This window comes from Arachis hypogaea, chromosome 20, assembly GCF_003086295.3.
Source record: "Arachis hypogaea cultivar Tifrunner chromosome 20, arahy.Tifrunner.gnm2.J5K5, whole genome shotgun sequence".
NCBI classification, from domain to species: Eukaryota; Viridiplantae; Streptophyta; class Magnoliopsida; order Fabales; family Fabaceae; genus Arachis; species Arachis hypogaea.
In genome coordinates, this window is record NC_092055.1 from 56,356,080 (window position 1) to 56,428,168 (window position 72,089).

Sequence of the window (72,089 nt, forward strand, 5' to 3'; positions counted from 1 at the left end):
ATATAAAGAAAAAGAAAAAGCAAGCAGAAAAAGCCAATAGTCCTTTAAACCAAAAGGCAAGGGTAAAATAAAAAGGATCCAAGACTTTGAGTATTAATGGATAGGAGGGCCCACAAGAATAAAATCCTGACCTAAACGGCCAAACTAAGCTGTCCCTAACCATGTGCTTATGGCGTGAAGGTGTCAAGTGAAAAGCTTGAGACTGAGCGGTTAAAGTCGTGATCCAAAGTAAATAAAGAGTGTGCTTAAGAGCTCTGGACACCTCAAATTGGGGACTCTAGCAAAGCTGAGTCACAATCTGAAAAGGTTCACCCAGTCTTGTGTCTGTGGCATTTATGTATTCAGTGGTAATACTGGAAAACAAAATGCTTAGGGTCACGGCCAAGACTCATAAAGTAGCTGTATTCAAGAATCAACATACTGAAATAAGAGAATCAATAACACTATTTGAATTCTGAGTTCTTATAGATGCCAATCATTCTGAACTTCAAAGGATAAAGTGAGATGCCAAAACTGTTCAGAAGCAAAAAGCTAATAGCCCCGCTCATCTAATTAAGACTGATCTTCATAGATGTTTTCGGAATTTATTATGTATTCTCTTCTTTTTATCCTATTTTGTTTTTAGTTGCTTGGAGACAAGCAACAATTTAAGTTTGGTGTTGTGATGAGCGGATAATTTATACGCTTTTTGGCATTGTTTTTAAGTAGTTTTTAGTATGTTTTAGTTACTTTTTATTATATTTTTATTAGTTTTTATTCAGAAATCACATTTCTAGACTTTACTATGAGTTTTTGTGTTTTTCTGTGATTTCAGGTATTTTCTGGGTGAAATTGAAGGACCTGAGCAAAAATTTGATTCAGAGCCTGAAAAAGGACTACAGATGCTGTTGGATTCTGACCTCCCTGCACTCGAAGGGGCTTTTCTGGAGATATAGAAGCCCAATTGGCGCGCTCTCAATTGTGTTGGAAAGTAGACATCCTGGGCTTTCCATCAATATATAATAATCCATACTTTGCCAGAGTTTTGATAACGCAAATTGGCGTTTAAACGCCAACTTTCTACCCTTTTCTGGCATTAAACGCCAGAACTGGCATAAAAGCTGGAGTTAAACGCCCAAACTGGCACCAAAGCTGGCGTTTAACTCCAAGAAAAGTCTCTACACGTGAAAGCTTCAATGCTCAGCCCAAGAACACACCAAGTGGGCCCGAAAGTGGATTTCTACATCATTTACTTATTTCTGTAAACCCTAGGTCACTGGTTCATTATAAAAACCACTTTTTTGGAGATTCATTTTGTACCTCATGACATTTTACATCATAACTTGTATTTTCTACAGCATGAGTCTCTAAACCCCATGGTTGGGGGTGAGGAGCTCTGCTGTGTCTCGATGGATTAATGCAATTACTACTGTTTTCCATTCAATCACGCTTGTTTCTATTCTAAGATATTCACTTGTACTTCAACATGATGAATGTGATGATCCGTGACACTCATCACCATTCTCCACCTATGAACGCGTGTCTAACAACCACTTCAGTTCTACCTTAGATTGCGTGTGTATCTCTTTGGTTCCTGGTTCACGAGTTTGATTGCCTCTCGTGACAACAGAGCATTCAAATCTGTGAGATCAGAGTCTTCGTGGTATAAGCTAGAATCAACTGGCAGCATTCTTGAGATCTAGAAAGTCTAAACCTTGTCTGTGGTATTCCGAGTTGGATCCGGGAAGGGATGACTGTGACGAGCTTCAAACTCACGAGTGTTGGGCGTAGTGACAGATGCAAAAGGATCAACGGGTTCTATTCCAACATGAGTGAGAACTGACAGATAATTAGCCCTGCGGTGACAGCGCAAATGGACCATTTTCACTGAGAGGACGGAGGGTAGCCATTGACAACGGCGATCCACCAACATACAGCTTGCCATGGAGGGAGCCTTGTGTGCGTGAAGAAGAAGACAGTAGGAAAGGAGAGAGTCAGAAGACAGAGCATCTCCAAAACTTTATCCTGTTCTCCATTACCGCATAACAAGTATTATTTAATCCATGTTCTTTTACTCATTTCAATTAAAACTGAGAATTATTATTGATATCCTGACTAAGAGTTACAAGATAACTATAGCTTGCTTCAAGCCGACAATCTCCGTGGGATCGACCCTTACTCACGTAAGGTATTACTTGGACGACCCAGTGCACTTGCTTGTCAGCTACACGGAATTGTGAGGAAAGTGTGAGATCACGATTCCGTGTACCAGGCGGTTAGTTCTTCCTCTTGAAGATCCTATGGTGTGCTTGAACACCTTAATATCTCTTCCAAGCCTTTGTTGCTCCTCTCTTATGGCCTATTGGTCCTCTCTAATTTCATGGAGGATAATGGACTGCTCTTGTTTGAGGTCCATGAGTGAGCTCTCTTGTTTGCTCCATCCTCTTTCTAGTGATGGGCTTTTGAGATGAATCTCTCCATCTCCCATGACTCGGAGTTGGAAGCAACTGCCTTCCCTTTCCTCTTTCTAGAGATTTTCCAGCCTTAGGTGCTATTAGTGGTCATGGAAAGCAAAAAGCTGAGCTTTTCCACACCAAACTTAAAAAGTTTGCTCATCCTCGAGCAAAATAATATAGAAGGGAGTAGAAGAAGAATGATGCAATTAATTTTTGAAAACTTATTACTGTATACAAGAAGAATTAAAAAGAGTTGAAAAGAATTTGAAAAGATATGTAATTTTTGAAAAACATTTTGGAAGGAATTGAAAAGAATTGAAAAAAAAAAGATTTAAAAAAAATGGAAAGATTATTAATATTTGAAAATAGCAATTGAAAGATGAATGTTTAAAATATGTTTCATGCAAAAAATTATGAATTAAAACATGAAAAATTGAAAAAAAAATCGAATTGGAAACAAAACTACCTCCCTTGTGTCATCCTGGCGTTAAACGCCCAGAATGCTATCCATTCTGGCGTTTAACGCCCACTTGACTGCCTCTTTGGGCGTTTAACGCCTAGCCAGATACCCTGGCTGGCGTTAAACGCCAGGAATCCTTCTTTACTGGGCGTTTTTCTGAATGCCCAGAATGCTGCCATTTCTGGCGTTAAATGCCCAGAATGCTGCCCATTCTAGCGTTTAACGCCTAAAATGCCTCTTTACTGGCGTTTTAACGCCAGTGAGACCTTTTTCTCTGTGATTCCACTGCTTTATGTTCTGAACCTTCATTTCCCTGACTTATTCACTGGAATGCTTTAGCTAACATGAATAACAAAATTAAATAGACTTATAATTGTTATAAACATCAAATTTTTTTATAATGGCTGGGTTGCTTCCCAGCAAGCGCTTCTTTACTGTCTTCAGCTGGACATTTTACTGAGCTTTTAATTTAGTCTCAGTTTTGAGAACTCTTGCTCAACATTGCCATCAAGATAATGTTTGACTCTCTGTCCATTAACAATGAAATTTTTGTCTGAGTCAATATCCTGAAGCTCTACATATCCATATGGTGACACACTTGTAATCACATATGGTCCCTTCCACCGAGATTTCAATTTCCCAGGGAATAATCTGAGCCTAGAGTTAAACAGTAGAACCTTCTGTCCTGGCTCAAAGACTCTAAATGACATCTTTCTTTCATGCCACCTTTTTTCTTTCTCCTTGTAAATTTTAGCATTTTCGAAAGCATTGAATCTGAACTCCTCCAGCTCATTCAACTAGAGTAATCTTTTCTCTCCAGCTACCTTAGCATCAAGGTTTAGGAACCTGGTTGCCCAGTAGGCCTTGTGTTCCAGTTCCACTGGCAGATGACAAGCTTTTCCATACACAAGCTGGTATGGAGAGGTCCCTATAGGAGTCTTGAATGCGGTTCTGTATGCCCACAGAGCATCATCCAGACTTCTTGCCCAATCCCTTCTACGGGTACTTACAGTCCGTTCTAGGATTCGTTTTAGTTCTCTATTTGAGACTTCAGCCTGCCCATTTGTCTGTGGATGATATGGAGTGGCCACTTTATGGTTAATTCCATATCGGACCAGAGAAGAGTCAAGCTGTTTATTGCAGAAATGAGTGCCTCCATCACTAATCAGTATCCTAGGGACACCGAACCTGCTGAAGATATGCTTCTGGAGGAACTTCATCACTGTCTTAGTATCATTAGTGGGTGTTGTAATAGCCTCTACCCATTTAGATACATAGTCTACTACCACCAGAATATAAGTGTTTGAGTATGATGGTGGAAAAGGCCCCATGAAGTCAATACCCCATACATCAAATAACTCAATCTCTAAGATCCCTTGCTGAGGCATGGCATAACCGTGAGGCAGATTACTGATAAACCCCAATTTTGTGGTTTATATTATGTAGAATTTGGGGGGTTTTGTCAATATTTCTCACACTTATTCACAAGAAATACATGGTTTTGTGTTCACTTCCTAATATTGCTCCATGATGAAAAACATGCTTATTTCGCCTTAAAATTGCTATATTTTGATCCTCTTTTATTGCCATTCGATGCCGTGATGTATTTGTTGAGTGATTTCAGAATTAATAGGGTAAGAATGGCGTAGAAGAGAGAAAGAAAGCATGCACAAAAGGAAGGAACATGAAGATTTGGATTTTGGGGAAACTCAGCATTGGCACGCACGCGCACGCGTGGATGAGGATAGCTGGAATTGGCACGCAAGGATGGACGCATCCGCGCGGATCAGAGAATTCCCATTGACGCGTACGTGCATCTGGCGTGCACACGTGGATCACAAAAGCAATCGGCGCACACGCACGCATGGCCCGCACGCGCGAAAAGCTGCACGTAACCTTATTAAAGGAAATCGTGCCTGGCAATTTCTGAGGCTCATCAGGCCCAAATTTAAGCTGTTTCTGCATGGAAAAGACCCAAGGATGCTAGGGGAAAAGGGGGGATCAATCATTTTACACTTAGACACAATTTTTAGCTAGTTTTTGGTTCTTTGTTCTTCTAGGGAGAGAAACCCTTGTTCCTCTCTAGATCTAGCTTTAATTTGATCTTCCGTTGTTGAATTCTGAATTGGATCTTGTTAATTACTAGTTTTAATTGCTTAATTTGAATTCCTTAGTATAATTTTGCTTAGATCTTGTGTTAGTTTTATGAATTCTTATCAATTGTCATTTTATACCCATTTCATGAATGTTGTGAATCTTGACATGTTGATGTTACATTGATGATTTCTATGATTAATTGTGTTGTTTGAGTGATTCTATGTTGATAATTGTTAGTGGGTATTTGTTAATTTCAATTTAATTGCAATTTGATCATGTCTTTTGTTAACGCTTACCATGTGTTTGATGAATTGTTTACTTTGATTATGGAGTAGTTTCCTTTACTCTTGGCCTAGGCTAAGGGAATTGGGTAAACTTGAGTCATTGGGTCTAATGGATTTGATGATTTGGGAACCCTTAGTGGTCAATTTGATAGCCATTGACACTAACCTACTACTAAGTCAATTAGTAGGTAGGTTAGACCTTATGGGATGATGTTGACTAAACCATTTGACGTACTTCAAGTTTTAGAAGTAGACTTAATGAGTTTGGTTCCTCATAATTGTCAAGATATGATTATTAGACAAGGATAGTGACCCCAATTCCCATGCCTAGCCAAGAGTTGCTTTTACCATTCATATTTGAAAATCCAAAATTCTTGATTACTTGTCTTAGTTATAGTTACTTGTTTAGCTTAGAATAGAATCATATTGGGTGTTACTTTGTTAGTTTGGAATTATTCACATCTTGCTTAGTCATTTGAATTAGTTTCTTGCAATTTAAGATTACTTGCTTGTTAAGATTCTTAGTTTAAATTCTTGCTCACGACTCACAACCCCAGATTTCTAACCGACATTGAAGCACATGTTTGCCCATTCCTTGTGAGACGACCCGAGGTTTGAATACTTTGGTTATTTCTATTGGAGTTGAACTTGTGACAACCAATTTCCCTTCTAAATTTGATACTCGAGGATTGTTGTTGGTAGAGCTATACTTGCAACGCGACTTTATTGAGAAATTCTTTACCGACGGTATCCACGAGGTAACGATGGCGCTATGTGGACTCCCTGGTACAAAAACCAGAGAGTTATGCCACACTTGTGCCTAGCCTATGCCCACACCGACGCGTCCGAGCACTACACGTGTCCGCGCCGGTCGCCAACTAACTCAAGCACACGCTTGCGCACTACGCGCGTCCGCGCGCCTGCACTACATGCCAACTCTGGTATAAAAACTAGAGACTTGGGCCAACTTTGTGCCAGTCCTGTGCCAGGGGCACAGATGTACTCGTGCATACGTGCCAATGACGTGCACGCGTCCCTCGATCCACCTTCACCGACGCGCCAGCGCACTGTGCGCGCGCGCGTCGGTTGCGCGAATCAGTTTTAAAGTTGCGCACCCTGTTCTGTCCCTCTCCTACCTTCTTTTATTATTTCTTTCTTCTTCTTTCTCCATCACCTCTCTTCTCTTCTTTTTCTTCCACAATCCACCACCACCGTCTCCGGCCGCTCACCGGCGACAACCACCTCTTCCGGTGGCACTACATCTCTTCTATTTCTTTCTCGTTTTCACAAAAGGGAATTTTGCCTTGTTCTTTTACACTTCTCAAGGTTCTACTTCCTCCATAGCTCATCTACTACTTTCTTTGCATTATTTCTCCTTATAGTTATATTCCTCTTGTTGATTTACTTAGTTTCTCTTTTAGTTACATGATTATATTACTTACTTTTTGTTTGCTTACTTTTTCTTTTCCTTATTTTTCCATGGATGTTGAATTTGAGCTTAATTTGCTTTAATAGATCTTTTGTCATTTTTCCTTATCTTTGCCAATATGTGATGCTTATGTGATGATTGATATTTCATTTTAGGTTTCAAATTGGTTGAGTATCTCATAATTGCTCATTGCTTGATAATTGCATGCCAAGTGTTCGAGGAAATGCATGAATGCCATTTTGGTTTATTTTAATCATGTACTTTCAATTTGGTACTTCTCCTCAATCACTTGCTTTCTTCTCAATGCATTGAGTGCACTTTGCTTGCTTAGAGTGTATACTTGCCAATTAGTTACTCATTGAACATGACTTGCTTTTTGTTATGGATGCTTGAGATCATTCTTCTCATGCCCTATTGCATGCTTTATTACCTCTTGCATGCTTTATTACCTCTTGCATCCTATGCTTTATTACCCATGCCTCTATAATCACTTTGTTGCACTACTTCTTTTAGGCACTATCTTTCACTTGCATGTTTTTGTTAAAAGGTTAAATTACACAGTTGGTCCCTACACTTTCAGTGAAATTGCAAATTGGTCCCTACACTTTGAAAGTTTGTAATTGGATCCCTAAAGAGAATTAAAATTTGTAATTTAGTCCCTGCCAGTCAAAAAGTGTTGATTTAACAGAATATTCTCAGAATATACTGAGAATATTCTGTTAAAATAGAGAATATACTGAGAATATTCTGTTAAATCAAACTCATTTTGAACGACGGGGACTAAATTACAAATTTTAATTATCTTTAGGGACCTAATTACAAACTTTTAAAGTATAGGGACAGATAAACCCATATTTTATGATATATTTTGTGCTCAATTTAGGTGATTTATTCAATCCTTCACTCACTTATTCATGAAAATTGCATGGTTTTACTTTCCCTTCCTTATTATGTGATGTATGTGAAAAAACATGTTTCCTATGCTTTAAAAATAATTATTTTAATTACCCTTTTATTTCCATTCGATGTCGTGATTCGTGTGTTGAGTAGTTTCAGATCTTCTAAGGAAGGAATGACTTAAAGGATGGAAAGAAAGCATACAAAAATGGAAGGAAAGCACAAAACAGAGTTTTTGGAGAAACTGGCAGTGACGCGATCGCATGGACAACGCGGCCGCATGCCAGCGCGAAATGACAGTGACGCGACCGTGTGATTGATGCGATCGTGCGCCTTAAGCGAAACGCATATGACGCGGACGCATGACTGAAGCGACCGCGTGATAAGGAAAACTCCAGATGACGCGACCGCATGACCCACGTGGACGCGTGACAGAGGCCACGCACCAGAAATTATAGAAAACGCTCCTAGCGATTTCTGAAGCCCTTTTTGGCCCAAATCCAAGTCCAGAAGGCATAGATCAGAGGTTATGAAGTGGGGAAATGCATTCATTCAACAAGAGTCTCCATTTATTCACTATTCATGATTTAGATGTAGTTTTTAGGGAGAGGTTCTCTCCTCTCTCTCTTAGAATTAGGATTTAGGATTTTTCTTGCTTTCATGATTGCCCCTTTTTATCAGGTTCAATATTCCTTTTTAATTAATTATTTTCTCAATTTGACTTATGAACTTTTCTATGTTAAAGATGATTCTTTTGATTAATGTTATTTGAGGTATTTCAGTTTATTATTGCTCTCTTTTGTTTATGTTACTATTGCTTCCAATCTGAAGACATTTTTATTCGAATAGATCTACTTTTTCCCTTTTGGTCCTGGTTAAGAAATCAGTAACTCAGGAGTTATCAAACTCAACATGATTGATAATTGTTACCTTTGCTAATTGAATCGAACTTCAATAATCCCAATCTTTTCTTAGGAAGTAACTAGGATCTAAAGATCAAACTAATTAGTCGCTTAACCTTCCTTTGCTTTAAGTAAAGGTTAACTAAGTGGAATTAAGATTCAATTTTCATCATCATTGATAAGGATAACTAGGATAGGACTTTCAATTTCTCATACCTTGCCAAAAGTTTATTTTACAGTTATTTATTTATTTTACTTGCCATTTAAATTACTTGTTCCACTTCTTCAAAACCCCAATTTACAATCTTCATAACCAATAATAAGAACATACTTCCCTGCAGTTCCTTGAGAAGATGACCCAAGGTTTAAATTCTTCGGTTATCAATTTTTTAAGGGGTTTGTTACTTGTGACAACCAAAACGTTTGTAAGAAAGGTTGATTGTTTGGTTTAGAAACTATACTTGCAACGAGGATTTATTCTGAATTCTAAACCATCAATCTTCCAAGTTCTTTCAAAATGGCGCCGTTACCGGGGAACTGCAATCGTGTGTCTTATTATTGGTTATTGTAAATACTTTTCTTTTGCTTGTTTATTTGTCTTTATTTTCCCTTTTTTTTATTTTTATTAGCTACTATGAATTCTCACCCCTCTCGCTTTGAGTTTGGTTCTAATATTGTTGAAAGGAGTGAAAGTTATAACAAGAACATGCATCAAGGTCAGAGCAATCAAAGATGGATGGAGCCAAGAGGATATGATCAACCCTTTAGACAATAACACCCTCCAAGATATCATGGACAAAGACCATTCTACAATGCATACCAAGCCAATAGACATGGTGGACAACCTTGTAGTTACCAACAAGCCCCACCCTGTGCTTATAGGCCATCCTCTCAACATGACATCGAACCACCACACTCACAAGCTCCTTTTTCACCATTCACCACTATATGATCCTCATTTACCCCAATTCCAATCTAATTACTCCCAAACACCACCACTTCCCCATGTACCACGTCCAAATCCATCACCCCGAGAATCAGAGGTTCGCCTCAAGGAAACAGTAGATCAACTTCAAACAACCCTTCATCAACTGGAGCAAGCAGTAAGTCAATTATCTTCTAGACATTCGAACATTCAAGGACCTCCCACAGCCCCATGTGGACAATCTAATGAAGAGCATAGTATGAAGGAGATACTAGAAACTCCAGTGGACAGAACAGGGCATGACTTCGTACTGAAACAAGTAGAGGAAGCTATCATTGTAAAAGAAGAAGAGTTGGTTGAAGACTTAGGAGAAGCTGAACTTCTATGGGAATCCAGAATTGTGGAAAATTCTGTCAAGCACGTTACAATTGATGCTAAGGAGGATAGTGCACAACTCCCAAAGCAAGTCTTTTATGAAGAACTAGACGGAATAATCCAAGAAGCAAGTTTCCTTGATGATGATAATCTCAAGTCAAGTTCTCCTAGTAATGAACTTGCATCCGCAAGTGAATTCTCTGAGATCAAAGAATCTTCCCCAAGTGAATACGAAGATGATGTTGAGGTAGATTTTTCTCAACCTCCCGTTTATGACTTAAGTGACGAGGAAGACATAGAAGGCTTTGATCAGGACATGGATGCATTTGAAGAAGTCTGCAAGGAAGTGAAGAAATTCACAGAAGAGCACAAGGGAGTAGAACTTACAGAACCATTGGAAACACCTATCCCAAGGCCATTACCACCCAATACAAGCTTCAAGTGGGTACAATCCTTAACCTTTAGCTTTATTTTTCCACTTGAATATGGGTTGCTTGAAACGCTCTCTACGGCTTTAAGAGTAAGAAGGAAATGGCTCGTACTCAGAGCTGGTGCACAACGTTCAATAAGGTTCCACGCTTCAACTCGAAGTGCACGGATTGGCATCATAATCAATCGAATGGAACTCGGAAAACGTTTGGTCACCATGGTGAGAATCTACTTTCTAAACTGCCCAGATGAAAAAATATAGATCAAGACGGAGGCGGATTTAAAAGCAAAGTTTGGATCCTGGAATCTATTCTGACATTCGCCACCCCGGGAACCTGAGAATCTGTTTAAAGCTGCTCAGAAGCTTTACATGCCTAGTTTGGGACCCCGGAGGCCATTGGCATTCCAAACATTGGTGGAGATTTCCGGATGAATTTAAGCATAAGCCGCCATAACAGGAAGCTCATCCAATATCCAACTTAAGGACTTTAACTAAAAGTGTTAGGTGGGAGACAACCCACCATGGTATGGTCGTTCCTTTTTCAGTTTTATTTCGTGTTATTTATTTTTATTTCCTTTTCAATTGAACCTTAATATTATTCACTCGCATTGCATACTGCATAATTGCATACCTGCATAAAAAAAAAGAAAGGGCGCGCAATGCGACTGCATCACTCATGCGATCGCGTCAGTTGCGAAAAACACTTCCCACGCGTCCGCGTCATTCACGCAGCCGCGTGATCTAGAAATCGGCGTAAGGATCCAACGCCCAGAAAGTTGGGCTGGAATCGTGCGGCTGTTGCGCGTTTCGCACAAAACGACCCACGGGGTCGCGTTCCTGACGCGATCGCGTCACTTGCACAACACCCATCCCACGCGAAAGCGTGAGTGACGCGATCGCGTTGCGTGGATTGCACAACACCCCAAAGGAGACAGAGAGTTACGCTAAAACGACGCTGGAATTGTGCGTTTAGCACAACTTCCAGCGATGCGGTCGAATACCTCACGCGACTGCGTCATTCATCCTTTTACCCATTCCATGCGATTGCATCACTCACAGTAAAGTGAGGTCGAATCCCACAGGGATTGATTGGTCAAGCAACTTTAATTGGAAGAACGTTCTAGTTGAGCTAAGCAGAAAGTGAGTTGAGAATTGTAGGAAATTAAATGGTGGGAAAGTAAATAGCAGAAAATAAATGACGGGAAGTAAATTGCAGAATCTCAAATGGGGAAGGGAAGTTTAGCATGAAAGTAAATGGCAATAAGTAAAGAGAATGGGTAAGATTAGAAATGGGGAATTCATTGGGCTTAGGAGATGTTGCATTCTCCGGATCAAGTTCATTTTCATCTCTTCCTCAATCAATGCATTCATTGATCTCCTTGGCAATCTTAAGTGATTGAATTCCAATTCCTTGGTAATTCAATCTCTCAAATAAGATCAATAGCCAATTCCTTGGTCTAATTGCTCATGAGAAGAGATGAAGTATGGTCACTGATTATATCACATGTATTTCCAAATCAAAGTATTAGGAGAATTATATGTCACCATATCCGCCCAAACCCCCAATTTGGTCCAACATGAGAAAACATTTCTAGCATGATCTCTTCATCCCTTTTCCAAGGTTCAGAAGAGATCCAAGTATGAATAGCTTCTTTTCCAAGATAACTACTCAATTGGATAAAGATTGAAAGTTTTCTAGTAAAATCAAGAGAAAAGAAAGAAGAAGGATTACGAAAACTATTATTGATCCATCAAATTACAACAGAGCTCCCTAACCCAATGAAAGGGGTTTAGTTGTTCATGGCTCTGGGAATCGAAAGCAAAGATAGAGAGTACATTCTGAAAGTTAAACTAGAAGTGTAGAGAAAGTAAAATACAGAGAGTAATTCTAATAATGCCAAAAGCTCCCTTTTCTACTTCAAAGCTCTCCCTATTTATACTACTCTTCTGATCTTCTAGTTGGCTCTTCAAGTCTTGGATATGGGCCTTTGGATCTTGAGTTGAAGCAGTTATCTTCTTCAGTGGGCTCAGCTTTACTTGCAGAGAAAGTGTGAAGTAGGCAGGGACTTTAGCTTAGGGCGTTAGTGGTGTTAACGTTAAGTGAAAATGTGGGGTTGAGAACGTTAGTGACAGTCACCTTTTTCACTAACGTTCCTAACCCAAAGTGGTCCACGTTAACTTCAACATTAGTGGTACTAACGTGACCACTAACGTTGACCCTTGGCCCTTCCCAAACGTTACTAGGGTTTACCTTTTTCAATAACGTTGAGAGTACCCCTTTCTCCCTACGTTAGAGTTCACGTTAGAATAGTTAACCTGGCCTTTAACATAGGCTTGCCAAATCTTCGAGAGCATTAGTGACACTTACCTTTGTCACTAACGCTTCAGGACGCCCCTACTTCCCACGTTAGAGTTCACGTTAACTAAGTTAACGTGACTTCTAACGTGGTATTGATAGCCATCTCCAACGTTAGTGACAAAGGTCAGTGTCACTAACGTTGGCTCATCATCCCTCTTCTCCACGTTAGCTTCCACGTTAATTACATTAACGTGGCAACTAACATGGCTCATAATAGCTCAATCCAACGTTAGTGACAAAGGTGAGTGTCACTAACGTTGGTGATTCTTGCTCCCTCCACGTTAGAGTCCACGTTAACTAGGTTAACGTGGCTTTTAACGTAGCCAATATGGGCTTAGTCCAACGTTAGTGACAAAGGTGAGTGTCACTAACGTTGACATCATCTTCTTCTTCCACGTTAGAGCTCACGTTAACTAAGTTAACGTGGCTCTAAATGTGGCCAATTGCTCCTTTTGGAACGTTAGTGGCACTTACTTTTACCACTAACATTGGAGTTCTACTTTTCTTCCACGTTAGCTTCAACGTTAACATAGTTAACATGGAAACTAACGTGGGCTATGATGGCTCACGAAGGCGTTATTGGCAATCATTTTTCTCATTAACGTTGCAAGCTAGCCTTCATTCCACGTTAGTGGTCACGTTAGCTAGACTAATGTGGCTGCTAACGTGGTTCTTCCTTGCTTTCTTTATCCTGAAATCAAGCAATAAAGTGCATCAAAGCTCTGATCCATGTTATGAGACATGCATCATTCAATTTGTCCTTTAATTCATGCATAATTCTCATGAAATCATGTAAAATTCACAATGTTTGCTTGAATCAAGATGTAAGTGATTATTTACCCAAAACTTGCTTATTTTCTAAGAAAATGCATGAAACTACCTTAAAACCATAAAGAAAAGGTCAGTGAAACTGGCCAAAATGCCCTGGCATCATGCAACTATGGCAAAATTTATATCATTTAGAAGCCCCAGAAGTTAGCTTTTCAACGCAACTGGAACCACCTCATTTGGATCTCTGTAGCTCAAATTATGGTCGATTGAGTGCGAAGAGGTCGGGTTTGACAGCTTTGCGGTTCCTTCATTTCTTCATGAGATCTCCCGCTTTGCATGCTCTTCTCCTCACTTCTTCCATCCAATACTTGCCTTATGAACCTGAAACCACTCACCAAACATATCAAGGCATCGAAGGGAATTAAAGTGAATTGATTTTAGCTATTTTAAGGCCTAAAAAGCATGTTTTCACATTTAAGCACAAATCAAGGGAAAATTGCAAAACCATGCTATTTCATTGAATAAATGTGGGAAAAGGTGATAAAATCGCCCAAATTAAGCACAAGATAAACCACAAAATTGGGGTTTATCAAATCTCCCCACACTTAAACTAAGCATGTCCTCATGCTAAGAATAAAGAAGGACAAGAAAAGGGGTATGAACATTTATTCAATGCAAATAAACTATATGCACCTATCTATGTGAATGCAACAAAATGCAAAATGTAGGGCTAAGTAGTATGATGACTCATGAATCCTACCAATTCAAATATCAAAATGAAGTACAAGTAGACTTGCAAGAAGAAAAGCTCATGAAAGCCGGGAACAAGGAATTGAGCATCGAACCCTCACTGGAAGTGTATCCGCTCTAGTCTCTCTAGTGTATAGGGTTGATCGCTCAATTTTCTTCTAATCATGCTTTCTATGATTTGTTTTTCATCTAACAATCAACAATTATTCAATGCATGCATACATTCATCATGAGGACTTGTTCATAGGTTGTAATGGGGCTAAGGTCAAGGTAGGATGCATATGGTCAAGTGAGCTTGAAATTTGAATCTTTGATTAGCCTAAGCTCTCACCTAACACATATAACAACCTATACAATTCTAATACACAACCTAGCTACCTATGATTCCCACTTTTTCACATACTCATGCATTATTTTTAATTCACCACACATATGCATTGATTTTTATTGAACTTTACCTTGGGACATTTTTGTCCCCTTTTTATTTCTTTTTCTCTTTTTTTTATATATATATGTTCTTTTTATTTTTCTTTATCATTTTTTTTCTAAAGTATATACAAATGTATCAATGCATATGGTTTTACATATTGTGCATGAATATGTACCCAATTCCCAATATTTTCAACAAAAATACAAAAACACACTTTCTTCTCAACCAATGTCCTAAGTTTCCCATACCTAAATAGTACACACCCTCACTAGCCTAAGCTAATCAAAGATCCAAATTAAGGACATTTATTGTTTTTCACTTAGGGGTAGTAATGTGCTAAACTTAAGAACAAAAGGGATTGAATAGGCTAAAAATTGGCTAATAATGATTGATGAAAGGTAGGCTATTTGGGTAAGTGAGCTAAATGAAATGATGGCCTCAATCATATAAATGCATGTATACATGGAATAATGGATATAAAGAATCAAACAAATCAAAGATTACAATCATAGAAAAAGAACAATGCACACAAGAATGAAAAGTAAGTGGTTATAAGATATAACCACACAATTGGGCTCAAAACTCACATGCTTGTATTCATAGCACAAAAACCATGTTCCAAAATAAATTCTTCAAGCAAGTTCATCACAAAAAATTTTTCAAATTGGTAGGGTGCCCTAGAACAAATTTTCTTGGAAAAGAAATCATCACCCTAACTAAGTAGTCCTAACATAAAAAGAAATGCTGAAATATGTACAAATTCTAACTAATCATGCAACCTATCATGCAATGCAACAACTAACTAGCAAAGGAAATTAAGAATTGATGTTGAAAGAAAGAAATTATTACCCATGGAGATCGGTCAGATGACCTCCCTACACTTAAAGATTTGCACCATCCTCGGTGCATGCAAAGATGAGTAAAGTAGATGGGTTGCTACAATTGATGAGTTTCTTCAAAGGGTTGTGTGGGTGAACTTGTTTGTTGCCCCATTTGAAGCTTATCCTTTCCCTCTTGGTGGCCAACCTAAAAGGAAAGAAAAAGAAAGAGAATTACACCTACAACAAAGATAGCAAAGCAAATAGAACATAGGCGGGGGCTAATACCAAATAAGAGTAAGGTTCTCCCTACATGTTAGCTACGCATGTAAGTGAGAAAATAATATAGGAAAAGGGCATATCAATTAATACTTGATGCAAGAGAAAAGTCAAAGACTAAGTGAATAACATGAAGAACATGTCGAGCATCAAGTTCAAACAAGAAAGAGTGGGTCATGAAAGACATGTAAGCTCATATCAATGCACAAAAGGTACAAGGATCATCAAAGGTTAAGCATTGAATTAGAAATTTCATTACCCATCAATATCGAACAAGTCTAGAAGCACCAAGATTAACCAAGAAATTTTCAACAATTGAGTAAAAGAATTCAACACCAATATTAAAATAAGAAACTTAGAAAATAAAAGGGAAAACAAGTTACAAAAATAAAATTAAAATGCAATGAATGAAAACAAGCTAATGCAATAAAAGAGGATGGAAGAAAAGAGAAATTTATTATTTTTTTATTTTTAATATATATATATATAATTATTTTTTTTAAAGAAAAAAATTTTTTTCAGGAGAGGAAGAAGAAAAAAAAAAGTAAAAAGACAGAACAAGAAAAGAAGAAAGAAGGAGAAAGGAGGAAGGAGAAAAACAGGGGGCAAATCCGCGCATATGCGCTATGCGTGCTCAGGCGCGAATGCAGCACAGACAATCCGCGCGCGCACGCCATGCGTGCTCAGGCGCGGATGCGGCAGGGACAATCGGCGCATACGCGCCATGCGTGCTGACGCGCGGATCGCTTGACACAAAGTAGGCATAAAGTGGGCACAACTCTCGGGTTTTAGTTCTAGGAGTTGTGAAACCACAACGACGCGCGCGCGCACAGCGCGCTTGCATGCCGATGCCCGCTATTTTTTTTTTGAAAAACAGGGCACTCCCCTAATCTACAAGCATTCTAAAACAATCACAAATCAAATTTAACAACAAATCTTTTTCTTTTATTTTAATTTTTTTGAAAAATTTTCAAATACACCAAAAGCAAAAATTATACTACAAGCAAAATGCAATCTAACGACAACTATTCCAAAGCATGAATGCAACAAACAACCTATCAATAAAAGCAAAATGCATAAGAGTATAGAAAATATGAAAAACTACCTACAATGGCAACCCAATTCACTCATTGATTATATATACAAGAGAATTGAAAGAGGTTACCATGGTAGGGTGTCTCCCACCTAGCACTTTTAGTTTAAGTCCTTAAGTTGGACATTTGGAAGGCTCCTTGTTATGGTGGCTTATGCTTTAACTCTTCTTGAAACTCCCACCAATGCTTGAACTTTAAGTAAGCTCCAAAATTCAAGATCAATGGCACCAAGCTTTGATGAAGTTCCACACAAGCTAAGGGCTTCCAAAATTGGTCTTCATATTTTTCCGGATCCCAAATCTTGTTTCTACACCCATCTTCAAGTTGATCATCACAATTCCAATTGGGTGAGAAGTGATCCGAATTCTCAAGTAAACACCAAAGCATCTTCCTAGACCCCTTTAGTTGAGAACTATACCAACCATTGTACTTAGACTTTGAGTTTCCAACCATAAGGAATCTTGATTGGCATTTCCACCCACTAACCAATTCTCTCCTACTGTTGACTCCACAAAGAGCTCTAAGTTGCCCATCCATCTCAAGCAAACCATATTCAAGTGAGAAATTAAAGCTTAGGGATAAGAATTTTACCCACTTAAATGTTGTATTGGATGGTGACTTAGGAAGGGGTGGTCCTAATGATCTTGCAAGTTCCACTCCCTTGTGCTCTTCTTTGACTACCTCCACCTCTTCACAAGCTTCTTCAATTTCAACCTCCTCCTCTTGGTAGCTCTCTTCCAATTCAATCTCTTCTTCATTTCTTACCAAGGTCATGGGAGGTTGTGCATCTTCTTCTTTGATCTCAATTTCAAGCCCAATGGGAGAGGATTCAATTGTAGATAGGAACTCCTCAATGATCGAATCGATCTCTTGATCAACCTCTTCAAAGTCTTCAATCATGATATGCTTTGGAGGTTGTACACCCTCCTCAACATCAACATCAAGCATCTTGGAAGAGGACTCTCTAATTCTACATTCCCATGGACTTCCAACATCTCCTATGTTTTCAACCATTTCTTCCGGCTCATTTATCTCAACTTCTTACCCTTGTAACAATTCTTGCTTCAACTTCTCTTCTTCACCTTGAAGCTCTAAGCTCACTCCCTCACTGTGCTCCTTAATTGCTTCTCCACATTCAACAATGGGAGTTCCTTGATCGCATAGGCTTAGGCGGGAGGAGACCATATTGCTAGCGACATCCGCTAGGATAGCCATCTTGGCTTCTAGCTCCTTAAACTCCTTTTGGTTCTCTTCTTGCCTTCGAATGTAAGAACTAACACATTCTTGGAGAGGATAATCCATTGGAGGTGGTGTGGAAAAAGAAGGTTCATTGTTTGGGAAGGAGGTTTCATAAATGGAAGTTGGTTCATCTTGGCAAGGATATGGAGATGGCGTATATTGAGGTGATTCTTGAGAGTAATTATGTTGGAATGGTGGTGGTTCCATGTATGATTGATAAACCACTATTTTATGGTTTATATCGTGTTTAATTGTGTGGTTTTATCATGATCCTTACCCACTTATTCATTAAATTAGCATGCATTTAGATTTCCTTCCTGAATCTATTACATGTTTGAAAACTGCTTCCCAGAGACTTTAATTATTTATTTTTAATTCTCCTTTATTCCATTCGATGCCGTGATCTGTGTGTTAAGTGTTTCAGACTTTGTAGGGTATGAATGAGTTGGAGATTGGAAAGGAAGCTAGCAAAAATGGAAGGAACACAAGAATTTGAGGAGATAACCAGCGAGAAGTGACGCGGTGGCATGGCTCACGCGACCGCGCGAAGGAGAGCAAATCGCAGCGACGCGACCGCATGGCTCACGCGGCCGCGCAGATTGGAGAGCCCAAGCGACGCGGTAGCGTGGACGACGCGAATGCGTGGTGAGGAAAAACGCGAATGACGCGTCCGCATGGATGACGCGATCGCGTGACATGTGCAATCTGCATAATCTGCAGAATTCGTTGGGGGCGATTTTGGACCCTATTTCGGCCTAATTTTCGGCCCGGAACAGCAGACTAGAGTCAGAGAACATGCAGAAACAAATAACACATTCATTCAGAGACAGTTTTAGATCTAGTTTTACTCTCTTAGGTTTTTCTCTCTAGATTTTAGAATTTTAATTTTCAATTGGTCTTAGCATTGGAACATTGAGAAGAGTTATTCCCTCATCAAGACTTCGTCATTCTAGTTCGTTTTCTCAACTTGGTTTTATTCTTCCATGTTCCTTGTTTTGTTCAATTTCGTTATTTGAATACTTTTATGATTAATTGATGCAAGGATTATTTATTTTTAATTCAATTTCAATTCCAATAATCATGTCTTCTTTTAATTCCCTTTCATGTGCTATGGATTCTTTATTTACAATGCGTGAGTAGTTTCCTTACTTGATGGGGAGTTGATTAAAAGGAATTCTTGAGTTGGAAGGATTGAAGAAAAATTTGTAATTGGGTTAAATGTTGGATTGCTATCCTGTCACCAACGCCAATCCCTTTGAACTAAGTGGGTTGCAACTTGTGAATAGATCTGGCATTCCAGCTTGTTTGACTTTCCCTTACTTAGTAAAGGAAAACCAAACAGAACAACCATTAATTATAAATTAATCTTACAATCACTCCATCAATAGTATAAATTCCAACCAATCAACTCCCAATCAAGGCTTTTATTCATATTAACTAAATTTTCTCAATTTAAATTCCAATTTACCCAACTCAACTACTTTGAACATCTGATTAATAAGATAGCAAACTTTTCTGCAACTCGTTGGGAGACGACCTGGGACTTAAAACTCCCAGTAATTTTTAATTCAAACTCTCTGTGACATACTTCTAAATTGATAGGCAGATTTTCGGTGAGTTAAGAACTATACTTGCAACGTAACCATTTTAATAATTTTTAATTCACCAGCTTCTGCGTCTCATCAATGATTCATATGGTTCATAAGGTGGTTGGTATGGTAGATAAGGATTAGGGTCATAATGAGGTGTTTGGTGGTATGGGACTTGTGAGTAAGGTGGTTCAAAGTCATGTTGAAGGGGTGGTTCATAGGCATGTGGTGGTGGTTGTTGACAATCACAATAAGGGTTACCACATCCATTAGAATGATATGCATTAGGAGTAGGGTTATACCCATAAGAATGCGGAGGGGGTTGTTTCCAAGAAGGTTGATCAATCTCTTGAGGCTCCTCCCATCTTTGATTATTCCATCCTTGATGCACATCCTCATTGTAGCTCCCATTTCCTACAACATAATTTGAACCAAACTCATAGCCAAAGTGGTGAGAATTCATAATAGAAAGAGAAAATAAAAACAAAACTAGTAAGAACTAATAAAAACTAACTCCTAAGACAAGAAAAAACTAGCAAAGAAGCATATTAACATATATACAATAGCCAATAACATAACACCATTGCAACTCCCCGGCAACGGTGCCATTTTGATGAGTAAAATTTCTTTGATGGTATAGAATTTCACAATTGAAATCTCGTTGCAAGTATAGTTCTATACCAACAAACAATCCTCCCAATCAAAAATTTGGTTGTCACAAATAACAAACCCCAAATAAGAATTAACCGAAGTATTTGAACTCCGGGTCATCTCACAAGGAATTGCAATGAAGTGTTTAATTATTGGCTATGAAAATGCAAGGGGGGTTTGGTTGATAGAAGGGGCAATAAAATAAATTACAAGAAAAGTAAAGAGAGGAATTAAAGAAAGCAATTAATAACGAGAGACATTCATGGCAAGGTTTGAGATCATAGGCATTCTATCATAGTCATTAATCATGACAATACTTAACAAGAATTTATCTTATTTCGTCATCCCCAATATAGGAAGAAGGTGTAAGTTATCTTCCATTAGAGAAAGTCAAACAAGACTAGTTAATCTCAAATCAAAAATCCTAATCAACTCACTAATTGAATTAGCAAGAGATTAGCGTCATTGAAAATGATATTAACTAACAACTCTAGATCACCAATCTAAATTGGGTATTAATGACTCAAGATTGCCTAATTACTCTTCCCAAACCAAGAATGCTCAAAATCTACTCTAAAGCCCAACCAAGCATTTTATCAAACACTTGGAAGGCATAAAAGGAAAGCATAGTAAAAATGCAAGAATAATAAATCTACCAACTACCAATTGCAAGGAAAGTAAATCAACAACTCAAATCATCAATAAAAGAACATCAAACATTAAATTGCATTAAAGAGATCCAAATCCAACATGAGTCCATGAACATAAAAGAAGCATAAAAGTAAAATTAACATCATAAACTAAGAGAATAAAAGTGTAAAAGCAAGAAATCATAAAGGAAACAAGATGAAAAGATGAGATTGAACCTAGATCTAGGAAAGATTAACCTAACCTAATTCTAGAGAGAAAAGGGAGCTTCTCTCTCTCTAGAAACTAACCTACATGATGCTATACTACAAATAACTGCTCCCCCCCCCCATTGCCCAAGCTTGAATTTTGCATGAAATAGCATTAGAAATGAGTTGGATTGGGCCCAAAGTGCTTTATAAATCACTCGCAGCGATTTCACCTTTAGTGGGCCATATGCAGCATCGATGTGTACACGTACAGTGCGTGTGCACGCCCCTAAATGCGAAGCAACTATAGAAAATTTTATACCATTTCGAAGCCCCAGATGTTAGCTTTCCAACTCAACTAGAACCGCCTCATTTGGATCCTTGTAGCTCAAGTTATGGTCAATTGAGTGCGAAGAAGTCGGGTTTGACAGCTTTGCGGTTCCTTCATTTCTTCATGAGTTATCCCGCTTTGCATGCTTTTCTCCTCACTTCTTCCTTCCAATACTTGCGTTATGAACCTGAAATCACTCAACAAACATATCAAGGCATCGAATGGAATCAAATTGAATTGATTTTAGCTATTTTAAGGCCTAAAAAGTATGTTTTCATATTTAAGCACAAATCAAGGGAGAATTGCAAAACCATGCTATTTCATTGAATAAATGTAGGTAAAGGTGATAAAATCCCCCAAATTAAGCACAAGATAAACCACAAAATTGGGGTTTATCAAATCTCCCCACACTTAAACCAAGCATGTCCTCATGCTAAGAATAAAGAAGGACAAGAAAAGCGGTATGAACATTTATTCAATGCAAATAAACTATATGCACCTATCTATGTGAATGCAACTAAATACAAAATGATTCTACCTACTCGGTCAAAAGAAAATCAATCTCCAAGAACACATGCACATGCAGGGCTAAGTAGTATGATGACTCATGAATCTTACCAATTCAAATATCAAAATGAAGTACAAGTAGACTTGCAAGAAGAAAAGCTCATGAAAGCCGGGAACAAGGAATTGAGCATCGAACCCTCACCGGAAATGTATCCGCTCTAGTTGCTCTAGTGTATAGATTTGATCGCTCAATTCTCTTCTAATCATGCTTTCTATGATTTGTTTTTCATCTAACAATCAACAATTATTCAATGCATACATACATTCATCATGAGGACTTGTTCATAGGTTGTAATGGGGCTAGGGTCAAGGTAGGATGCATATGGTCAAGTGAGCTTAAAATTTGAATCTTTTATTAGCCTAAGCTCTCACCTAACACATATAACAACCTATACAATTCTAATACACAACCTAGCTACCCATGATTTCCACTTTTTCACATACTCATGCATTATTTTTAATTCACCACACATATGCATTGATTTTTATTGAACTTTACTTTGGAGCATTTTTGTCCCCTTTTTATTTCTTTTTCTCTTATATATATATATATATATATATATATATATATATATATATATATATGTTATTTTTCTTTTTCTTTATCATTTTTTTAAAGTATATACAAACTAGGGGTGTGCAAAAAAACTGGTTTCACTGAATTGAATTGAAACTGAACTGAAACTGTTTTAAATAAACCAGTTTTTTTAAATAAAAAACTGAACTGAAACCATAGTTTTTATGAAAACCAGTTTATTAAAAACCAGTTTTTATAGTTCAGTTTAGTTTTAAACCAAATTAAAACTGATTTTATTTAAACTCGAAAATTAATTTTACATACTCTTTCTCTCTCTCCCTTCACTCTCTCTCCCCTCCTCTCTCTCTCCTCTTTTTCCCATCCTCTCTCCATTCTCTCTCTTTTTCCCCTTTCTTCCTTTTCTCTCTCTCTCTCTCTCTCTCTCTCTCTCTCTCTCTCTCCCTCCTCTTTGTCTCCCTCCTTCTCTCTTTCCCCTTCCCTCCCCCCTCTCTCTCTCTCCCTCTTCTCTCTCTCTCTCTCTCTCTCTCCCCCTCTTCTCTCTCCTTTCCCTCTCTCGCTCTCCCTCCCCCTTTCTGTCTCTCTTACTCTTTCTCTCTCTCCCTCCTTTCCTTCTCTCTTCCACTTTCTTTCTCTCCTTTCCCTCCTCTCTCTCCCCCACCCATCTCTCTTTGTCTTTCTCTCTCTCTCTCTCTCTCTCTCTCTTCTCCCTCTCTCTCCCCCTTCCTTCTTCTCTCTCTCCTCCTTTCTCTCTTCCTCTCTCTCTCTCTCCCTCCTTTTCCTCACTTTCCCCTTTTCTTTCTCTCTCTCTCCTCTCCCTCCCCTCTCTCTCTCTTTCCATTTCCTCTCGTTCTCTCTCACTCTCTTTCCTTTTTCTCCACTCTCCCTCGCTCCCCTCCCTTCTCTCTCTCTCTCTCTCTCTCTCTCTCTCTCTCTCTCTTTCCCTTCCCCATTCTCTCTCTCTCTCTCCCTCCCTTCCCCTTCTCTCTCTCTCCTTCCCTTCCCCTTCTCTCTCTCTCTCTCCCTCTTTCCCTCTCTCTCCCCTTTTGTTTTGATCTCTCCTCTCCCTCCTCTCTCTCTCTCCCTCCCTTCCCTCTTTCTCTTTCTCTCTCTTTCTCTCTTCTTTCCCTTTTTTCCTTTCTCACTCCTGTTTCTCTCTCTCCTTTCTCTTCTTTCTCTCTCTTTTTTCTCCTTTCTCTCTCTCTTTCTCCTCTTTCTTCCCTTCCTTTCTCTCTTTTCACTTTCTCTCTCAATCTTCTCTCACTCTATATCCCTCTTCTCTCTCTCCTCCACTTTTCTCCAAAATAAGAGAGAGAAGGAGGGAGCAAAAAAAGAGGAAAAAGAGGGAAGAATGAGAGATAGGAAAAAGAGAGAGAGGAGGAGGAGAAGGAGAGAGAGAGAAAGAGAGAGAAGGGAGGGGGAGAAAGAGTGCAAGAGAGAGAGAGCAAGAGAGAAGGAGAGAAAGTGAGAGAGATAGAGAGAAAGAGATAGGAAGAGAGAGAGGTGGGGAAAAGGGAAGGAGAGAGAGGGAGAGAGAGAGAGAGAGAGAAAGGAAGATGGATAGGGGAGAGAGTGAGAGAAAGAGATAGAGGGAGAAAAGGGAGAGAGAAAGAAAGGGGAGGGGGAGAAAGAAGAGTAGGGGAGAGAGAGGAAGATAAGAAGAGAGAGGGGGAGAGAGAGAAAAGAAAAAGGAAAAGGGGGAGAGAGAGAGAGGAAGACAAAGAGAGGGGAAGGGAGAAAGAGTGGGAGAGAGAGAGAAGAGGAAGAGTGAGAGGGAAAAGAGAGAAAGAAAGGGAGAGAAGGAGAGAGAGAGAGAGAGAGAAAGGAGGGAGAGAAGAGGAGAAAGAGGGAAAGAAAAGAGAAAAAGGGAGAGACGGGAGAGAGAGAGAGGAGGAAGAGAGAGGGGGAGAAGGAGAGAGAGAGGGAGGGAGAGAGAGGGTAAGAATGAGAATATAAAATATAATTTTATATATGTTAAGAGAGAGAGGGGGAGAGAAAGAGAGAGAGGAGGGGGAGAGGAAAGGAGAAGGAGAGAGAGAGAGAGAGAGAGAGAGAGAGAGAGAGAGAGAGGGGGGGGGAAGAGGGATAAGGGAGAGATAGAATGAGAGAAAGGGATAGAGAGGGAGAAAAGGGAGAGAGAGAGAGAGAGAGAGAGAGAGAGGAGGGGAGAGAGAGAAAGACAAAGAGAGTGGAGGGGAGAAAGAGGGGAAGGGAGAGAGAGCGAGAAAGAAAAAAAGGAAAAGAGAGAGAGGAGGGAGAGAGAGAAAAGAGGGGGAGAGAGGGAGAGAAGAAGAGGGGAAGGAGAGAGAGGGAGAGAAGGGAGATAGAGAGAGGAGGGGGAGAAAGAGGGAGAGAAGAAGAGAGAGAGATAGAGAAGGGAAGGAGAGAGAGAGGGAGAGAAGGGAGAGAGAGAGAGGGAGGGAGAGAGAAAGAGAGAGAGAGAGAAGGGGGAGAGAGAAAATGTAAAAACTAATTTTATATATGTAAAAAGTTAAAATTAGTTTTAGCCTATAAACCAGTTTAAACTGGTTTTTTCTATTAAAACTAGTTTTATTTTTATGAACTGGTTTAAACTGGTGCACTGTATTGTAAACTGGTTTAAAACCAGTTTTTTATTTGACAAAGTAGTTTGGTTCAGTTTCTAAACCATTTAAAATGGTTTAGTGTATTTCAGTTCAGTTTATCAAAAAATTGAACCATGAACACCCCTAATACAAATGTATCAATGCATATGGTAATACATATAGTGCATGAATGTGTACCCAATTCCCAATATTTTTAACAAAAATACAAAAACACACTTTCTTCTCAACCAATGCCCCAAGTTTTCCATACCCAAATAGTACACACCTTCACTAGCCTAAGCTAATCAAAGATCCAAATTAAGGACATTTATTATTTTTCACTTAGGGGTAGTGATGTGCTAAACTTAAGAACAAAAGGGATTAAATAGGCTAAAAATTGGCTAACAATGGTTGATGAAAGGTAGGCTATTTGGGTAAGTGAGCTAAATGAAATGATGGCCTCAATCATATAAATGCATGTATACATGGAATAATGGACATAAAGAATCAAACAAATCAAAGATTACAATCATAGAAAAAAAAACAATAAACACAAGAACGGAAAATAAGTGGTTATAAGATATAACCACACAATTGGGCTCAAAACTCACATGCTTGTATTCTTAGCTCAAAAACCATGTTCCAAAATAAATTCTTCAAGAAAGTTCTTCACAAAAAATTTTTCAAATTGGTAGGATTTCCTAGAACAATATTTCTTGGAAAAGAAATCATCACCATAACCAAGTAGTCCTAACATAAAAAGAAATGGTGAAATATGTACAAATTCTAACTAATCATGCAACCTATCATGCAATGCAACAACTAACTAGCAAAGGAAATTAAGAATTGGTGTTGAAAGAAAGACATTGTTACCCATGGAGATCAGTCGGACGACCTCCCCACCCTTAAAGATTTGCACCGTCCTCGGTGCATGCAAAGAAGAGTAAAGTAGACAGGTTGCTACAATTGATGAGTTTCTTCAAAGGGTTGTGTGGGTGAACTTGTTTGTTGCCCCATTTGAAGCTTATCCTTTCCCTCTTGGTGGCCAACCTTAAAGGAAATAAAAAGAAAGAGAATTACGCCTACAACAAAGATAGCAAAGCAAATAGAACATAGGCGGGCGCTAATGCCAAATAAGAGTACGGTGCTCCCTTCATGTTAGCTATGCATGTAATTGAGAAAACAATATAGGCAAAGGGCATATCAATTAATACTTGATGCAAGAGGAAAGTCAAAGCATAAGTGAATAACATGAAGAACATGTCGAGCATCAAGTTCAAACAAGAAAGAGTGGGTCATGAAAGACATGTAAGCTCATATCAATGCACAAAAGGTACAAGGATCATCAAAGGTTAAGCATTGAAATAGAAATTTCATTACCCATCAATATCAAACAAGTCTAGAAGCACCAAGATTAACCAAGAAATTCTCAACAATTGAGTAAAAGAATTCAACACCAATATTAAAATAAGAAATTTAGAAAATAAAAGGGAAAACAAGTTACAAAAATAAAATTAAAATGCAATGAATGAAAACAAGCGAATGCAAAAAAAGAGGATGGAAGAAAAGAGAAATTTATTATTTTTATTTTTTTTTAAAAATATATATAATTATTTTTTTTAAAGAAAAAAAATTTTCAAGAGACGAAGAAGAAAAAAAAGAAGAAAGAAAGAAGAAGAAAAGAAGGAAAAAGGAGAAAGGAGGAAGGAGAAAAACAGGGTGCAAATACGTTCATATGCGCCATGCTGCTCAGGCGCGGATCCAACACAGACAATCCGCGCGCGCTCGCCATGCGTGCTTACGCGCAGATGCGGCAGGGACAATCGGCGCGTACGCGCCATGCGTGCTGACACGCGGATCGCTTGACACAAAGTAGGCATAAAGTGGGCACAACTCTCGGGTTTTAGTACTAGCAGTTGTGAAACCACAACGATGCGCGTGCGCACAGCGCGCTTGCACGCCGATGCCCACTTTTTTTTTTTTGAAAAATAAGGCACTCCCCTAATCTACAAGCATTCTAAAACAATCACAAATCAAATTTAACAACAAATCTTTTTATTTTATTTTACTTTTTTTGAAAAATTTTCAAATACACCAAAAACAAAACTTATACTACAAGCGAATTGCAATCTAACGACAACTATTCCAAAGCATGAATGCAACAAACAACCTATCAATAAAAACAAAATGCATAAGAGTATAGAAAATAAGAAAAACTACCTACAATGGCAACTCAATTCACTCATTGACTATATATACAAGAGAATGGAAAGAGGTTACCATGGTGGGGTGTCTCCCACCTAGCACTTTTAGTTTAAGTCCTTAAGTTGGACATTTGGAAGGCTCCTTGTTATGGTGGCTTATGCTTTAACTCATCTTGAAACTCCCACCAATGCTTGGACTTCAAGTAAGCTCCAAAATTCAAGATCAATGGCACCAAGCTTTGATGAAGTTCCACACAAGCTAAGGGCTTCCAAAATTGGTCTTCATATATTCCCGGATCCCAGATCTTGTTTCTACACCCATCTTCAAGTTGATTATCACAATTCCAATTGGGTGAAAAGTGATCCGAATTCTCAAGTAAACACCAAAGCATCTTCCTAGACCCCTTTAGTTGAGAACTATAGCAACCATTGTACTTAGACTTTGAGTTTCCAACCATAAGGAATCTTGATTGGTATTTCCACCCACTAACCAATTCTCTCCTACTCTTGACTCCACAAAGAGCTCTAAGTTGCCCATCCGTCTCAAGCAAACCATATTCAAGTGAGAAATTAAAGCTTAGGGATAAGAATTTTACCCACTTGAATGTTGTATTAGATGGTGACTTAGGAAGGGGTGGTCCTAATGATCTTGCAAGTTCTACTCCCTTGTGCTCTTCTTTAACTACCTCCAGCTCTTCACAAGCTTCTTCAATTTCAACCTCTTCCTCTTAGTAACTCTCTTCCAATTCAATCTCTTCTTCATTGCTTACCAAGGGCATGGGAGGTTGTGCATATTCTTCTTTGATCCCAATTTCAAGCCCAATGGGAGAGGATTCAATTATAGATAGGAACTCCTCAATGATTGAATCCATCTCTTGATCAACCTCTTCAAAGTCTTCAATCATGATATGCTTTGGAGGTTGTACACCCTCCTCAACATCAACATCAAGCATCTTTGAAAAGGACTCTCTAATTCTACATTCCCATGGACTTCCAACATCTACTATGTTTTCAACCACTTCTTCCGGCTCATTTATCTCAACTTCTTACCCTTGTGACAATTCTTGCTTCAACTTCTCTTCTTCACTTTGAAGCTCTAAGCTCACTCCCTCACTATGCTCCTTAACTGCTTCTCCAAATTCAACAATGGGAGTTCCTTGATCGCATAGGCTTAGGCGGGAGGAGACCATATTGCTAGCGACATCCGCTAGGATAGCCATCTTGGCTTCTAGCTCCTTAAACTCCTTTTGGTTCTCTTTTTGCCTTCGAATGTAAGAACTAACACATTCTTGGAGAGGATCATCCATTGGAGGTGGTGTGGAAAAAGAAGGTTCATTGTTTGGGAAGGAGGTTTCATAATTGGAAGTTGGTTCATTTTGGCAAGGATATGGAGATGGCGTATATTGAGGTGGTTCTTGAGAGTAATTGTGTTGGAATGGTGGTGGTTCCATGTATGGTTCATATGGTTCATAAGATGCTTGGTATGGTGGATAAGGATTAGGGTCATAATGAGGTGTTTGGTGGTAGGGGACTTGTGAGTAAGGTGGTTCAAAGTCATGTTGAGGGGGTGGTTCATAGGCATGTGGTGGTGGTTGCTGACAATCACAATAAGGGTCACCACATCCATTAGAATGATATGCAATAGAAGTAGGATTATACCCATAAGATTCCGGAGGGGGTTGTTGCCAAGAAGGTTGATCAATCCCTTGAGGTTCTTCCCATCTTTGATTGTTCCATCCTTGATGCACATCCTCATTGTAGCTCCTATTTCCTACAATATAATTTGAACCAAACTCATAATAACTAACTCCTAAGACAAGCAAAAACTAGCAAAGAAGCATATTAACATATATACAATAGCCAATAACATAACACCATTGCAACTCCCCGGCAACGGCGCCATTTTGATGAGTAAAATTTATTGGATGGTATAGAATTTCACAATTGAAATCTCGTTGCAAGTATAGTTTTACACCAACAAATAATCCTCCCAATCAAAAATTTGGTTGTCACAAATAACAAACACCAAATAAGAATTAACTGAAGTATTTGAACTCCGGGTCGTCTCACAAGGAATTGCAATGAAGTGTTTAATTATTGGCTATGAAAATGCAAGAGGGGTTTGGTTGATAGAAGGGGCAATAAAATAAATGACAAGAAAAGTAAAGAGAGCAATTAAAGAAAGCAATTAATAAAGAGAGACATTCATGGCAATGTTTGAGATCATAGGCTTTCTATCATAGTCATTAATCATGACAATACTTAAAAAGAATTTATCTTATTTCGTCATCCCCAATGTTGGAAGAAGGTGTAAGTTATCTTCCATTAGAGAAAGTCAAACTAGACTAGTTAATCTCAAATCAAAAATCCTAATCAACTCACTAATTGAATTAGCAAGAGATTAGCATCATTGAAAATGATATTAACTAACAACTCTAGATCACCAATCTAAATTGGGTATTAATAACTCAAGATTGCCCAATTACTCTTCCCAAACCAAGAATGCTCAAAATCTACTCTAAAGCCCAACCAAGCATTTTATCAAACACTTGGAAGGCATAAAAGAAAAGCATAGTAAAAATGCAAGAATAATAAATCTACCAACTACCAATTGCAAGGAAAGTAAATCAACAACTCAAATCATCAATAAAAGAACATCAAACATTAAATTGCATTAAAGAGATCCAAATCCAACATGAGTCCATGAACATAAAAGAAGCATAAAAGTAAAATTAACATCATAAACTAAGAGAATGAAACTTTAGAAGCAAGAAATCATAAAGGAAACAAGATGAAAAGATGAGATTGAACCTAGATCTAGGAAAGATTAACCTAACCTAATTCTAGAGAGAAGAGGGAGCTTCTCTCTCTAGAAACTAACCTACATGATGCTATACTACAAACAATTGCTCCCCCCTTTGCCCAAGCTTGAATTCTTCATGAAATAGCATTAGGAATGAGTTGGATTGGGCCCAAAGTGCTTCAGAAATCACCCCCAGCGATTTCACCTTTAGTGGGCCACATGTAGCATCGGCGTGCACGTGTACAGTGCGTGTGCGCACCCTTAAACGCGAAGCATCTATGGCAAATTTTATATCAATTCGAAGCCCCGGATGTTAGCTTTTCAACGCAACTAGAACTGCCATGTTTGGATCTCTGTAGCTCAAGTTATGGTCGATTGAGTGCGAAGAGGTCAGGTTTGACAGCTTTGCGGTTCCTTCATTTCTTCATGAGTTCTCCCGCTTTGCATGCTTTTCTCCTCACTTATTCCATCCAATACTTGCCTTATGAACCTAAATCACTCAACAAACATATCAAGGCATCGAATGGAATTAAAGTGAATTGATTTTAGCTATTTTAAGGCCTAAAAAATATATTTTCACATTTAAGCACGAATCAAGGGAGAATTGCAAAACCATGCTATTTCATTGAATAAATGTGGAAAAAGGTGATAAAATCCCCCAAATTAAGCACAAGATAAACCACAATATTGGGGTTTATCATTCAACCCACAAGTAGTACTTTGCATCAGTAACCAGTTTTTTTGTTTGCTGCTTACTCTACTCCTTGGGTATGAATCTCATAGCTTTATAGTTTGCAATGTCTGCAAACCGCGGTACTTCCTGAATGGCAAAGAGTTGCTCATCCGGAAAGGTTTCAAAGATCTTAGTAGGAGGGAGGGACGCTCCTGCTACTGGTTCTATCCGGGACAGGTGATCTGCTACTTGGTTCTCTGTCCTTTTTCTGTCTCTTATCTCTATATCAAACTCTTGCAGAAGCAACACCCATCTTATGAGTCTGGGTTTTGAATCCTGCTTTGTGAGAAGATATTTTAGAGCAGCATGGTCAGTGTACACAATCACTTTTGATCCTACAAAATAAGACCTGAACTTGTCAATGGCATAAACCACTGCAAGCAACTCCTTTTCTGTGGTTGTGTAATTCTTTTGCGCGTCATTTAAAATACGGCTAGCATAATAAATGACATGCAGAAGCTTGTCATGCCGCTGTCCCAATACTGCACCAATGGCATGGTCACTGGCATCACACATTAGTTCAAATGGTAATGTCCAGTCTGGTGCAGAAATGACTGGTACTATGACCAGCTTAGCTTTCAGAGTCTCAAATGCCTGCAGACACTCTGTGTCAAAGATAAATGGCATGTCAGCAGCTAGCAGATTGCTCAGAGGTTTTGCAATTTTTGAAAAATCCTTTATAAACCTCCTATAAAATCCTGAATTCCCCAGAAAGCTTCTGATTGCCTTAACATTGGCAGGTGGTGGTAATTTTTAAATTACTTCTACCTTAGCTTGATCCACCTCTATCCCCTTGTTTGAAATTTTGTGTCCAAGGACAATTCCTTCAGTCACCATAAAGTGACATTTTTCCCAGTTTAAAACCAGGTTAGTCTCTTGGCACCTTTTCAGAACAAGTGCTAGATGGTCAAGATAGGAGCTGAATGAGTCTCCAAATACTGAGAAGTCATCCATGAAGACTTCCAGAAATTTCTCTACCATATCAGAGAAGATAGAGAGCATGCACCTCTAAAAGGTTGCAGGTGCATTGTACAGACTAAATGGCATCCTTCTGTAGGCAAATACTCCAGAAGGACATGTGAATGCTATTTTCTCTTGGTCCTAAGGATCTACTACAATTTGGTTGTAACCTGAATAGCCACCCCAAAAGCAGTAGTATTCATGACCTGCTAGTCTCTCTAGCATCTGGTCTATGAATGGTAAAGGAAAATGATTCTTTCTGGTGGCTGTATTGAGTCTTCTGTAGTCAATACACATACGCCACCTTGTAACTGTTCTTGTAGGAACCAGTTCATTTTTTTCGTTATGAACCACTGTCATGCCTCCCTTCTAAGGGACAACTTGGACAGGGCTCACTGATGAACGTAAATATCCTTATGCCAGTTAGAAACTAGTGATGAATCCGATCGTGAGTATAGTCTAACCAACACACGAATACCGCATCAAACAATTCTAAAATCTATGACCGAGAGTATTGATCCCAGGTCATTCTCCCTAGGACTTGCTTTAGAATGCGCATCATCGATTAGGAAAGCTTTTATGGTTTCTAGGATTGGTGCAAGAATTCAAACTAGCAAGACAATCAACAATTAATTGGAATAAAAGCCTTGGCCAAGGGTAAGCATTGGAAGTTCCTAACAATGAAAGAAAGTCAAGTGAAAGTAACCAACTTGAGTCACAAGTCCTAGTCTCACCCTAGGAAAGTCTAGCTTTAGTGCACTCCAAGTCAATTAGCAATTCTCAATTCATAATCTACAATTAATATCCACTATTCAAGTGTCTCCAATGACTTAACCCCCAGGCCAAGCAAGAGAAATCTACTCCATAGCTAAGGTTGTCATTATCACAAGCAATTGGTAGGCAATTATAGAAAACATGATGCAATTGAGAAAAGAGAATTGAATTAAAACTATCTAATCCAAACAATCATCAACAATCATACAATTGAATAAAACCTCAATTCATTAATCCAAATTTAAGTAGCAAAATGAACCAAATCTAGATCTAAGGGATTGAATCAAAAGAACATCAATTAAGAGTAGAAGAAGAGTAGATCTACACTTGCAGCAAGACAAGAAGTCAATTATCAATGGATCTCACCAAGAATTCCAAGGAAACTTGCAATGGAAGATGAAAACCTAGAGAGAAGTTGGAGCTTCTCTCTCTAGAAATAAAATGTAACTAACTTTCCAAAATATCTAGAAATATGACTGATTGTCCTAACACTCCTAATCCTTGGTCTTCTTAAGCTTCTCCCTCCAAAATCTGCTCCAAAATAGGGCCTGGGAACCCTCTGAAATCGCTAGGCACATGTTTCATTTAAAAAATCATGTGCGCACATCGACGCGTACGCACACTGCACGCGTATGCGTCCCTGGTTCCTTTGCGATACTGCGCGCAGGCGTAAAGTGCGCGCAAGCGTCATAAGGGATGTGACCCAGCCATATAGGCACGCTGGCTCCTCTCTTGGCTCCACTGCGCTGGCTCTGGACGAACGCATCCACGCGTACGTGCACGGTACGCGCGCGCGTGCATTTGCAAATTCAATTCTTTGATTTTATCTCATGCTCCTTCCATCCATTAATGCTTTCTTCATTCCTCTTAGCCATTTTTGCCCTATAACTTCTGAAATCACTCAACAAATGGATTAAGGCATCTAATAGAAATTGAGGAGGATTACAATGTATCAATTTTGATGCAAAAGAAGCATATTTTCATCTATGAGGAAAAATGGGAAAGAGACACAAAATCATGCAATTTTATATGAATAAGTGTGGAAGATCATTGATAAAACCCTTAGATTTTATGCATGATAAACCCTGAAAACAGGGTTTATCACTCACCCAGGGGCTATCAGAAATAAGATAAATAATCTCAGCCTCTAGTAGCTTAGTGACCTCTTTCTGCACCACCTCCTTCATGGTTGGATTCAGCTGCCTCTGTGGTTAAACCACTGGCTTAGCATCATCCTCCAATAGGATCTTATGCATGTATCTGGCTGGGCTAATGCCCTTAAGATCACTTATGGACCACCAAAGAGCTGTCTTTTGTGTCCTTAGCACCTGAATTAATGCTTTCTCTTCCTGTGGTTCTAAAGTAGAGCTGATGATCACAGGAAAAGTGTCATCTTCTCCCAGAAATGCATATTTCAGAGATGGTGGTAGTGGTTTGAGCTTGGGTTTAGGAGGCTTCTCCTCTTCCTGAGGAGCTTTCAGAGGTTCTTCTGTTTTCTCTGGTTCCTCCAGATCAGGTTGAACATCTTTAAAAATGTCCTCTAGCTCTGATTCGAGACTGTCAGTTATATTGACCTCTTCCACCAGGAAGTTAATAATATCAGTGCTCATGTAGTCTTTTGATATGTCTGGATGCTGCATAGGTTTGACAGCATTCAACTTAAACTCATCCTCATTGACTCTCAGGGTTATCTCCCCTTTTTAGACGTCAATGAGGGTTCGTCCAGTTGCTAGGAAAGGTTTTCCTAGCAACTACAAAGTCAGTGGGAAAGGCAAATGGCGCAACCTTGACAATCATGTCCTCAATTACGCCTGATGGAATCTTAATGGAGCCATTAGCAAGTTGGAGGCATATCCGGGTTAGTTTAACCTCATCAGTCAAACCAAGCTTTTTGATAGTGGATGCAGGTATTAGGTTGATACTTGCCCCAAGATCACATAGAGCTGTCTTGGTACAAGAACCCTCTAATGTGCATGGTATCATAAAGCTTCTGGGATCTTTAAGCTTCTCTGGTAAGCTTTTCAGAATGACTGCACTGCATTCTTCAGTGAGGAAAACTTTTTCAGTTTCTCTCCAATCCTTCTTCTGACTTATGATCTCTTTCATGAACTTAGCATAAGAGGGTATTTACTCAAGTGCCTCTGCAAACGGAATCTTTATTTCAAGAGTCCTGAGATAGTCTGCAAAGCGGGCAAATTGTTTATCTTGTTTCGCTTGGCAGAGTTTATGAGGATAAGGCATCTTGGCCTTATATTCTTCAACCTTAGTTACTGCAGGTTTATTTCCTACAGAAATGATTGGAGAAGCCTGCCTAAGGGGGTTGTTATCAGCACTTACAGGTGTCTGATCCCCCATTGACATTTGAACACCAGAATTGGGTGCTTTTTGGGCGTTTAACTCCAGATTGCCACCCTTTTCTGGCGTTTGAATGCCAGAATCATTCCTCTTTAGGCTCTTATTGACCTTAGAGGGATTTTGGGCAGTGGTTTGGTCATCCTCTATCAGATGTTCCTTTCTTGGCTTCCTGCTGCTTTGAGTTGAGACATTTAATGTCTTTCCACTCCTTAAATGAACAGCTTGGCATTCTTCTATTATCTGTTTAGATAACTGCTGTCTTGTCTGATTCAATTAGTTTTCCATATTTTGGTTAGCATCTTTGGTTTCTTGTAGCATCTCTTTAAATTCTGCTAACTGTTTTGCTATAGAAAATAGTTGTTGATTGAGTTCAGCAATTTGTTCTGGAGGACTAAGTTCAGTGGATGCTGCCTCAGCCTCTTCTTTCAACTGTATCAATGAGCTCTTGAGCCTCTTCAATTGTCTTTTTCATATGTATAGATCCACCAGCTGAGTGGTCTAGAGACATCTAGGCCTTTTCTGTAAGTCCATAGTAGAAGATGTCTAACTGCACCCATTCTGAAAATATTTCAGAGGGGCATTTTCTTAGCATCTCTCTGTACCTCTCCCAAGCATTATAAAAAGATTCATTATCCTCTTGTTTAAAGCCTTGGATGTCCATCCTTAGCTGTGTCATCCTTTTTGGAGGGAAATATTGATTCAAGAATTTGTCTGATAACTGTTTCCATGTTCTTATGCTTGCTATGGATTGGTTATTCAACCACCTCTTAGCTTGATCTTTTACAGCAAATGAAAATAGTAACAATCTATAGACATCCTGATCTACTTCCTTATCACGTACTGTGTCAATAATTTGTAAGAACTGTGCCAGAAAATCAGTAGGTTCTTCCTGTGGAAGACCTGAATACTGGCAATTTTGCTGCACCATGATAATGAGCTGAGAGTTTAGCTCAAAACTGCTGGCTCTGATAGGGGGTATACAAATACTACTCCTATATGAGGCAGTAGTGGGGTTAGCATATGACCCCAGAGTCCTTCTGGACTGTTCATTTCCACTTAGGTCCATGATGGAGAAAGGGAGATGCTGTGGATTATGAATAAAAATTTTATCCCCCCCCTTTTTTTTGAATTTAACAAAATTAAAAATAAAGTAAATAAATAAAATGATGCAAATTTTGAAAATAAATAAAAAAAGAAAAAGAAATAAACGAAATTAGAAAACTAAATTAATTAATTAATTAAAAAGATTTGAAAATTTTTGAGTAAGGATTTTCGAAAAATAAAGAGAGAGAAAGTGGTTAGGATGTTTTGAAAAAGATATGTCTTAAAATTAAAGATACTTGTAAGAAAATAAATAAGAGAAAATATTTGAAAAAGATTTGATTTTAGGATTTGAGATTAGAAAAGATAAGATAAGTTAGGTAAGAGAAGATAAGGAATTTAATTGAAATTTGAAATTTGAATTTGAAATAAGATAAGATAAGATTTAGAAAAAGCTATGATTTTTTGAAAAAGATTTGAATTTCAAAATTTAAAACTTAGATAAGATAAGATAAAAAAAATTTAAAATAAAAATCTGAATTTTTAAATGTAAATTTTGAAAATTCAATTAAAATAAAGAGAAAAGATATTTTTGAATTTAATGAGGAAAGAGAAAAACAATAAAATGACACCATACTTCGAATTTTTAGATCAAAACAAAGAAAACAAACAGGAAAACTTTGAATGTCAAGATGAATACCGAGAACACTTCTGAAAAACTTTAAGAAAATAAAAACACAAAGGACACCAAACTTAAAATTTTTATTCCTTGGACACTAATAATTCGAAAATGCACAAGAAAAACAAGAAAAAACACTGATAAATCACTATTTTATGGTTTATATTGTGTTTAAATGTGTGGTTTTATCATGATCTTTACCCACTTATTCATTAAATAAGCATGCATTTATAATTCCTTCCTAAAGTTATTGCATGATTGAAAACCTGCTTCCTAGAGACTTTTAATTATATATTTTATTCCTCCTTTATTCCATTCGATGACGTGATCTGTGTGTTAAGTGTTCCAACCTTTATAGGGCATGAATGAGTTGGAGATTGGAGAGGAAGCTTGCAAAAATGGAAGGAACACAAGAAATTGAGGAGATGACCGGCGAGAAGTGACGCGGCCGCATGGATGACGCGACCGCGCGAAAGAAAGGAAATCGCAGTGACGCGGCCGCATGGATGACGCGACAGCGCGGCACGAAATAGCACATGCGACGCGGCCGCATGGATGACGCGACCGCGTGACATGCACGATCTGCATAATCTGCAGAATCGCTGGGGGCGATTTTGGGCCTTATTTTGACCCAGTTTTCAGCCCAGAAAAGCATACTAGTGCCAGAGAACATGCAGAAACCAACAACAACATTCATTTCGCATAGTTTTAGTTTTTTAGATCTAGTTTTTCTCTCCTCTAGGTTTTCTCTCTACACATTCATAGTTTTTAGGATTTGTTATGTTCATTGTTTTGCATTGGGATATTGAGAAGAGTTATTGCCTCATCAAGACTTCGACATTCTAGTTCGTTTTCTTTACTTGTCTCTTACTCTTCCATGTTCCTTAATTTACTTAATTTTACTATCGGATTATTTTCGCATTTATTAATATAAGAATTACTTTTATTTTTAATTAATCTTTTGATTATTATTTATCATGTCTTTCTTTAATTCCCTTTCTTATGTTATGAATTCTTCATTTACAATGAGCGAGTAGTTAGGATGCTTGATGGGGAGTTGATTGAAAGGAATCCTTGAGTTAGGATGCTTGATGGGATATTTTAGCGGAGAAACGAATTTCTCCCAAAACACCCAAACTTAACTGGCAAGTGTACCGGGTCGCATCAAGTAATAATAACTCACGGGAGTGAGGTCGATCCCACAGGGATTGAAGGATTGAGCAATTTTAGTTTAGTGGTTGATTTAGTCAAGCGAATCAAGATTTGGTTGAGAGATTTGTGATTTGCAGAATTTAAATTGCATAGAAAGTAAAGGGAATGGGTAATTGGCATGAAATTAAAGAGAACAGGAATTAAAGTGCTGAATCTTAAAGAACAAGAAATTAAATGGCAGAAACTTAGAACGCAAGAAATGTAAATTGCAAAATCTTAAAGTGCAAGAAATGTAAATGGCTTGAATTGTAAAGGGAATGGGGAGTTGGATTTGCAGAAATTAAACAAGGAAACGTAAAATTGCAACAAGCAGAGAAATAGAAGAAGACTTGGATTGAATCGGATCTAAAACGGAAAAGTAAAATGGGCATGAAAAGCAGTAAACAGAGGATGTAAAATTGGAATTTAGATCTCAGGACCCAAGAGACTAGAAAATCAAGTCTAGATCTCAATGCCTTCCTAGATCCAACAAGAACAATTGCAAAGGAGATTGTAAATTGCAAAGAAAGTAGATGAAGAAGCAAGTAACCGAAACTGAAATTCAATTGAGCAGAAAATTAAACAAGATTCCAAGGTGAGATTGAAACAGAATTTCTTCAATTCTCCACCCAAAATCCAAGACAAGAAAAGTAAAGAGTGCTGGGCAAGAACAAGGAAGAAGAGAGATCAATTCTCCTCCTAAATTCTCTTCAATTAAACAACAATGCTAAGAAAAATAAAAGTGAGCTCTAAGCAAAACTGAAAAGAAAGCTATTCTGAAAAACTAAAAGGGAAGCTCTCTTAAAAACTTAAATCCTATGCTATTTATACACTTTCTTCAAATGGTCTTCAAGCCTTCAATTGGGCCTTTGCTCTTGATGGAATTGGGTTAATAGAGGCCTTGGTTGATTGCTCTTGGAGTTTGGAGAAGAACCGAATTGAACCGGGTTGGAATCATGAAAGCTTGAGTAAAAGTTGGAGTAAAAGTTAGGGTCTAACTTTTGCTCCAACGTTTCACATCAGCACCCTTGTTTTGCTGATACCAACGTTGGGGCAAAAGTTAGGGGTCTAACTTTTGCTCCAACGTTGGCCTCCCCTTGGTTATTCATGGCGCCAACGTTAGCCAGAAAGTTAGGGGCTAACGTTGGCGCAAACTTTTGCTAGCCCAGGGAGAGTTTTTCAGGCGCCAACGTTAGCCAAAAAGTTAGGGGCTAACGTTGGCGCAAACTTTTGGTGCATCCAGGGAGTGTTTTTCATGCCAAAAGTTAGCCAAAAAGTTAGGGGCTAACTTTTGCTCCAGCTTTTGCTTCCTGGTTCATAATTAATTCAAGACTCAAGTCATTCCTCCTAGCCATTCCTTCTTGCATCAACCTTTCTCCAAGCTTTCTTCACCTATCATTAATCAACCAAACACATCAAAGCTATGCTCAAAATCATGAGATATTCATTCTTTCATAATATATGACAATTATAGCATAAAACCTCATGAAATAGCATGAATTCATACATGGTTGATTAAGTCAAAGGAAACATGAAAATCTACCCAATTGGCTTGCTTTTGGCTCAAGAAAGTGCATAATTCAATTGAAAACAAAAGAAAAATGCTAGTGAAACTAGGCTAAGATGACTTGTCATCAATGCTCAAGAGAGAGATTGTAATTGGGTTTATTGTTAGATTGCTATCTATTCACTAACACCAATCCTCCCAAGAGTGGATTGGAACTTGTGGATAGAACAGCATTCCAACTCGTTTGACTTACCCTTACTTAGTAAGGGACAACTAAACACAATAACCCTCAATTGTCAATTAATCTTGAGAGTACTCCAACACGGATAGGGCTTCCAGCTAAACAGCTCCCAGTCAAGGCTTTTATTTAAATTTATATAAATTCTCTAATTTAATTTTCTGCCATTCAACTCAAACCTTTTTGAAAACATATGATTAATAAAATAGCACACTTTTCTGCAACTCGTTGGGAGACGACCTGGGATTCATACTCCCAGTATTTTAATTTTAATTTCTGTGACACCCTTCTAAATTGATGAGCGGATTTCTGGTTGGTTGAGAACTATACTTGCAACGCATATTTTATAATCATTCTTAACTCGCCAATTTCCACTCGCATCAATTTTTGGCACCGTTGCCGGGGAGTTGCAATAGAGTGCTAAAGTTATTAATTGGAATTTATTTATTTGCATTTTATTTTATTTTGCTACTATGAGCTGCTTGTTTCTTTCGTTAGATGACACGTTCGCTTCCTGATCCAAGCTTGCTAATATTCGATCCTGAGATTGAAAGAACTATTTCACAAATAAGGCAAGCTCGGCGTCAGTTAGTCCTCTCTGAGGGCGGATCTGAAACGTCATTTGAGAAAGAAACCAGCCCCCGTTCTACTGATTTGGTTGTTTCACGCACAGGTAACATGGCAGTAGCCAGCAGAGTTACTATCCAGGAGGCTGGAGCCTCTGATTTTACAATGCAACCATTTCAAGCGCATCACACAGCGGTAGCTACATATTTTGAAATAAAGACCGCATTGCTCAATTTGATGCCCAAGTTTCATGGCTTACCTGCTCAAGAGCCTATCAAGCACCTGAGAGATTTTCAGGCAGCCTGTTCTACTGTCAAGCGTGAGGGTGCAGATGAAACTTCAATTTTGCTGAAAGCTTTCCCGTTTTTTCTTGAGGGAAAGGCAAGAGAGTGGTACTACACTCAACCAGCAGCAATTGTATCCAACTGGGATACACTGAGAAGAGAATTCTTGGAAAAGTTCTTTCCAGCTGAAGTTACTAATAAACTAAGGAAAGATATTTCCATGATTGTTCAGGATGAATCCGAGACACTTTATGAATATTGGGAGCGCTTCAATAATCTTCTGGAAGCTTGCCCCCACCATATGATTGACAAGATAGTGTTACTCGGTTATGTCACACAGGGAATGAGACCCCAAGATAAGACCACATTGGAAAGTGCTAGCAATGGGTCTATAAAAAAGTACAAGACCACTAATGAGGCATGGCAATTGATCAGCGACTTAGCTAAATCTACTAGGAATCACAGCCAGAAACAAGGCCGTGCAAAAGCCATGGCAGAAGTATCCTCTAGCAGAGAGACTACCGCTTTAACTCAGAGTATCTGTGAAATGACCAACTTGCTGAAGCAAATGCAATTGAATCAACAACAAGTTCAGCAAGCTCAACCTTCTCCAGCACAGTAAAACCAACAGTTAGTCCCACAGAGAGTTTGCAGAATCTGCGCTGATTACAGCCATTATACTGATGAATATCCGCAGCTCCAGCAAGAAGACAACACCGTGGCAGCCACACATAACTTCTATGACCGCCCTAACCAAGAGTACAATCAAGGTGGCAATTACAACCACGGATGGCAAGACAATTCTAACCAGAATTGGAGGGACAACAACAACAGAGGAGGCAGAGATAATCAGGGAAATCAGAGGTGGAATAACAACAACAACAGGCAGCAGAATCAGAATCAGCCTTACAGAGCACCTCACCTAAGGCAATCCCAAGGACCACAGAATACCCAACAGCAGACCTCTCAATTTACCCACACTTCTGCATCTGCCAATGATGACTTACTACAATCTATTGATTGGAGACAGCAGACCATGGAAAATAACATTAATGCCACTCTAAATGGTCTAAACGCTACTTTGCAAGCTCTTGTCTCACAGATTGGTTCAATGAATAACTCCAATAACCAACCTTTGAGCTCTAGTGGAATTCCCTCTCAACCATTACCCAATCCCAAGGGTGGTATTAATGCCATCACCCTGAGGTCCGGAACCACACTGCAGGAGAGGAACCAGGAGGAGCCAAACCCACCAGAACACGCCTCAGCTGAAGAGGTAGTGGAAATAGAAGATGTTGAAGAGGAAGAGGACATACAGGACATAGCTAAAGAAGAAGAAGTGCAACCACAAGAGAAAACATTACAAGGCGCAGACACTGCAGAAACTGCCACTCCCATTCCATTTCCACAACTTGCAAGGAAGCCCAGGAAGCAGCTGGAACCTGATCCAAAAATGGTAGAGATATTCAAAAAAGTTGAGGTAACTGTTCCTCTATTTGATGTTATTCAACAGGTACCTAAGTATGCTAAGTTTCTAAAAGATTTATGTATACATAAAGACAAAATTAATGAATTAAAAACTATTCCTTTAGGAAGTTCCATATCTGCTTTAATGGGAGGTTTACCTGAAAAGTGTAGTGACCCGGGTCCTTGTATAGTTAATTGTACTATTGGTGGTGTGATAATTTCTTAATGCATGTGTGATTTAGGAGCATGTGTAAGTATAATGCCTTTGTCTATATATGATATTTTGAGGCTCCCTCCCTTAAAAAGGTCGGCAGCTCGTTTTGTGTTAGCAGATAAAAGCATTATTACAGTGGTTGGAGTTGCTGAAGATGTACTAGTAGGCATTAAGGGACTCATGTTCCCCACTGATTTTTATATCCTAGAGATGCCCCAAAATGACTCAGACAAGCCATCATCAATTCTACTCGGAAGGCCATTCTTGAAGACCTCAAAGTTTAAATTAGATGCTTTTTTAGGAACATACTCTTTTGAAATAGATGGCAGAGTAGTAATCTTCAATTTGAATGGAGTCATGAAGCATCCTCCAGAGGATCATTCTATCCTCAAGTGTGACATTATAGATGAAACCGTGGCTGAATTTCACCAAGAGGAATTTGAAGAGAAGCACACAGGACAAGGTCCAAGTGTGGGGACATTCTCAGAGGACAATGACAGTGCCTTACCACTGTTACCAGCTCCAGACAACCCAGAGCCTGAACATGACCAGAAGTTAGAATTAAAACCCCTTCCTCCATACCTCAAATATGCTTACCTTGAAGATGGGCAGAAGTTTCTGGTTATCATTACAAAGGAACTCACTTCTCAACAGGAAGAGCAGCTACTTGGTGTGCTGAGGAGGCACAAGAAGGCAATTGGTTGGAGTTTGGCAGACATAGTAGGCATCAACCCTCAAGTCTGTGAGCATAGAATATTTCTAGAAGAGGGAGCAAGACCTGTCCATCAACCCCAGAGAAGACTGAACCCCACTATACTAGAGGTTGTCAAAAAGGAAGTGACCAGACTACTAGAGGCAGATATCATCTATTCCATCTCAGACAGTGAATGGGTAAGCCCAGTACAAGTGGTGCCAAAGAAGTATGGAGTCACTGTAGTGAAGAATGAGCATGAAGAGCTCCTGACAACGAGAGTTCAGAACGCCTGGAGGGTCTGCATTGACTACAGACGCCTCAACCAAGCAACCCGTAAGGATCACTATCCTCTTCCATTCATTGATCAAATGCTGGATCGCCTGTCAGGTAAATCGCATTATTGTTTTCTAGATGGTTACACAGGTTATTTCTAGATTCATATAGCTCCTGAGGATCAGGAAAAGACCACTTTTACATGTCCTTTTGGGACTTATGCTTACAAGAGAATGCCCTTTGGTTTGTGCAATGCACCAGCTACTTTCCAGATGTGCATGATGAGTCTTTTCTTTGATCTTATTGAGGACTGTATGGAGGTTTTTATGGATGATTTTAGTGTTTATGGCGATTCCTTTAACCTTTGCTTAGATGGATTATCTAGAGTGTTAGATAGATGTGTCAGTACAAACCTGGTATTAAATTTTGAAAAATGCCACTTTATGGTTAAACAAGGGATTCTACTAGGACATGTCGTGTCTAACACTGGCATTTCTGTAGATCCAGCAAAGGTGGATGTTATTTCTAGTTTACCTTACCCCTCTTCTGTGAGGGAGGTCCGTTCTTTCCTTGGCCATGCAGGTTTTTACAGGAGGTTCATTAAGGACTTCAGTAAGGTAGCACTTCCCTTATCTAGACTACTGCAGAAAGATATTGAGTTCGAGTTCAGTGAAAATTGCAAACAAGCGTTTGATAAGCTGAAGACCGCACTGACTCAAGCTCCAATTGTAAGAGGACCAGACTGGAGCCAACCATTTAAAATAATGTGCGATGCTTCCGACCATGCAGTAGGAGCAGCATTGGCTCAGCGTGAAGGTAAGGATCCTTTTGTTATTGCTTACGTGTCTAAAACCTTAGATGCCGCTCAGTCGAATTACACCACTTATGAGAAAGAGCTTCCTGCTATTATTTTTGCTCTGGATAAATTCCGAGCCTATTTACTTGGTACTAAAGTAGTAGTGTATTCAGACCACGCAGCTCTAAAGTATTTATTATCTAAAAAGGAGTCCAAACCAAGGCTTATACGTTGGATACTGCTATTACAAGAATTTGATTTAGAAATTAAGGACAGGAGTGGTAACCAGAATTTAGTGGCAGACCACTTGAGTCGCCTTGCGCACATTACAGATGATTCCACTCCTATAGCTGATAATTTCCCATTTGATAACCTGCAAGCAGTATCTGAGATAGTCCCTTGGTATGCACCTGTAGCTAATTATCTAGTTAGCCGCACCTTTCCTCCAAACTTTTCTAAGCATCAAAGAGACAAGCTGAAAAGCGAGTCTAAATACTATATATGGGATAACCCATATTTATGGAGATGTGGCACTGACCAGATAATTAGACGGTGTGTGCCTCAATCAGAATTCCAGTCCATCTTAGAAGCCTATCACTCATCTGAGAGTGGAGGACATTTTGGCCCTCAAAGAACTACTAGAAAAATCTTAGACTGTGGATTCTGGTGGCCTACTCTTTTTAAGGACACTGCTGAATTTTGTAAATCTTGTTTCCCATGCCAGAAATTTGGTAATATATCCAGGAGGGATGAGATGCCTCAACAAATTATGCTTTTTTGTGAAATTTTTTATGTTTGGGGCATTGACTTCATGGGTCCATTTCCAAATTCTAATGGTTATTTCTATATATTGTTAGCTGTGGATTATGTTTCCAAATGGGTGGAAGCAATTCCTACCCACAATGATGATGCTAACACTGTTGTTTCCTTTGTGAGAAACCATATTATCTGTCGCTTTGGATCACCACGAGTAATCGTGAGCGATTAAGGCACCCATTTTTGTAACAGGAGACTAACAGGACTAATGAAAAAGCATGGGATAATTCATAAAGTTGCAACAGCTTACCATCCTCAGACTAATGGGCAAGCCGAGGTGTCAAATAGAGAGATAAAGCGTATCTTGCAGAAGATAGTCAAATCTCATAGAAGAGACTGGAGCACTAGGCTACAAGATGCACTCTGGGCATACAGAACAGCATACAAAACACCCATTGGGATGAGTCCTTTCCGCTTAGTTTATGGAAAAGCTTGTCATCTCCCTGTTGAAATAGAGCATAAAGCCTTCTGGGCAGTAAAGGAATGCAACATGGGAATTGAGAGAGGTGGAGCTGAAAGGAAGTTGCAACTATAGGAACTGGAAAGCCTTCACCTAGAAGCTTCTGAGAACTCAAGACTATACAAGGAGAAGATGAAAGCTGTACATGATCAGCACATCAAGAGGAAAGAGTTCCAACCTGGGGACTTAGTCCTCCTTTACAAGTCTCGGCTGAGGCTCATGCCAGGCAAGTTGAGATCAAGATGGGAAGGTCCATACAAAGTAGAGAAGGCCGAACCGTACGGATTTTATCACCTAAGCCATCCTTCAAGCTCTGAACCTATCAAAGTTAATGGACATCATTTAAAGGTGTACCATGGCGAGAAGCTAAAGAAAAACAAGTAGCTCGAGATCTTCCTCTTGGAAGATCCCCACATAGCCGAAGACTAAGCTAGTGGAGCGTCCAACTTACGGACGTTAAAGCAAAGTGCTAGGTGGGAGACAACCCACCATGGTATGATCGTTCCTTTCCTTATTTTTAATTTTCTTATTCAATAACTCTTCTCTTCATTAGTACATTTTGTGCATTTGCATTCACATATTTTTAATTAAAAAAAAATAATCACGCGACGCGACTGCCTCGTTGACGCGTCCGCGTCGCAGGGAGCTGGGAGATAATACTAATATGAACAGAGAGTTACGCATGAGCAGGGCTGGAGGCGTGCCAATGGCACAAATCATCCCATGCAACCGCGTCACCAACGCGATCGCGTCATATGGGAATATTGGCCTCCCACGCGACCGCGTGCCCCACGCGGCCGCGTGACCCTGATTTCGACGTAACAAGGGTGCACAGCTGAAAGTTGTTCTAGAGTGGTGCTGGACTGGCGCTGGACACGCAGTCCCTCTCACGTGATCGTGTGCCCCACACGACCGCATCGTATCCCAATAACTGACCACTCACGCAATCGCATGCCCCATGCGATCGCGTCACCCAAATTTTGGCATTAATATGATTTTGAACAGAGAGTTGTGCGAGTGCGAGGCTACCCTCGCGCCATTAGCCTAAAACGTGTCACACGACCACGTGACCGACGCGATCGCATCATATAGTTTAAGCGCAAGGTGCGCGACCGCGTCGCTTGCGCCGCACAGCCTCCCTAATTTTGCCAATTATCATATCTTTTTCCCCCAAATCCTATTTTTCTTTTTTCCCTCCTTATTTCTTCTCCCTTCCTTCACCCCTTCTTCCTTCTTTCTCACCTTTTACTCTCTCTCACCCCATTAACAAGGTTTTTCTTTCTCTTTCCCTCCTTACTTTTCTATTATTCTTCTTATTTTTATATGTCATCTTCTTTTCTTTTCTTTTTCCTTCATTCTTCATATTTTCTTTTTCTTTCTTTTTCCTTTTTACTTGGTGTTATCAATTTATTTGAGTCATTATTTATTATTATATGCTTGTGGATTGTTGTAAATTTGTTTGACAATTATATTGCTTTTTAAGGGATTACTTGCATGTTCAAATCCTTATTTTCAAAAGCTTCTTCTACATGCATGCTATGTGTTTGTGAAAAAGCCCATATGGCATTATGAACTTCTCTAGATTTTTCTACTCTAATATTCAATGCTTCCTTTTCATAAATTCCCTTTACTATTTTATTTGTTGAATTTAATCGTCAATACAAACGTGATGGTTTGTTACGAGTGATGCTTGATCTATGCTACTCATGCCCTTTGCCGGCATGCCAATAAACACCTTGCATTCACTTGTCATATATGCACTAGTTATTTTCCATTAATGAGTTTTCACATGTACTCATGAGTGTGTGTTAATATCATTTACCTTTTTATGTGCATTTATAACCATCCTTTCCATTCTCTTCCTTGCTCTATCTCTTTAAATTTAATTTACTTTCACTTCCCTTTTTCAGGATGGCCACCAAGAAAGGAAAAGAGAAAGCTACTCCCAAACAACCAGCAAGGAAAGGAACGAAGAGAGCATTAGTGGCAGAGCCTTCTTCAACTGTGGTTAAGCCCTCAACAAAGAAAATTAAGAGGATCATAAAGGTTGATGATAAAGAAAGAGCCTTCCCAGCAAAGGACACTGTGCGATTCCCCAATCGCTACTGTGAGCAGATGTTCCCCATCCTGGTAGAAAGGAGTTACAACAACGAATACCTTCTTCTCCTCCCAAACCACATTGCTACATTTGTTGAGCCGTAGATTGCTCGAAGAGAATGGGGTTTCCTACAGAGACAGCCAAGGCAGGTCAATCTTTCTTGGGTAGTCGAGTTCTACTCCAACTTCCAGAAGGATTGGACGCCATTCAAGAAGCCGCACTCAAGCGCCAGATGTACTAATTTGACTGGGACGCCGTTCTCAGAGTTATCGCACTACCTGGCAGCAGACGGATCTACGGATACCATCGTACCCGCCCTAAGGGAATATCGGCTTCAACACTTACCTTGGAGGCTCGCGTATGGGCACAGATCATGTCCCATTACGTCTTTCCGAGCACTCACGAGTCCTCCTTCACTGCGGACATGGCCGTTCTACTATGGTGCATCCTTACAGACCAACCTCTGAATCTACCAAGACATATCCGGAATGCCATAGGACACATACAAATCACGGGCAACTTACCTTTTCCCACCCTAGTCTCAGATCTTGTCTCAGCAGCCAGAGTCTCCTACAGAGCTGGGACACCAAAGCCATGCTTCCCCGGGATGATCAGTATGTCCTTAACGGGAAGTACCTTAGACTTCCAGCAGCCACTATCAGCCAGCCTACTGAACCAGTTGAAGATATTCCTTCTTCAACACCACAAGCACCTACAACAGCCCAACTGCTCCAGCAGATACTTGAAAAGTTGGATCGGCAAGAACACAAAGCAAAGATGAGAGAGCGCTATAACAAGCGCCGATTCACATACCTCAAGGAGCTGATCATGGGAAAATTCAAGGACTCAGATACCCCAGACTCCACTTCTTTTACCAGCACAGGGAGCCATGATGGTCCCAACTGTGGAGATACTGCTACCAGCCCACCTTTGTTCTTGACAGATGGCACCGAGGACGGTGCAAAGCCTTAAGTGTGGGGAGGTCGGTCAGTACCTAACTTCCGGAGGTAATTTCTCTTCCCTAGCACCAATAAATTAGGATGTTTAGTTAGATTTTTCTTTTATAGAATAGGATAAATTGCTTAGTAATAGATTAGTTGCATGCATGTTCTGCTTGATTAAAAAGACAATAAGTTTCTTCTAAGACCCTATCTTTGGAACAAAATTTCACTAATTTTAATTAAAACTTTTATGTTAAATTTGTTTGAAGTTGTATTTGGAACATGATTTTTGAACTAAAGAACACACAACCTGTGAGAATTGAGCCTTTAAGAATGGTTACATTATTTAACCATAATTATTTTATTCTTGTGTGTTTACTTCTCTATGATTGTAATCTACATTTTGTTTCATCCTATATGTCCAATGTTTATTATATTTATATGTTTGCATATGATTGAGGCCATTATTTGTTGAGCTTACTTATCCAAATTAAGCCTACCCTTTCAATTACCTTTGTTAGCCACTTTGAGCCTTTAAATCCCATTTGTTCTATATTTTACCACATTACTAGCCTTAAGCGGAAAAACAATTATATATCCCAAATTGAATCTTTGGTTAGCTTAAGATAGAATTGTGTGTGTTATTTAAGTATGGGAAATTGTGGGAACAAAGGATAATAGGGGAATGAGTCATGATAATATTATGGGAATTTGGATACCTACTCATGTGAAACTATAAGAATTAAAAATCTATGTGCATTGATAAGCTGTGTTATTTTTATGTTTCTATGTTTATAAAAAAATAAAAAAATAAAAAAATAAAAAAATAAAAAAATAAAAAAATCCAAAAATACTCAATAAATAAATAAGGGGACAAAATTACCCCAATGCTAAGTCAAGCATTCAAAGATCAATGCATGTATGATAAAATCAAAATAAAAGGTTGATATTTCTGGGTAGCTAGATATGAATTTTAAAAATATATATAGAATATATATAGGTTATGTTAAAGCTTGGGTTAATTAAAGATTCAATTTATAAGCTTACTTAGCCATATATATATCCTTACCCTTACCTTGGCCCCATTACAACCTTGAAAAGACCTTATGATGTTTACATTGGTATATTAAATGTTGTTGATTGGTTAGGAGAAGAACAAAAATTAGAGAACATGATTAGAGAAGGATAGAGTGATGACCCTATACACTAGAGAGACTAGAGTGTACATACATCATCAGTGAGGGTTCCATGCTTGAATTTCTATGTTCCCTGCTTTCATGAGCTATCTTCTTGCACTTTTATCTGTTCTTACTGTATAAGAATTGAGTTAGTGGAATTTGATTTGTAATTGTTTTGAAGAGCTTGCTTACTTTTGATCAAGTGGACAAAGATCATATAGTTGCATTCATATATGTAGGTTGCATTGCATTTCATAGGTTTTACATGTTCTTACTCATTCATTTTATCTCCTTCAACTAAGCATGAGGACATGCTAATGTTTAAGTGTGGGGAGGTTGATAAACCACTATTTTATGGTTTATATTGTGTTTAATTGTGTGGTTTTATCATGATCTTTACCCACTTATTCATTAAATAAGCATGCATTTATAATTCCTTCCTAAAGTTATTGCATGATTGAAAACCTGCTTCCTAGAGACTTTTAATTATATATTTTATTCCACCTTTATTCCATTCGATGCCGTGATCTGTATGTTAAGTGTTTCAGGCTTTATAGGGCATGAATAAGTTGGAGATTGGAGAGGAAGCTTGCAAAAATGGAAGGAACACAAGAAATTGAGGAGATGACCGGCAAGAAGTGACGCGGCCGCATGGATGACGCGACCGCACGAAAGAAAGGAAATCGCAGTGACGCGGCCGCATGGATGACGCGACCGCGCGGCACGGAATAGCACAAGCGACGCGGCCGCATGGATGACGCGACCGCGTGACATGCGCGATCTCCATAATCTGCAGAATCGTTGGAGGCGATTTCGGGCCTTATTTTGACCCAATTTTCGGCCCAGAAAAGCATACTAGAGCCAGAGAACATGCAGAAACCAACAACAACATTCATTCCGCATAGTTTTAGTTTTTTAGATCTAGTTTTTCTCTCCTCTAGGTTTTCTCTCTACACATTCATAGTTTTTAGGATTTGTTATGTTCATTGTTTTGCATTGGGATATTGAGAAGAGTTATTGCCTCATCAAGAATTCGACATTCTAGTTCGTTTTCTTTACTTGTCTCTTACTCTTCCATGTTCCTTAATTTACTTAATTTTACTATCGAATTATTTTAGTATTTATTAATATAAGAATTACTTTTATTTTTAATTAATCTTTTGATCATTATTTATCATGTCTTTCTTTAATTCCCTTTCTTATGTTATGAATTCTTCATTTACAATGAGCGAGTAGTTCCCTAACTTGATGGGGAGTTGATTGAAAGGAACCCTTGAGTTAGGATGCTCAAGAGAGAGATTGTAATTGGGTTTATTATTGGATTGCTCTCTATTCACTAACACCAATCCTCCCAAGAGTGGATTGGAACTTATGGATAGAATAGCATTCCAACTCGTTTGACTTACCCTTACTTAGTAAGGGACAACTAAACACAATAACCCTCAATTGTCAATTAATCTTGAGAGTACTCCAACACGGATAGGGCTTCCAGCTAAACAACTCCCAGTCAAGGCTTTTATTTAAATTTATATAAATTCTCTAATTTAATTTTCTGCCATTCAACTCAAACCTTTTTGAAAACACATGATTAATAAAATAGCACACTTTTCTGCAACTCGTTGGGAGTGACCTGGGATTCATACTCCCAGTATTTTAATTTTAATTTCTGTGACACCCTTCTAAATTGATGAGCGAATTTCTGGTTGGTTGAGAACTATACTTGCAACGCATATTTTATAATCATTCTTAACTCGCCAATTTCTGCTCGCATCAAACACAAAACAAGAAAAACTAAAGATCAAACAAGGAAAATAAACAAGAGCAGCTTGAAGATCAATGAAGAACACAATGCATATATTTTCGAAAATTAAAGAGAAATTAAAACATGCAATTGACACCAAACTTAAAGCGTGAAAATAAACTCAAATAGAAAACTCAATTATTAGTTTATTAAAAATTTTCGAAAAAAATTTAGAAAAAGAAAACAAAGATTTTAAAACTTTAACAAAAACAATAATAGAAAACTCAATTTTAGTGACTCAATTATCAGTTGTCCAAACTCGAACAATCCCCAGCAACAGCGCCAAAAATATGGTGCACGAAATTGTGATTACCCTTTTCACAACTCCGCACAACTAACCAGCAAGTGCACTGGGTCATCCAAGTAATACCTTACGTGAGTAAGGGTCGATCCCACGGAGATTATCGGCTTGAAGCAAGCTATGGTTATCTTGTAATTCTTAGTTAGGAGATTAATGATAAAGATGATTTTTTTTATGAAAAGTAAATAACATGAAATAAATGGTACTTTTGATTCAGTAATGAGAAACAGGTTGAGGTTCCGGAGATGCCCTGTCATCTGAATCTCTGCTTTCCTACTGTGTTCTTCTCCAAACACGCATGGCTTCCTTCAATGACAAGCTGTATGATCCTCTCGGATGAAAAATACCAGGTACGGTTTCTGCACGGCTAATCAACTGTTGGATTTCTCGTCTCGAATGAAAAATACCAGGTACAGCTACCGCACGGCTAATCATCTATCGGTACCCACTAGCGTCGGAATAGGACCCTTATCCTTTTGTACACTGTCACTGTGCCCAACATTTGTGAGTTTGAAGCTCATCACAGTCATCCCTTCCCAGATCCTACTCAGAATACCACAGACAAGGTTTACACTTTCCAGATCCCAAGAATGCTGCCAATTGGTTCTAGCCTCTACCACGAAGGTTCTGATCTCACGGACTCGGTCTGTGAATCAGAAACCCAAGAGATACGCACTCAAGCTGTCGCCCAATCACTACGTTGAGCTCAGGTACAACGGGAGTAGTTGTCAGGCACGCGTTCATAAATGTGATAATGATGATGAGTGTCACGGATCATCATCTTCTCCAGATTGAAATACGAGTGAGTATCTTAGAACAGAATCAAGCGTGATTGAATAGAAAACAGTAGTAATTGAATTAATCCATTGAAACACAGCAGAGCTCCTCACCCCCACCTATAGGGTTTAGAGACTCATGTTATAGAAGATACAATATGAAGTGTAAAATTTCATGAGTTGCAAAATGAATCCCTAAAAGTAGTTTTTATACTAGACTAGTAACTTAGGGTTACAGAAAATGAGTAACTAAGTGCAGATAGTGCAGAAATCCACTTCCAGGACCCACTTAGTGAGTGTTTGGGCTGAGATTTCAAGCTTTCACGTGCATATGCCTCAAGTTGGAGTTAAACGCCACCCTGTGTGCCAAAATGGGCGTTTAACGCAAAGAAAGGTGCCAGTTCTGGCGTTTTACGCCAGAAAGTTTTTGGCTGGCTTTTAACGCCAATTTAGGCCATCAAATTTCGGGCAAAGTATGGACTATTATATATTTCTGGAAAGCCCAAGATGTCTACTTTCCAACGCAATTGAGAGCGCCAATTGGGCTTCTGTAGCTCCAGAAAATCCACTTCGAGTACAGGGGGGTTAGAATCGAACAGCATCTGCAGTCCTTTTTCAGCCTCTGAATCAGATTTTTCCTCAGGTCCCTTAATTTCAACCATAAAATACCTGAAATTATAGAAAAACACAAAAACTCATAATAAAGTCCAGAAATGTGATTTTTAAATAAAAACTAATAAAAATATAATAAAAAGTGACTAAAACATACTAAAAACTATGTAAAAACAATGCCAAAAAGGGTATAAATTATCCGCTCATCAGTCATCAGCAAGTTGCTGTCTCCGAGAGTGCCATACAGAGAGCATTGGACCTTCCACCTAGTCCAGAGGGATGGGACGCCTATCAAGAGGCCTTTTTCAAGCGCCAGACATACCAGTTCAACTAGAATAGCGTCCTTGGTGTCATCGCACAACCTGGCAGCCAGTGGATCTACGGACAGCATAGGACCCGACCTAAGAGCATCTTAGCCCAGTCACTCATCCTGGAGGCTCGCGTGTGGGCACAAATCATGTCCCACTATGTCTTTCCGAGCACTCACGAGTCGACCTTCACAGCAGACATGGCTGTCCTCATCTGGTGCTTCCTAACAGAGCAACCGCTCAACCTACCCTGACACATCCAGGCTGCCATGGGACACGTACAGATAGCGGGTAACCTGCCTTTCCCTGCCTTGGTTTCAGATTTAGTCTCTGCAGCAGGTGTGTCCTCTCGGGCAGGCGACACGAAGGTCATGATCCCTATAGCCGACCAGTATGTCCCGAACGGGAAGTACATCAGGCCGCCAGTACCATCTGCAAGCCCGCCTGTAGATCCATCCTTAGATCCCCCTCCCTCTTCCTCTCCACCATCTTCTATACCCCAAGCACCATCTGCCCATCAGATGTTCCTTCAGATCCTTGAGAGGCTTGACCGGTGGATGGAGCAAATGGAGCGCCATAACAAGCGCCGATACAACTACCTAAAGGAACTCATACTTGGTACACACCACCTCCAGAACCAAAGGACACCCCAGACTGCCCTTCATCCAGTAGCACAGGCAGCCAAGGCGAACCAGACACTGGAGGCAACACTTCTAGCTCTCCTTTGCTCCTTACTAATGGCATGGAGGACCGTGCCAAGCTTTAAGTGTTGGGAGGTTAGTCGTTGACTTTCGGAGGTAACTTCTCTCTTTTAACACCAACATTTTTAGCTTTTCTTTTATTAGATAGGATAGATTGAATGATAATAATTGTTTGCATGTATGTTTTGCTTGGTTAAAGTAATGAGTTTCCTTTCAAGACCCTATTTAATGATATTTCACTAATTTAAATTGAAAATTTGTGTTAAACTTATTTGAAGCTTGTATTTGGAACATGAATTATAGCTAAGAACACACAACCTGTGAGACTTGAGCTTAATTGCATGGTAACACTATTTAACCATAATATTTTTTCTTATGTGTTTTCTTCTCTATGATTGCAATATATGCTTTGTTCCATTCTATATGTCCATTGTTTAGTGTATTTACATGCTTGCATATGACTGAGGCCATCAATTGTTGTTAGCTCACTTATCCCAAATAGCCTACCCTTTTAATTACCCTTGTTAGCCACCTTGATCCTTTTAATCCCCGTTTGTTCTATATTTTACCACATTACTAGCCTTAAGCAGAAAAAAATTAATTATCCCAAATGAATCTTTGGTTAGCTTAAGTTAGAGATTGTGTATAAATTAAGTGTGGGAAACTGTGGGAACTTAGGTTGATGAAATGGTGTTGTGCTTCATTGACCAAATATTGGGAATTTGGGTGCATACTTATAAGAGACAAAAAAAAATTGAAAACTCATTTGGATTGATATGTTACGTTTGCTTTTATGATTAAAAAAAAATATATTCAATTAATTATGTAAATAAATAAATAGGGGATAAAATTACCCCCAATGCTAAGTTTAATAAAAGATCATTGCACATGTGGTGAAACTAAAGAAATATTTGGTACATGAGTATGTGATGCAAAAGTGGAAATTATGGGTAGTTAGGCATAATTTTAGAATTACATAGAGTGTGTGTGTTAGGTAAGAGCTTAGGTTAGTCAAAGATTCATATTATAGCACACTTGGCCATACATGCATCCTCACCCTTACCTTAACCCCATTACAACCCTGAAAAGACCTCATGATATTTGCATTGATATACTAAATATTTGTTGATTGGCTAGAATGAAGAACAAAAATTTAGAAAGCATGACTAGGGAAGAGTAGAGTGATTGCACCTAGACACTTGAGAGATTGGAGTGCATACACACTACCAGTGAGGGTTCAATGCTGGATTCTATGTTCCCTGCTTTCATGAGCTATCTTCTCACATGTTTACTTGTCTTTACTATATGCTTTGAATTAGTGGAATCTGAATTATGTTTTTCTGGAGAACTTGTTTACTTTTAACCAAGTAGACAGAATCATCTCAGCATATAGTTGCATTCATATATAGGTTGCATTTCATGAATCTCACTTTCCCCTATTCATTCCCTTTGTCTCCTTGAGCTTAGCATGAGGACATGCTAATGTTTAAGTGTGGGGAGCTTAATAAACTATTATTTTATGGTTTATCTTGTACTAATTTGAGTGGTTTTATCAACTCTTTACTCACTTATTCATACTATTTGCATGATTTTACAATTCCTTCCTAATTATGTTCTATGATTGAAAACTTGCTTCCTAAGCCTTTAAATTGTGTATTTTTAATGTCCTTTCATACTATTCGATGCCGTGATCTGTGTGTTCAGTATTTTCAGGCTTTATAGGGCAGGAATGGCTTAGAGGATGGAAAGGAAGCTTGCAAAGATAGAAGGAACATAAGAAACTAAGGAGATAACTAGCGAGCATCGACGCGCATGCATGGCTCACGCGTGCACGCGAATTAGAAAAATTCACAGCAACGCGTGCGCGTACCTGATGCGTATGCGTGGAAGCGAGTTTGCACAGCGACATGTGCACGTACCTGACGCGTACGCGTGACACGCAAAATTGACCATCAACGCGTACGCGTGACTGACGCGTACGCATGACATGCGCGACCTGTAGAAATCACAGAAAATGCTAGGGGCGATTTTGGGCTGAATTTGGACCCAGTTTTTGGCCCAGAAACACAGACTAGAGCCAGGAAACAGCATAGACTCAACACATTCTCATTACGTATAGTTTTAGTTTAGTTTTTGAATCTTAGAGAGAATTCTACTCCTTCCTCTAGGGTTCTTCACATTCATAGTTTTAGAGTTTATTGCTTTTGCTTTGGATATTGAGAGACGTCATTACCTCCGTGGAAGTTTCATTATTCTAGTTTGTTTTCTTATTCCTTTACCCTTTTGTTGCCCATTAACCCTATTTGGATAAGTATGTTTATGATTTTGGGATCTATTAATGCAAATAACTACTTTTACTTTTAATTAATTTTCAGTTTCTATTTTATTTAATTTATCATGTCTTCTTCTTATATTTCTTTGAACGTTACATTTATGTCAATGGAGTAGATCCCCCACTTGACTTGGGGGTTGATTAAAAAGAGACCCTTGAGTTAGAATGCTCAAGTGATTAGTTAAATTAGAAGTTATTGGCTAATTCTCTATTCACTAACACTAATCCTTTTCAAGGGAGAGGATTAGGACTTGCTAGTAAGAGTTAGCTCAATCACTTGACTTTCCTTTATTTAGTAAGGGTTAACTAAGTGAAAATAACAACATCTTGATTCTACACTTGAGAAAACCCAACAAGGATAGAACTTCCAATTAATCTACCCCCGGTCAAGGCTTTTATTTGATTATATAAATCCTCAATCATTTATTTTTCTATTCTTCAACTCTCAAAAATTCTCAGAAAACCTCTGACTAATAAAATAACACTCTTTTGTCAACTTGTTGGGAAACGACCTGGGATTCATACTCCCAATATTTTATTCTTAAATCTGTGATAACTCTTCTAAATTGATAAGTGGATTTTTGCTGGTTAAGAACTGTACTTGCAACGTATTTCTTATATTAATTTCTTAATCGGCCAATTTCCGCCACGTCAAACACCAAACTTTAAAATTTTTAAATCAAGATAAAAAAAGCAAGATTTTCGAAATTTTGAATGAAGATAGAAAAGATAAATTTTTGTTGAATTAATTTAGAAAGAGAAAAACAACTAAAAGACACAAAACTTAAAATTTTTAGGTCAGAGACACTAGTTTTTCAAAATTTTAAAGAAAAACAACCAAAAGACACTAAACTAAAAAATGTTAATATCAAAACAAGAAAAGAAACAAGAACAACTTGAATACCAAGAAGAACACTTAAGGACAAATTCAAAAATTTAAAAAAAATAAAGAACACACAAAGGACACCAAACTTAAGAACTGACATTAGACTCAAACAAAAGGATACAATTTTCGAAAAATTTGGCAAAAGAAAACAAGAAAGTTTGAACCTTTAACAAGAACAAGAACAAAAGATTCGTATAAAAGACAATGATTATAAAAGAAAAGGTTTTGAAAATTTTTTGAAAAGAAAACAAAAGAGACAAAACAAAATAGTAAAGAGTACCTAATCTAAGCAACAAGATAATCCGGTAGTTTGTCAAATCCGAACAATCCCCAGCAACGGCCCCAAAAACTTGGTGCACGAAATTGAGTCCGCAATGTTCGCATAGATAGACCAGCAAGTGCACCGGGTCATCCAAATAATACCTCACGTGAGTGAGGGTCGATCCCACGGAGATTGTTGGTTTGAGCAAGCAATGGTTACCTTGTAGATCTTAGTCAGATGGATAGAAAATATGATAGTTATTGTGAAAAATGCATAAAACAGATTAATAAATAAAACGTTACTAAATAGGTGTGAAATCAATGATTCATTCCATGGCAGCCTGTAAATGATTAACGCCGGGTCAGCGGTCATTAATCTCCTCTGCTTCAGATCAAACACCGGGTCAGCGGTCATCCAATCTGAATGGGGGTAAAGCTCTAGCAGTCCATTCCCTTCGTGATCCTACTAGAAAATATGATAGTTATTGTGAAAAATGCATAAAACAGATTAATAAATAAAACGTTACTAAATAGGTGTGAAATCAATGATTCATTCCATGGCAGCCTGTAAATGATTAACGCCGGGTCAGCGGTCATTAATCTCCTCTGCTTCAGATCAAACACCGGGTCAGCGGTCATCCAATCTGAATGGGGGTAAAGCTCTAGCAGTCCATTCCCTTCGTGATCCTACTAATCGACCCGTACCTCAGCTGCACTGATGTCTCAAAGTACCCAACGAAGTCGTGGATTAGCTGTCTAAGAGATGTATAATCAAGCTTGTGGTTCAATACTATCCTATCAAGGACTCGCACGAACCCATGTGAAGAGGGATGACGGTCAAGTTACACTCCCAATTCATTAGCATGAAGAATGAAGATACATTTTAGAATGGAATCAAGCATAGATTGAAATAGAATAGTGATATTATTAATCCATAAAGATCAGCAGAGCTCCTAATCTTAACCTAGGAGGTTAGTGACTCATACTGTACAACAATGTTTGAAAGTAAAAGTGGGGGAAGAATATTGGCGAAGCCCTGAACAAGGGTGATCTTCTCCTATATATACTAATCTGATAACTAAGAATTACAGAAATAAGATAAACTAGTCTAGTAGTTTGAAAATCCACTTTCTGGGGCCACTTAGTGAGTGTTTGGGCTAAGCTTGAGTGAAGCCACGAGTTGGTACTTCCCCTGGGACGTTTGATAAACCACTATTTCATGGTTTATCTTGTACTCAATTGAGTGGATTTTATCAACTCTTTACCCACTTATTCATACTATTTGCATGGTTTTACATTTGCCATCCTAATTATGTGCTATGATTGAAAACATGCTTCTTTGGACTTATAATTGCTAATATTAATCCTCTTTTATGACCATTAGATGCCTTGATATGTGTGTTAAGTAATTTCAGAGATTACAGGGCAGGAATGGCTCAGAGAATGGAAAGGAAGCATGCAAAAGTGGAAGGAATACAAGAAGTTGGAGAAATTGCTAAGCTGTCCAGCCTGACCTCTTCGCACTCAAAGGGCTATAACTTTAGCTATAGAGGTCCAAACGACGCGGTTCTAGTTGCGTTCGAAAGCTAACGTCCGGAGCTTCGATTTGATATATAATATGCCATAGTTACCCTGAAGCTAAGTGACGCGACTGCGTGCTCCATGCGGCCGCATCGCAGTGACAGAAATCAACGTGTTTGAATTCTTCTCCAGCGATTTCTGGGCTGTTTTCGACCCAGTTTGCGGCCCGGAAAACACAGATTAGAGGCTATAAAATGGGAAAATCCATTCATTCAAAAAAAAGCTTTCATATTCACAATTTTAGGAGTAGATGTAGTTTTTAGAGAGAGAGGTTCTCTCCTCTCTCTTAGGATTAGGATTTAGGACTTCTCTTAGTTTTAGGAGTGACTCTCAATCCCAGGTTCTTTATTTTTATTTATTTTTCCAATTTAGTTTATGAACTGTTCCAGATTACTTGAATTAATGTTATTTGAGGTATTTCAGTTTATTATTGTTCTCTTTTATTTACATGATTATGCTTCCCATCTGAAGGCATTCTTATTCCAGTAGATTTACTTTTTCCCTTTTGGTCTTGGTTAAGAAATCAGTAACTCTGGAATTATCCAACTCAACAGCATAATTGATAATTGTTATCTTTGCTAATTGAATTGAGCTTCAATAATCCCAACCTTTTCTTAGGAAATAAATAGGATTCGAAGATCAAACTAATTAATCCCTTGACTTTCCTTTACTTTAGTAAAGGTTGACTAAGTGGAATTAAGATTCAAATTTCATTATTATTGATAAGGATAACTAAGTCTGGACTTCCAATTTCTAATACCTTGTCAAGAGTTTATTTTATTATAATTATTTATTTTTCTTATCATTCAACATACTGCTTCCTTACTTTCAAAACCCCCAATTTACAAGACTCATAACCAATAATAAGAACACCTCCCTGCAATTCCTTGAGAAGACGACCCGAGGTTTAAAATACTCGGTTATCAATTTTAAAGGGGTTTGTTACTTGTGACAACCAAAACGTTTGTACGAAGGGATTTCTGTCGGTTTAGAGACTATATCTACAACGCGACTGTTTTTATGAACTTCTTTACTGGCAAAAATCCTAACGTCAAAATGGCGCCCTTGCCGGGGAATTGCAAACGTGTGCCTTATTATTGGTAATTATAAATATTTTTTTGATTTTTGCTTGTTTATTTGTTTTTATTTTTGTTTTTATTTTTGCTTTTCCATAAATTAAGAGGTTATTTGTTTTTATTTAGTTATTAAAAATTTTTTTTTTTCAAAAATTTGTTCTTAGTGTTCATCTTGATCTTCAAGTTGTTCTTCACGTTCATCTTGACCTTCAAGCTGTTCTTAGTTGTTTTCTTCGTTTTGATCTAAAAATTTGAAATTTGGTGTCATTTTATTGTTTTTCTCTTTCCTCATTAAATTCAAAAATATTTTTAATTAATTTTTTCGAAAAAAAAATTTTTAGATTTTTATTTTTAAAATTTTTATCTTATCTTATCTTATTTCAAAAATCAAATTTCAAAATTCAAATTTAAAAATTTTCAAAATTTAAATTTCAAAATTTCAAAATTTCAAAATTTCAAATTTCAAATTTCAAAATTTAATTTTCAAATTCAAAATTTAAATAACCTTTTAATTTAAATTTATTTTTATTTTTATTTTTAATTTTTATCTACTACTATGAACTCTCACCCCTTTGGCTATGAGTCTCGTTACAATTATGTTGCAGGAAGAAGAAATTACAATGAGAATAGGCATCAAGGTTGGAACAATCAAAGATGGGAGGAGCCACAAGGATTTGATCAACCCTTATGGCAACAACCACCTCCAATGGATTATCAACAACCACCACCATACGCCTATGAACCCTCTCCTCAACATAACTTTGGACCACCAAACTCACAAGCCCCTTTCCGCCATTCACCTCCATATGACCCTAACCCTCAACCACCATACCAACCACCTTATGAACCAAATGAACTATAAATAGATCCACCCCAAACCTCCATGGAGAAAGCACTTGCCAATCTAAACTCGACTATACAAGCTCTCGTCGCCCAAATCGGACCACCAAATACCTTCAACAATCAACCCTCAAGCTCTAGTGCACTTCCTTTTCAACCACAGAATGATCTCTCCATCCCATCACCACCATCCATGGAAGAGCACCCACATCCATCAATCCAAGAGCAACATGATCACAATGATGCTATTGACATGGAACAAGAGAGAAGGGATCATCTTCGCGAATCCATACTTCATAAGGAGCTAGAGGAGGCCCTAAAGGTGAAGGTAGTAAATACCCTTGAAGATGAAAGAATAGTTGAAAGGAGTTGTCATGGAAAGAAAATCATCAAGGATGAGTACGATTTTATATTAAAACTACTGAACAAAGCAGTAATTATTGAAGAGAAAAAAGTGGTTGAAGACTTGCGAGATGCTGAACCTCCATAGGAAAGTCAAGACATAGAACCTCCTTCCAAGACGGTTGCATTTGATGTTGAGGAGAGTGTACAACCTCCAAGGCATACCCTGGTTGAAGACTTGGAAGAGGTTAAAATCGAAGAAGCTTGCAAAGAGGTGGAAGATGTCAAAAAAGAGCACAAGGAAGTGGAGCTTGCAAGTTCATTAGAGACACCTCCCCCAAGGCCATTACCGTCCAACACAACATTCAAGTGGGTAAAATTCTCATCCTTGACCTTTACTTTCCCACTTGAATATGGGCTACTGGAGACGGATGGTCAACTTAGAGCTCTTTGTGGCATTAAGAGCAAGAGGAAGATGGCCAAGAATTGTCCTGCAAGGTTCATTATGGTTGTAAGCTGTAAGTTTAAACGCAAAGGTTGGTATAAAGCTCAACTGAATGGGTCTAGGAAGCTGTTTGGATGTCTCAGTGAGAATTCCGACTGTTCATCACCCAAGTGGAAAAATGATGATCAACAAGAAGATGGGTGCAAAGGCAAGGTCTGGGACCCAGGAATTCAATCTAGAAATCAACACTCTTGGGGCCTTGTCACTTGCTTCAACCTGCTTGAAGGCTTTTTACACCTAGTTTGGGACCCCGGAGGCCATTGGAATCACAAACATTGGTGGAGATTCCTGGATGAATACAAGCATAAGCCACCATAACAGGGAGCTCACCAAATGTCCAACTTAAGGACTCTAACTAAAACTGCTAGGTGGGAGACAACCCACCATGGTATGATCGTTCCTTCTTCATTTTTTATTTGTTTTCAAGTTTTATTTTATTTTATTATATTGAACCTGAAGTTTTACATCACATTTATATTAACATTACATTCTGCATTTTTTTCAGAAAAAAAAAAAACGCACGCGACGCGGCAGCGTAGCTGACGCGTCCGCGTCACTAGTGCGTTGGGAAGAAAAGAATATGAACAGAGAGTTACACAAGAGCAGGGCTGGAGGCGTGCCAATGGCACAAACCGTGCCACGCGACCGCGTCGCCGACGCGACCGCGTCATATGGGAATAATGGCCTCCCACACGACCGCGTGCCTCACGCGTCCGCATGACCAGGATTTCGACGTAAAAAGGTGTATGGCCAAAAGTTGAGCTGGAATTGGGCTGGACTCGTGCTGGAAGCCCAAGCCCTTCCACGCGGACGCATGCCCCACGCGTCCGCGTCATATCCCCATGATGGCCACTCACGCGATCGCATGCCCCACGCGATCGCGTCACCCAGAATTTTGGCAAAAAGAGTTTCGAACAGAGAGTTGCGCGACCGCGAGGCTGCACTCGCGCCAATTGTACAAAACAGGCCACGTGATCGCGTGACCCACGCGTCCGCGTCACTCACGCGTCCGCGTCACAAGCGGCGCACAGAATATCCAGATCATCCAATTTTCTTATCTTTTCTTATTTCTTTCTTCTTCCTTTCTTATCTTCTTTCCCTTCTCATTCTTCTTATTTTTCTTTTTATTTTATTTTACTTTATTTGCATACTTTTATTCATTGCATTATTTTCATTGGTGTTAGAAATTTATTTGTGTCATTATTTCTATATTTTACTTGTGGATTATTAGAGGAATTATTTGACAATTATATATATTTATTTTTAAAGGGTTGCTTGCATGTTCAATTTATTATTTTCATTAGATTATTTACCATGCATGCTATGTGTTTGTAAAAACACCCGTATGGCATTGTGCACTGCTTTTCAGTATCTTTTATCCTACTACTCTGAATTCCTGCTTTTCACAAAACCCTTTTTCATATCATATTCATTCAATATAATTGTCATTACAAACATGTTGCTAGTTTGAAAGACTTGGTAATCTAACTTGGACATTGAATGCTTGATCTATGCTACTCATGCCTTTGCCTGCATGCCAATAAACACCTTGTATTCAATTGTTATCATACGCACTAGCTATTTTCCATTGATGACTTTTCACATGTACTCATAAGCGTGTGTTAACGTCATTCTTCTTTATTGTGCATTGATTACCACCTTTCCCACTCTCTTCCTTGCTCTAACCCTTAGCTTTAAAAGTCACTTTCTTTTTCCCTTTTTAGGATGGCCACCAAGAAGGGTAAAGAGAAAGCTACTCCCAAACTACCGGCAAGGAAAGGAACAAAAAGAGCCCCAGCTAAGGAACCACAACCCCCATCCACTTGCAAATCTCAGCATGCACCGAGGATGGTGCAATCTTTAAGTGTGGGGAGGTCGATACCGACTTCCAGGGGTTAGTTACCTTCTTTTCAACACCAATATTTTCTTTGTTAATTGTTGCATTTGCATGTTTGATTGCATATTTGTTTGATTTTTTTTTTTTTTGCATATTTTACCACTTGGTCGAAGTAATATTTTCTTTTTTAAGAAAATTTTTAGAGCATTTCACTAATTTGAATAAAATTTAATGTTACACTTGTTTGAAGAGATATTATACTGGAACATGGTTTAGAGCTCGAACACACAAAACCTGTGAGATTTTTGAGCCTATTTGAATTGGTTGCATTTTATCAACCAAAAATTTTGTTTTAGTGTGTATTTTTCTCTCTAAAATTGTGAACTTTGTCTTGCTTAATTCTATATTTCCATTGTTTAATGTATGCATACACTTACATGATTGAGGCCTTTGTTTCACTGAGCTTACATACCCATATGGCCTTAACCTTTCATTATCCCTTGCAAACCAATTTTTGAGCCTATTTTACCCCTTTGTTCTTTACTTTAGCTCATCACTAACTCTAAGCGAAAAACAATAATGTCCTTAATTTGAATCCTTGGTTAGCTTAGACTAGTGAAAGTGCTCATGAATTAAGTATGGGAAAATTGGGATTGAAAACATTTGGTTTGATAATTGAGTATGTTAGAATTTTCTGAAAATGTGAAAGAAATGTTTAGGACATGTTCATGCATTCAATAATTTAATCATATTCATTGAGAAAAATAAAAGAAAAAAAAAATATATATAATAAAAAAAGAAAAAAAAAGAAGAAAAAAGAAAAAGAAAAAGAGAAAAAGAAGAGAAAAAGAGCAAAAAAGTAAAAGGGGACAAAATACCCCAAAGTAAATGGTGAAAGCAATGCATACGTACTGTACTTGAAATTAGAATGCATGAATATGTGGAAAACATGGTTAATGGACAGTTAGATGTGGTATTATGATTACATGGATTGTCTAAAGTTAGGTGGAAAGTTTAAGTTAATTAAGGATTCAGATTTTAGTCCACTTGGCCAAATGCAATCCTACCTTGACCCTAACCCCATTACAACCCTTAAAAGACCTCTTGATATGTGTATTTGTGCATTAAATTTTTGTTTATTGTTAGATGAAGAGAAAGCCTTGGAAAGCAAGGATAGTGGAGAATTAAGAGAATCGAACCTTAAACACTTGAGTGATTAGAGTGTATACACTACCAGTGAGGGTTCGATGCTCAATTCCTTGTTCCCTGCTTTCATGAGCTATTTTCTTCTTGCAAGTCTATTTGTACTTCATTTTCATGATTTGAATTAGTGAAATCCAGTTTATATTTCTTCTTGAAAGATTTGTTTACTTTTAACTAAGTAGGTGGAAACATTCTGCATGTAGTTACATTCATAGGTTGCATTTCATACATTCTTCATTCTTTATAGCTTCTCTTGAGCTTAGCATGAGGACATGCTAATGTTTAAGTGTGGGGAGGTTGATAAACCACTATTTCATGGTTTATCTTGTTCTCACTTGAGTGGATTTTATCAACTCTTTACCCACTTATTCATACTATTTGCATGATTTTACATTTGCCTTCCTAATTATGTGTTATGATTGAAAACATGCTTCTTTGGACTTATAATTGCTAATATTAATCCTCTCTTATCACCATTAGATGCCTGATATGTGTGTTAAGTGATTTCAGAGATTACAGGGCAGGAATGGCTCAGAGGATGGAAAGGAAGCATGCAAAAGTGGAAGGAATACAAGAAGTTGGAGAAATTACTAAGCTGTCCAGCCTGACCTCTTCGCACTCAAACGGCTATAACTTTAGCTATAGAGGTCCAAATGATGCGGTTCTAGTTGCGTTGGAAAGCTAACATCCAGGGCTTCGATTTGATATATAATATGCCATAGTTACCCTGAAGCTAGGCGACGCGACCGCGTGCTCTATGCGGCCACGTCGCAGTGACAGAAATCAGCGTGTTTGAATTCTTCTCCAGCGATTTCTGGGCTGTTTTCGACCCAGTTTGCAGCTCGAAAAACACAGATTAGAGGCTATAAAGTGGGAAAATCTATTCATTCAAAAAAAAAGCTTTCATATTCACAATTTTAGGAGTAGATGTAGTTTTTAGAGAGAGAGGTTCTCTCCTCTCTCTTAGGATTAGGATTTAGGACTTCTCTTAGTTTTAGGAGTGACTCTCAATCCCAGGTTCTTTATTTTTATTTATTTTCCCAATTTAATTTATGAACTGTTCCAGATTACTTGAATTAATGTTATTTGAGGTATTTCAGTTTATTATTGTTCTCTTTTATTTACATGATTATTGCTTCCCATCTGAAGGCATTCTTATTCCAGTAGATTTATTTTTCCCCTTTTGGTCTTGGTTAAGAGATCAGTAACTCAGGAATTATCCAACTCAACAGCATAATTGATAACTGTTATCTTTGCTAATTGAATTGAGCTTCAATAATCCCAACCTTTTCTTAGGAAATAAATAGGATTCGAAGATCAAACTAATTAATCCCTTGACTTTCCTTTACTTTAGTAAAGGTTGACTAAGTGGAATTAAGATTCAACTTTCATTATTACTGATAAGGATAACTAAGTCTGGAGTTCCAATTTCTAATACCTTGCCAAGAGTTTATTTTATTATTATTATTTATTTTTCTTATCATTCAACATACTGCTTCCTTACTTTCAAAACCCCCAATTTACAAGACTCATAACCAATAATAAGAACACCTCCCTGCAATTCCTTGAGAAGACGACCCGAGGTTTAAAATACTCGGTTATCAATTTTAAAGGGGTTTGTTACCTATGACAACCAAAACGTTTGTACGAAGGGATTTCTGTCGGTTTAGAGACTATATCTACAACACGACTGTTTTTATGAACTTCTTTACCGGCAAAAATCCTAACGTCAACGTTAGACGCCATCTTTTAGGCTCTTGAATGGGCGTTGGGCGCCAGGTGCTCCCTTTTGGGCGTTGGACGCCAGGAATGGGGTTAGTGGCTGGCATTGAATGCCAGTTTTAGGCCTTTATTTTCAAAGAAAAGTATGAACTATTATATATTTCCAGAAAGCCCTGGATATTAGCTTTCCATGGTCATTAAGAGCGCGCCATTTAGAATTTTGTAGCTCAAGAAATGCTCTTTCGAGTGCATGTAGGTCAGAATCTGACAGCATCTGCAGTCCTTTCTCTGTCTCTAAATCAAACTTTGCCAAAACTCTTTAATTTCAGCCAAAAAATACCTGAAATCATCATAAAACACAGCAACTCAAAATAAAATCAAAAAATATGAATTTTGCACTAAAACCTATGAAAATATAATAAAAGTTAAACAAAACATAACAAAAACTATATGAAAATGATGCCAAAAGCGTATAAAATATCCGCTCATCAGCCATCACTAGAAAAATCAGCTTATTTGGTTGCTCACTTTGCTTAGGCATGGACCCTGCATAATCAAATTTCAAGGGAAGTTGAGTAACTTAATTGAATAGAGAAGCTTCTATTCTAAATTCTAATCAATATTTCATGAATTCAATTAATTAAGAACTAGTTTCCTCTATGTGTTGCTCACTAACTTCTTTTCTAGGCATAACCCAGGCACTGAAAACTATAGCCAAAGGTACTTAAACTGATGAGAGGATTTAATATCCAACCCCACATGTCTCCATTGGAATTATACCCTGCACAATTTCACATCTCTCCTCTGAAAACCTCATTCTAATCAGTCACAGAGCAATTTTAATCTATGTACTTTGCACATTGCATTTCATGAACTGGTAATTATAGTTACCTCAAAAGCAAAACTGTAAAAGGTACCATAGATTATCTTCAATGCAAACTCTTAGCCATAACAGTTAAGGATCTACTTTCAAAACCAAATTCCAACCGTGAAGAGGATTCAAAAACAAAAATATAAACCATAAAATAAAGTGGAACAGATTGAGTTTTAGATGCAATAATACCGTATAAACATTTGAATTCAAAACAAAATATAGATCAATAGAAATTCCAGAATTTAAAATAGATAAAGACATACATCTAGGTTTTAGATCTGGTGACACGATTACTCAACGAGGCTGTGAACGGCGAGGATGGATGGCGCGAGACAAAGAGAGACATAAGCTGAAAGGTGGCAGAGGGAGCTCGTGTAATGCAAACAGCAGAGGAGGGAGCTCATGGGCGAGCAGCGGCACAGGGAGCTCGTGCAAGCATTCAGTAACGGAGGGAGCTTGATAAACCACTATTTTATGGTTTATTTTGTATTGAATTAAGTGGATTTTTTTGTCAACTATTCTCACACTTATTTATATAAATTGCATTATTTTGTGAATCCTTCCTAATTTGTGTTTGAGAGTGAAAACATGCTTCCTAGGCCTTAAAATTGCTAAATTTTAATCCTCTCTTATTACCATTTGATGCTGTGATATGTTTGTTTAGGGATCTCAGGATTATAGGGCAGGAATGGCATAGAGGATGGAAAGGAAGCATGCAAAGGTGGAAGGAACACAAGGAATTCAAGATTTGGGAAGCTAGAACTGAAGTGTACACGTGGCTGATGCGTATGCGTGATCAAACCATCTTTCAACCGACGCGTACGCGTTACTGACGCATACGCGTGCTCAATGCATTATCCAAGCGACGCGTACGCGTGACAAGCGTCACGTGCCTCATTAATGAGAAAACGCTGGAGGCAATTTCTCAGCAAATTTCTGGCCCAGTTTCGAGCCCAATTTGAGGATAAGAGGCTGGGAGTGAAGGGGAATGGAAGGAATGACCACAAACTTTAGTTTTAGTTTGAATTATAGAGAGAGAAATGGTGCTCATGAATCCCCACACTTCGTACACTGAACCAACAAGTGCACTGGGTCGTCCAAATAATACCTGAGCGAGTCAGGGTCGATCCCACGATGATTGTGATTTGAAGCAAGCTATGGTTATCTTGCAGATCTTAGTCAGGCAGATAGAAGAGTTGTTGGATTTGGTTAAAAGCATAAAAGGAATAAAGAGATCTTAACTAGGTTGATATGTTTATAATGATAAGAAGATGGTTAAGGCTTGGAGATGCTTTGTTCTTCTGGAGTAATTCTGGTTTTACTGTCTTCTTCAACTGTGAATGATTTCTTCTATGACAAGTTGTATATGATTGACTCTGATTGAGAGGTCGCCAATGCTCCTTCAGATCTGAACCCCAAGGTTAGTGTGGATCCATTTTAATTGAGGGTGATGCTCCTGCAGTCCATTCTCCTTAATGATCCTACTTAAAACACCGCAGACAAGGTTGAATCTTTCGAATTAGAGAATGCTGCGCCTTTTGGTTCTAGCCTCTACCACAAAGACTCTAATCTCCCCATACCTCGGCTGAACTGATGTTTCGAGAAGTCCCCAACGAAGTCATGGATTAACCGTCAAAGAGAGGTATAATCAAGCTGGTGGTTCAATACTTTCCAGTTACGTAGTCACACGAACCCAAGAAGAACACGGGTGGTTGTCAAGCATGTGGTCTTAGAATGAAGAACGAAGATACATCTTAGATTAGAAAATCAAACCCCAATTGAAAAGAAATAGTAATATTTTTATTAATCCATAAAACTCAGCAGGGCTCCTCCCCTCAACCTATGAGGTTCAGAAACTCATACTAATAGAAAATACAATGATAAATGTGTAAAGTGTGCGTCCTCTTCCTTAATGAGAGGTGTAAAAGTCTTTAAATACTAAACTAATGACTAAGGATTACATTAAGAAGGGTAAAATAGTCTTTTAGTGCTAAAATCCACTTCTGGGGCCCAGTTGGTGAGTGTTTGGGCTGAGCTTGATTGAGATCCATGTGCTAGGAGGCCTCTAGGGAATTGAACACTGGCTAGGGGGTCCTTCTTGGGTGTTGGACACTGGTCCCTTCTCCTTGGGCGCTAGACGCCAAAATAGGGCAAGAGGCTGGCGTTGGACGCCAGTTTTGGGCCTTCAATTCCGAAGCAAAGTATGGACCATTATACATTGCTGGAAAGCTCTGAATGTTAGCTTTATATAGCCATTGAAAACGCTCCATTAGAGCTTCTATAGCTCCAGAAAAGCTCTTTCGAGTGTAAGGAGGTCGGATCCGGACAGCGTTTGTAGTGCTTTCTCTGTCTCTGAATTAGATTTTTGCTGCAGCTCCTCAATTTCAGTCAGAAAATAACTGAAATTGCATAAAAATACACAAACTCAAAGTAGAATCCAAAAATGTGAATTTTACACTAAAACCTATGAAAACTCGATAAAATTTAAACAAAACATGCTAAAAACTATATGAAAATGATGCCAAAAATTGTATAAAATATCCGCTCATCACAACACCAAACTTAAGCTGTTGCTTGCCCCAAGAAACTAAAAATAAAGTAGCATAAAAAGAAGAGTAAGATACAATAAATCTCTAAGTTTTCAATGAAGTTTGGTTTCAATTAAATAAGCGGGACTTAGTAGCTTTTTGCTTCTGAATAGTTTTGGCATCTCACTATCTATTGAAACTCAAAAGTGTTGGTATCTTTAGGAACTTAGAATTCAGATGATATTATTGACTCTCCTAGTTTAGTTCTTTTTGAATCTTGAACATAGCTTTTAGAGTCTTGGCCGGGATCCTAAGCACTTTTTTTTCCAATATTACCACCAGATACATAAATGCCACAGACACTTTAACTGGGTGAACCCTTTCGGATTGTGATTTGACTTTGCTAGAATCCCTAGATAGAGGTTTCCAGAGTTCTAAAGCACACTCTTTTCTAAAGCACACTTGACACCTTCACACCACAAGCATATGGTTAGGGACACCTTGGTTGAGCCGTTTAGGCCAGAATTTTATTCCTTGTAGGCCCTACTAACCATTGATGCTCAAAGCCTTGGATCCTTTTACCCTTGCCTTTTGGTTTAAAGGGTTATTGGCTTTTTGCTCTTGCCTTTTGGTTTAAAGAGATATTGGCTTTTTCTGCTTTTTATTTCTTCTTTTTTTTCGCAAGCATATATTTTTTTTTCTTTTATTGCTTTTTTGCTGATTTTTCTTGCTTCAAGAATCAATTTTTGGATTTTTCATATTACCAATAATATTTTTCCTTTTTCATCATTCTTTCAAGAGCCAACATTCTTAATTTCAACTTCAAATATTCACTGTTTATTCATCCATTCAAAAAACAAAAGAAATGCCACCACATCAAAATAATTGAACTATTCTTATTATATAAGTTAAAATTTATATATCTCTCAATTCTTTTCAATTAAAATTTTCTTTTAAGAAAGGTGAGAGACAAATGGAACATTTTATAGCTTAAAAACATATATGGAAATGATCATGCAATAAGATCAAGAGAACAAACAATACAACATAACAGAAAGCAGAAAAATAACATAAGAAAAGGAGATTAAGAGAACGAATCCACCTTTAATGGTGGCGGCTAGTACTCCTATTTGAGGACCCAATGTAGTGCTTGATCTCTTCAATGTCACTCCTTTATCTTTGTTGTTCTTCCCTCATAGCCCTTTGGTCTTCCCTTATTTCATTGAGGATGGTGGAATGCTCTTGATGCTCTAACCACAATTGCTCTATATTAGTGTTTAATTCTCCAAGAGAATCATGCAGTTGGTCCCAATAGCCTTGAGGAGGGAAATACATCCCTTGAGGTATCTCAGGGATCTCATGTTGAGGTGGATGCATAGGCTCTTGTGCATGCTCTCTAGTTTGTTCCATCCTTTTCTTAGTGATGGGCTTGTCCTCCTTAATGGAGAAATCTCCTTCTATGACAATTCCAGCTGAATTGTATAGATGACAGATGAGGTGTGGGAATGCCAACCTTGCTCTGGTGGAAGGCTTCTCATCTATCTTGTACAATTTTTGATGGATCACCTCATGTACTTCCACCTCACTTCTAATCATGATGTAATGGATCATGATGGCTCTTTCAATAGTCACTTCTAACCGGTTGCTAGTGGGGATGATAGAGCGTTGGATGAATTCCAGCCATCCTTTAGCTATGGGCTTGAGGTCAAGCCTTCTTAGTTGAATGGGCTTGCCTTGGGAATCCCTTTTCCACTTTGCTCCTTTCACACAGATGTCTGAGATCACTTGATCCAGTTTCTGATCAAAGTTGACTCTTCTAGTGTAAGGATGTGGGTCTCCTTGCATCAATGGCAAGTTGAACACCAACCTCACACTTTCCGGGCTAAAATCTAAGATTCTCCCTCGGACCATAGTGCTCCAACTCTTGGTATTTGGGTTCAGACTAATGTCATGGTTTTTTATGACCCATGCATTAACATAGAACTCCTGCACCATTAAGATCCCAACCTCTTTGATGGAATTGGTTAGGACTTCCCAACCTCTTCTCCGGATCTCTCTTCAGATTTCCGAATACTCATTCTTCTTGAGCCTGAAAGGGACCCCATGGATCACCTTCTTTTCTGCCACTACTTCATAGAAGTGGTCTTGATGGGCTTTGGTGATGAATCTCTCCATCTCTCAAGATTCGGAAGTGGCGGCTACTGCCTTTTCTTTCCTCTTTCTAGAGGGTTCTCCAACCTTGGGTGCCACAAGTGGGAATGGAAAGCAAAAAGTAATGCTTTT